The 72,089-nt window shown below is 47.4% G+C and overlaps 1 protein-coding gene across 1 annotated transcript; it reads left to right on the forward strand.

Annotated features, from left to right (window-relative positions):
- The first annotated feature begins 2,734 nt into the window (after positions 1-2,734).
- Positions 2,735-51,100, forward strand: LOC129697624 (fibulin-7). The gene is made up of 8 exons (XM_055636332.1): positions 2,735-3,379; positions 12,313-12,472; positions 22,246-22,419; positions 30,838-30,963; positions 36,179-36,322; positions 45,122-45,259; positions 46,468-46,606; positions 50,448-51,100. The coding sequence occupies exons 1-8, from the start codon at positions 3,305-3,307 to the stop codon at positions 50,818-50,820; spliced, it is 1,329 nt and encodes a 442-aa protein (XP_055492307.1). The 5' UTR covers positions 2,735-3,304; the 3' UTR covers positions 50,821-51,100.
- The last annotated feature ends 20,989 nt before the right edge of the window (positions 51,101-72,089 follow it).

Raw genomic sequence — 72,089 nt, forward strand, 5'->3', positions numbered from 1 at the left:
ACAAATCAAATATTTACAGCCATAAACAAAAGAAAAAAAAGAAAAAAGAAAAGTAAAAGCCCGCATATACGATACAGTATCTTAGTCATATATACAACCCATCATTCTATAGTCACCCTTCCCAATACAACCAGTATAACAAATATCCCACTCACAATCACCTATCCTCATCCCAATATCCTTTTAAACAAGTGTTTTTGGACATCTTTTTAAACTGAATTATGCTTGTGCTAAGTTTTATCTCCTGTTCCAGACCATTCCACAAATTCACACCACAGATTGCTATGCACATACTTTTAAGAGTTGTTCGGACATTGAGGTTTATAAAATTATGTTCCCCTCTCAAATTATACCCACCCTGTCTTTCCATAAACAGTTTTTGTATATTTCCTGGAAGTAAATTATTTCTTGCTTTGCACATTTCTTGATTTGTGCCGTCTTAAATTTAACCAGATCGGTGAACTCAGTGTATGTGACTTTAAGAATAATAAATTAGTATGTTCCAACGTTATTGATAATTCTTATTGATCTTTTTTGTAATGTGCATAACGGCTGTAGGTTGGTTTTGTAGGTGTTACCCCATATCTCCACACAGTAACTCAGATATGGCAATATGTGTATTATACAAAGTATGTAATGATTTGTGGTCCAGAATGTGTATTGATTTTCCCAATATTGCTATAGACTTTGCCAGTTTTGCTTTGACGTGGTTTATATGTGGTTTCCAGCAGATGTTGTGGTCTAAGATCACAACAAGAAATGTATTTTCATATACCCATTCTAGACTTATGTTATCTATTTTCAATTGTACTTGAGGGTCGCTGGTTTAAACCGAAGATAGACACAAAATGCTGGAGAAGCTCAGCGGGACAGGCAGCATCTCTGGAGAAAAGGGAATGGGTGACGTTTCGGGTGGAGACCCTTCTTCAGACACATGCACGATATATTTTAACCGGCAGCGGTAGAGTTGCTGCCTCACAGCGCCAGAAACCCGGGTTCAATCCCCACTACGGGCACTGTCTGTACGGAGTTTGCACGTTCTCCCCGTGACCGCGTGGCTTTTCTCCGGATGCTCCGGTTTCCTCCCACACTCCAAAGACGTGCAGGTTTGTAGGTTCAATGGCTTCAGTAAAGTTGTAAATGTTCTAGTGTGTAGCTAGTGATCGCCGGACAGTGGCCCTCGGTGGGCCGAAGGGCCTGTTTCCACGCTGTGTCTCTAAACTCAACTGAAAACTAAACGTCCCAAGAAACGCCTCCTATTCTCATGTCCATACACTCCACGGATGCTGACTGTCGCCCCGACCCCGAGTCCCTCCAGAACTTTTAATAGCATCTCATTCGAGCAGAACACAGAGTGCTGGAGGAACTCAGCGGGTCAGGCAGCATCTGTGGAGGGAATTGAACGTAGCCTGTTCAATTCCCAAAGCAGATGCTGCCTGAGCAGCTGAGTTGCTCCAGCACTTTGTGTGTTGTTCCTGTTACAGTCAATGTCTCCCATGAGCTGTGGCAATTCCCACTGACTTCGGTGTCGGTCTCCAAATCTCTCCTCGCTCCTTTCCAAATGATTAAAACTAAAATATGACATTATGTCTCACTTCCTCGCGGCGGCTCCTGTACACAGCAAATGCAAAGTATTTTAATATTCATCAAAATCTTTGTATGTAACAAAAACATACTTTTTCCACCTACATAGATATTTACATATTGAGCGCCACTTAAAACATCACCAAGAAATTAAAGCCTTCACGTTTTAAAATTTCAAAATATTTTTTTAAATCTCCCCCCCTCCCCCTCCATCACTTGACCTGGAAGGACCCCAAAAATTCGCAAAGTTGAAGACTTTCTCTACTTTCCATCGCGATCATATTAAACCAATTTCTTTGAAACGTCACCCATTTCTTCTCTCCAGAGATGCTGCATGTCCCGCTGAGTTACCCCAGCTTTTTGTGCCTGTCCCCAATCTCGCCCGCTTTGTCCGCGTTTTATATTCTAGATACAGAGAACTGCAGATGTTGGTTAATAACAACAAAAAGACAGAACGTGCTGGAGTAACTCAACGGGCCAGGCAGTATCTGTGAAGAGAAGGAATGGGCGACGTTTCAAGTCGAGAGTCATAGAGTGATACAGCATGGAAACAGGCCCTTCGACCCCTCTTGCCCACACAGGACAACACGTCCCAGCTATACTAGTCCCACCTGCCAACATTTGGTCCATATCCCTCCAAACCTGTCCTATCCATGTACCTGTCTAACTGTTCCTTAAACGTTGGGATAGTCCCAACCTCAACTACCTCCTCTGGCAGCTTGTTCCATGCATCCACCAACCTTTGTGTGAAAAAAATCACCCCTAAAATTCCTATTAAATCTTTCCCCCTTCACCTTAAACCTATGTCCTCTGGTTCTCGATTCCCCTACTCTGGGCAAGACTTCTTCAGTCCGGGTCAACGGAGAGGGATTTCTTGATCAGTGAAAGGGAATTCTCTGCCTCAGAGGGCGGTGGAGGCCGGTTCTCGGGATGCTTTCAAGAGAGAGCTAGATGGGGCTCTTAAATATAGCGGAGTCAGGGGATATAGGGAGAAGGCAGGAACGGGGTACTGATTGGGGATGATCAGCCTTGATCACATTGAATGGCGGTGCTGGCTCGAAGGGCCGAATGGCCTCCTCCTGCACCTATTGTCTATTGTCTATATGCGGGTGTCAGGGGTTATGGGGAGAAGGCAGGAGAATGGGGTTAGGAGAGGGAGAGGTCGATCAGACATGATTGGATGGCGGGGTAGTCTTGATGGGCCGAATGGCCTAATTCTGCTGCTATTACTTATGGCCTTGTGAGGGAGACACGGGGATAGGGAAGGGTAATCGGGGTCAGTCTGTGTATTAAGGATGGATGATGCGATGTTTGGGCAGCATGACCAGCAGTGAGGTGGAAGCGACGCTTTGATTTGTATCGCTGCTGCTGCTGGAAGTGGGCGTGGACGTTGCTATTCTGTCTAGGAAGCCCCGGGACCATCTTCCACCGTCCGGGAGAAGAGGAGAGCAGTCCCGGCAAACCCCGAGCACCAGCCGAGTGTGGAACAGCTAGTGGCAGTGTCTTGTCTTGTACAGTGGCAGTGGCATTGCCCGTCTCATCCCACCCCCCGGCCATGGGCTCCACGTGAATGTGCCCGCAGCTCCAAACGCCAGCAAGGATTTTCTCCTCTCTCCTCTCTCCCTCTCTTCCCCTTGTCCGCTGCCAGCCAGCCAGCCAGCCAGGGGGTTGAAGGACCCGGACCCAGCCACGCTTGCGGAGGCCTGGAGAGGAGGAAGAGATGGATGCTGGAGTCCAGAGCAGCCTTCTGCTGTACCTGCTTCTCTCCTGCCCCTATACGTCCCGGGCAGCACAGGCAAGTGTGCACTCTCTCTCACTCTCCGCCCGCTCTGTAGCGAGATACTCATAGGACGGGGAACGCACTGGAGTCAGGCAGCATCTGTGGAGAACATACGGACCCTTCTTCTTCAGGCTCAAGAAGGGTCCCGCCACCCAATGTCATCATATCTTTCCTCCATTCGTTCCATATCTCTCTACATCGCCGTCTATATCTCCCGTTTCCCTCTCCCCCTGACTCTCAGTCTGAAGAAACCCAAACATTCCCTTTCACCAGAGATGCTGCCTGTCCCGCTGAGTTACTCCAGCATGTTGTGTCTCTCTCCAGATATGTTGCCTGTCCCGCTGAGTTACTCCAGCATTTTGTGTCTATATTAGAGATGCTGCCTGTCCCGCTGAGTTACTCCAGCATGTTGTGTCTCTCCAGAGATGCTGCCTGTCCTGCTGAGTTACTCCAGCATTTTGTCTTACATTTTATCTCTGTTTGCTTGGTTGTCACCTTCTCCCAGCTAACAATGATCTAATCAACATTTTCCTGGATCTCCATCCCCTTTGATGTCTCGTTTTCACACCTCACCCTTCCATATCTCTGTGTCTCCCTTCCCTCTCTCCTGACTCTCAGTCTGAAGAAGGGTCTCGACCCGAAACGTTTCCTTCTCTCTAGAGATGCTGCCTGTCCCGCTGAGTTACTCCAGCATTTTGTGTCCATTTTCGATTTAAACCAGGCATCTGCAGTTCCTTCCCGCACAAGTTATTTGCAATTCTTTATCCTGTTCCCTTGATTAGCGAGGGTGCCCGGAGTTAGGGGGAGAAGGCAGGGGAATGGGGTTGAGAGGGAGAGATAGATCTGCAATGGACCAGCAGTAAGTTCGATGGGCCGAATGGCCTGATTCCGCCCCAATAACTTACGAACGCCATAGATGCATCTGCATGCAGTTCCTTGTTTATAGGGCAGGTCATTTGTTGCCAGTTTGCTCGTAAACGGGCAAACTGACAACAAATAACCTGCGGTAGGAAGGAACTGCAGATGCTGGTTTAAATCGCAGATAGACACAACATGCTGGAGTAACTCAGCGGGACAGGCAGTATCTCTGGAGAGAAGGGATGGGTGACGTTTCGGGTCGAGACCCTTCTTCTTCAGACTCAAAATAACCTGCGGCTGGGATATTGAAGGTTACGAGAGGTTCTGGTGACCCGCTGGTCCAGCCCATGCTGTCTCACGGACGGACGGTGTGTGATAGATGCCCGTGCGTGCGTCCGGACAAAAAAATCTCCAACGCAAAATGCATCGCAATTTGCTGGTCTAATGACTGACTGCACACTAATAACAGCCTGGTTCAGTTGTATTCACGCCGCGAGTCCATAACCCTGCCTTAACCAAGTCCCACACTCTGGTCAGCCCCTGTCTACCGATCACCCGCCCCTCCTCTCTCCCAGCCCCACCTCTACAATCAGCCTGAACAAGGGTCCCGACCCGAAACGTCACCTATCCATGTTCTCCGGAGATGCTGCCTGACCCGCTGAGTTACTCCAGCACTCTGTGTCACTCTCCATAGATGCTGCCTGACCCGCTGAGTTATTCCAGCACTCTGTGTCACTCTCCATAGATGCTGCCTGACCCGCTGAGTTACTCCAGCACTCTGTGTCACTCTCCACAGATGCTGCCTGACCCGCTGAGTTACTCCAGCACTCTGTGTCACTCTCCACAGATGCTGCCTGACCCGCTGAGTTACTCCAGCACTCTGTGTCACTCTCCACAGATGCTGCCTGACCCGCTGAGTTACTCCAGCACTCTGTGTCACTCTCCACAGATGCTGCCTGACCCACTGAGTTACTCCAGCACTCTGTGTCCTTTATTGCTCTATTATGGTCTAGTTACGTAGTATTACTGATTATTAATGTGTGTTGTATTATTGATTCTTGTATATTCATTGACGTTTTGTGTTTATGGGCATGTTAAGCTGCAGAGAGGTAGAATTTCATTGTCCCCTTTCAGGATATGTGACTTTGAGTCTAGTTACCCAGTATTACTCCCAGTATTACTGATGAACCATAGATAGACACAACGTGCTGGAGTAACTCAGCGGGACAGGCAGCATCTCTGGAGAGAAGGAATGGGTGACGTTTCGGGTCGAGACCCTTCTTCAGACTGAGAATCAGAGGAGAGGGAGACACAGAGATAAGGAGGGGTAAGGTGTGAAAAAGAGACATGATGAACAATTTTGCGTAAACCAGCATCTGCAGTTGCATCTACTCTACATCACAAGGTGAGGTGGTCTTCAATGTTTAGGAAGCTTGTAGAGTTGTCTCGGTTATTTCTTGATTGGAACAAGTGTCAGTGGTTATGGGGAGAAGGCAGGAGGAAGAGGGTTGAGAGGGAGAGATAGATCAGCCATGACTGAATGGCGGAGTAGACGATGGGCTGAATGGCCCAATTCTACTATCACATGACCTTATGACACAGCACAGGGCTGGATTAGAAACATAGAAACATAGAAATTAGGTGCAGGAGTAGGCCATTCGGCCCTTCGAGCCTGCACCGCCATTCAATATGATCATGGCTGATCATCCAACTCAGTATCCCGTACCTGCCTTCTCTCCATACCCCCTGATCCCCTTAGCCACAAGGGCCACATCTAACTCCCTCTTAAATATAGCCAATGAACTGGCCTCAACTACCCTCTGTGGCAGAGAGTTCCAGAGATTCACCACTCTCTGTGTGAAAAAAGTTCTTCTCATCTCGGTTTTAAAGGATTTCCCCTTTATCCTTAAGCTGTGACCCCTTGTCCCTGGACTTCCCCAACATCAGGAACAATCTTCCTGCATCTAGCCTGTCCAACCCCTTAAGAATTTTGTAAGTTTCTATAAGATCCCCTCTCAATCTTCTAAATTCTAGAGAGTATAAATCAAGTCTATCCAGTCTTTCTTCATAAGACAGTCCTGACATCCCAGGAATCAGTCTGGTGAACCGTCTCTGCACTCCCTCTATGGCAATAATGTCCTTCCTCAGATTTGGAGACCAAAACTATACGCAATACTCCAGGTGTGGTCTCACCAAGACCCTGTACAACTGCATTAGAACCTCCCTGCTCCTATACTCAAATCCTTTTGCAATGAAAGCTAACATACCATTCGCTTTCTTTACTGCCTGCTGCACCTGCATGCCTACCTTCAATGACTGGTGTACCATGACACCCAGGTCTCGCTGCATCTCCCCCTTTCCCAATCGGCCACCATTTAGATAATAGACTGCTTTCCCGTTTTTGCCACCAAAATGGATAACCTCACATTTATCCACATTATACTGCATCTGCCAAACATTTGCCCACTCACCCAGCCTATCCAAGTCACCTTGCAGTCTCCTAGCATCCTCCTCACAGCTAACACTGCCCCCCAGCTTAGAGCAGAATGTCGGCCTAATTATAATCCTCAGACTATCCACTACAACCGAGTTCCCAGTGACAGGCCTCACAGAGGATAAAAATACACCTTGCCCAGCCCATCACACACACCAGTCTCCCCACCATTCACTCCATCTACATTTCAGACTGCCTCAAGAAAGCAGCCAACATCATCAAGGATCCTTCCCATCCCCATGAGTCCTCCTTCTCCCTGTTCCTGTCAGCCAAAAGAGCAAGAAGCTTGAAAGCACGATCCACCAGACCCAGGAACAGCTTCTTCCCCTCTGTTATCAGGCTTCTGAACGGCCCTTCCATAAGCTAGGGTACTGTCCAATCCACCTCTAACCCCATTGAGGACATTAGACTTTGTCTCTGGAACTTTGCACTGGATGGATTAGGACATTTGGCCCATGAAGTCTACTCCCCAATTCAATTGCGGCTGATCTAATGTTTCCTCTCAACCCCATTCATCTGCCTTCTCCCACAAGTAAGAATTTCATGGTTCTATCTGGGACATATAACAATTTCACTCAGAGAGTTGTGAATTTGTGGAATTCCCTGCCACAGAGGGCAGTGGAGGCCAAATCACTGGATGGATTTAAGAGAGAGTTAGATAGAGCTCTAGGGGCTAGTGGAATCAAGGGATATGGGGAGAAGGCAGGCACGGGTTATTGATTGGGGACGATCAGCAATGAATGGCGGTGCTGGCTCAAAGGACCGAATGGCCTCCTCCTGCACCTATTTTCTATGTTTCTCTGATATTATAACCAAGCCCCAGATGCTGGTGATCCAATGTCTACCTATCACCTGCCCCTCCTCTCTCCCAGCCCCACCTCTCCCCACCTCTACAATCAGCCTGAACAAGGGTCCCAACCCGAAACGTCACCTGTCCATGTTCTCCAGAGATGCTGCCTGACCCACTGAGTTACTCCAGCATTTTGTGTCTCTCTCAGAGATGCTGCCTGACCCACTGAGTTACTCCAGCACTTTGTGTCTTTTTTTTTGTAAACCAGCATCCGCAGTTCCATACATCCACAAACCTAAAACCAAACCTTCCAGCTCCTTGCTCCACCAATGTCCAAGTCCCTATTGTACTTGAGGCAGGTCCTCTATTTCACCTGTATCTGTCCTCGTGACCACTGTTGTCACGTTCCACTGCTCTTGGACTTTGCTTCATGAAGTTCTGCTCCTCGTCCTGATGTCGTGGTCTTCAGAACCACAGTCCTATGCCTGTCATGGGGTCTGGCCCTCTGTCCCAGCACTGGCCATCTCTCTCCCTTATTCCACCCGCTTCTGGTCTCCCACTCCACTGAGTTCTTGTCCTTGTTCCAGGTCACGCAGCATCTGCAGAAGGTCCAAAGAAGGGGTCCTGACCCGAAGCATCACCCATCCATGTTATCCACTTTTTGTCTTGTCATCTCTGGTCTTTGCCCTACCATCTGCCATTCAAACCCCCTCCCCCCTCCCCCCCACACCCCCCCCCACCCTCCCGACCCCCCCCCCCCCCCCCCCCCACCCCCCTCCCCCACCTGTACCCACATCACTTGCCAGTCTTTGTCCTGCCCATCCACTCATCTAGCTTTCATTCCCTCCCTCCCACTGCAATCACTGACCAAGTATCCTGATTGAAACGTCACTTATCCATGTTCCCCAGAGAAGCTGCCTGACCCGCTGAGTTACTCCAGCATTTTGTGTTAACTTTTAAAGTTCTTATAGTGACTCTGCTATCAGCTAGTGCGTTCCCAGTTCCAAACACACTCTGGGTGAGCAAAAACTTCTTTGGATCCCCTCTAACTTTTTTTTAGTTTAGTTTTGAGATGGAACGGGCGTGGAAACAGGCCCTTCGGCCCACCGGGTCTGTGCCGGCCCACGATCCCCGCACATTAACACTATCCCACACCCACTAGGGACAATTTTTACATTTACACCAAGCCAATTAACCTACAAACCTGCACGCCTCTCGAGTGTGGGAGGAAACCGAAGATCCCGGAGAAAACCCACGCAGGTCACGGGGAGAATGTACAAACTCCGTACAGACAGCGCCCGTAGTCGGGATTGGACCCGGGTCTCCTGCGCTGCATTCGCTGTAAGGCAGCAACTCTACCGCTGCGCCACCGTGACTATCTTACCTCTTACCCTAAAATCAGATCTTATGGTTATAGACACATCTGCTGTGGTGATTTACCACTATCCGGTTTATTTATTACGCTCAATGTTTTGCCCTCCCAAGTCAGGGTTCCATTTTGCTATCCTTGATCGGACTTTGCTGGCTTTACCTTGCAATGAACATTATTCCCTTATCATGTATCTGTACACTGTAAATGGATCGATTGTAATCATGGATTGTCTTTCTGCTGGAAGACAAAAATGCTGGAGAAACTCAGCGGGTGAGGCAGCATCTATGGAGAGAAGGAAATAGGGTCAAAACCCTTCTTCAGACTGTCTTTCTGCTGACTGGTTAGCACGCAACAAAAGCTTTTGACGAGACAATAAACAAAACTGAACTGTACTGAACCTCCTTCTGCTCCATGGAGAACGAACCTTTTAACTCTCCTGAAACACTCCATCCCAGTAGCTTCTTGGTGAGTCTCTTCTGCACCATCTCCAGTGCATTTACATCCATCCCAGAGCAGGCCGACAAAAACTACACACAGCCAGGGCCTAACTAACAGAACACACAAGGTAGAAACAGTACAACACAGGAACAGTCTCTTCCACCCATCATGTCCACATCAAACATGATTTTGTTAAACTAACCTCCTCTGCCAACACGCGGTCCATATCCCTCCATTCACTGCATCCCCATGTACCTATCTAAAAGCCCCTTACCCATAGAGTCGCCAACTTCTTCACTCCCAAATAAGGGACAAAAGATCAAAATACGGGACAAATTCCCGACAGCAATTCGTTGACCGACTGGGCCGTGTCTGAGTGAATGATGAGTTGTCCCGGGTGCTGGACTGCACGCAATGTCCAGCCGGCGGGGCCAGCTGAGGAGTTCTGGCCCGGGCCGCGCGACGTCGCGTGTAAAGTCCGATGATCGGCCGTGAGAAGGAGGGGTGGTGGTGGTGTCAGCGGTAAGCGAAGGTTCGAAGGTCGGACAGCTGGCCGGGCTGCCGACCAACGGGGCCACGGGCGAGGCGCTGCTGCTGCTGCTGTTGCTGCTGCACTCCATGGGCTGCACTACGTCGGGACGGGTGAGGCGGGGCTGGACGCGGTGATCCGACCCGACAGCCCCCTCGACCCGAGTAGTAGCGGTCAAACACGGGACAAGGGCGGTCCCGTACGGGACAAACCAATTTAACCCAATATACGGGATGTCCCGGCTAATACGGGACAGTTGGCAACACTACTTAAATGCCACTATCATATCTGCCTCCACCAGCCCTGGCAGCACGTTCCAGGCACCCACCACCCTCTGGGTAAAATCTTGCCCCGCACATCTCCTTTACACTTTGCCCCGGGACCTTAAAAATACGGCCTCTAGTCTTTGACATTTCCACCCTGGGTAAAATGGTTCTGACTGTCTACTCTATCTATGCCTCTCATCATTTTTTATAAACTGCCTCCACATTCTTCCTGTAATGGGGCAACCGGAACTGCGTGCAGTACTTCAAATGCACTCTAGTTAAAGGTCTATAAAGTTGCAATGTTGCACGATCCGTTCCTGCTTTTATATTTTACAGTATTAGCCCTGTCCCACAGTACGAGTTCATTCCAAGAGCTCTCCCGAGTTTAAAAAAAAACAAACTCAGCGAATGAACGTAGCGGGTACGTTGGAGTTCGGGGGCGTCTCTTAGCGGCTCGTAACGCTAACGGCAGGTACTCGGGAAGGCTCGCTAATGGCAGGTAAGCACGGGAAGACTCGTGAAGATTTTTCAACATGTTAAAAAATTTCCACGAGAGCCCCGAGTACCGACGAGCGGCCATTACCGTAAATCTCCGCGTTCGATTCAGGGCAAACTCGGGGAGAACTCTTGAATGAACTCGTACCGTGGGACAGGGATTTATGTCTACCTTAGTTACCTCTGCTACTGCTACCAGGAGTCTTTGAACTCCAAACTCACGCACTGGTGTCCTTGGATATCATGCTGCTTTCCCGAGGCAGCATCAAGTGGGACACGAGGAACTGCACATGTTGGAATCTGGAGCAAAAGGAAAGTGTAGTATGGGATGTTAAAGAAAGAACTGCAGATGCTGGAACAATCAAAGGTAGACAAAAATGCTGGTGAAACTCAGTGGGTGAGGCAGCATCTATGGAGCGAAGGAATGGGTGACGTTTAAAGTCAAGACCCTTTGATCAGTTCAGATTAAAGCAGCACGGTGGCGCAGCGGTTGAGTTGCTGCCTCACAGCGCCAGTGACCCAGGTTCGATCCTGACTATGGATGCTACCTGTACCTTCTTCCTGTGACCGCGTGGGTTTTCTCCAGGTGCTCCGGTTTCCTTCGACACTTGGGTTTAACCATATAACCATATACCAATTACAGCACGGAAACAGGCCATCTCGGCCCTTCTAGTCCGTGCCGAACACGTATTCTCCCCTAGTCCCATATACCTGCACTCAGACCATAACCCTCCATTCTTTTCCCGTCCATATAACTATCCAATTTATTTTTAAATGATAAAAACGAACCTGCCTCCACCACCTTCACTGGAAGCTCATTCCACACAGCCACCACTCTCTGAGTAAAGAAGTTCCCCCTCATGTTACCCCTAAACTTCTGTCCCTTAATTCTCATGTCATGTCCCCTTGTTTGAATCTTCCCTATTCTCAGTGGGAAAAGCTTTTCCACGTCAACTCTGTCTATCCCTCTCATCATTTTAAAGACCTCTATCAAGTCCCCCCTTAACCTTCTGCGCTCCAAAGAATAAAGCCCTAACTTATTCAACCTTTCTCTGTAACTTAGTTGCTGAAACCCAGGCAACATTCGAGTAAATCTCCTCTGTACTCTCTCTATTTTGTTGACATCCTTCCTATAATTAGACGACCAAAATTGTACACCATACTCCGGAATTGGCCTCACCAATGCCTTGTACAATTTTAACATTACATCCCAGCTTCTATACTCAATGCTCTGATTTATAAAGGCCAGCACACCAAAAGCTTTCTTTACAACCCTATCTACATGAGATTCCACCTTCAGGGAACTGTGCACAGTTATTCCCAGATCCCTCTGTTCAACTGCATTCTTCAATTCCCTACCATTTACCATGTACGTCCTATTTTGATTTGTCCTGCCAAGATGTAGCACCTCACATTTATCAGCATTAAATGCTGGGTTATTTGGCTTCTATGAATTGTAAATTGATCTAGTGTGTAGGATGGTGCTAGTGTACGGGGTGATCACTGGTCAGCATGGACTCGGTGGGCTGAAGGGCCTGTTTCCTCGTTGTATCGTTAAAGTCTGAAACTCTAAAGATGCTAGCAGTGTATGCCATAGTATAGACTCTGCATGTTCATTGTTTGGAGAGGTAAATTCTAGTATATTCCTTGAACAACACAGCGAGACTGTCCGGATTTAATCCCTGTGCTCTTCCTGCAATGTACAGGGCTGTCTGAGCCGGCAGAAGGTGCTCGTTGCCATCCGGCAAATGCAGCAGCTGCTGAAAGGGCAGGAGAACCGCTTTGCTGACGGGATCCACACTATGAAGGCCAAGCTGTCGACCTTGCAGCTCTCTGTCTCCAGACCCACCGCAAACCAGCGCTCAGGTACGCTTCACGTTCCGTGTCAGAGACGCAGCGAGCGTGGGGAAAACAGGCCCATCCACCCACCGAGTACTCGCCGACCATCAACTCCCCATTTACACTCATCCCACACCGATCTAATCCAACATTGTGCTCCCCATCTCCCGGTTGCTCAACACTTTAACTCCCCCTCCCATTCCCACACTGACCTTTCTGTCCTGGGCCTCCTCCATTATCAGAGTGAGGCCCAGCACAAATTGGAGGAACAGCGTCTAATATTTCACTTGGGCAGCGGTATGAACATTGACTTCTCCAACCAAGTAGCCCTTGCTTTCCCTCTCTCTCCATCCCTCCCCTTCCCAGTTCTCCCACCAGCCTGACTGTCTCCCTGACTACATTTTATCTCTGTTTGCTTCGTTGTCACCTTCTCCCAGCTAATTGATACAAATACATGGATAGATGCTCCTGGACACATCATCAGTGATGTAACCTGGTGTTTGGGGTCTTTCAACATCAGACACCCTCACCCAGGCGATCCAGTCGTGGTTGATCAGACCACGACTTGTGTTCAGGTGGCATTTGCTCCTCCCCATGGACCTCCTCTCCTGATCCAGAGCCATCTCGAGGCCTTCTCCGCTGCCTCTGTGGTGTTCTTGATGGCCCTTCTCCTCGCCACTCCGTTGATGCCCAGGCTTTGTAGAGCGATTGCCCTGCAAAACCTCTGCTGCCAACCTTGATGGGCAAACACCTTGCCTTCCAGCCCTGCTTGCGGCAGTCTATGACCAGCTCTTCATACTTGGCCATCTCCCTCTCGTGGGCCTCCTCCAGACGGTCCTCCCACGGCACTGACAGTTCCAACAAGACGATGTGTTTGGTCGCCTCTGAGACCAGGAGGATATCTGGCCTCAGAGTGGTCATGGCAATGTGCCGTGGGGACTTCAGCTGTTTTCACCAGGTCTACGGAAAGCTGCCAGTCCTGCGCAGTTGCCAGGATTCCTGACGGATTCCTGGCTGCTGTGGTTCTTGGCAGCTGCACTCCGGCCCTCACGAAGGTGATCATCTGGGTGGTGGGGCGTTCTCGTCTACAGCTGCTGATTCCCATGCTGGTGGCTTCTGCAATGGGTTTGAGAACCTGGTCGTGATGCCATGTGTACCGGCCCTGCCCAAGAGCCTTTGGGCAACAGCTCAGGATGTGTTCCAACGTCCCCTTGCCTGAGCATTGCGGGCAATCTGGAGATTCCGTTTTGCCCCAGATGAAGAGGTTCGATGGGCTGGGCAGGACATCATACACTGTCTAGACCAGGAACTTGATGCGCTGCGGTTCAGCCTGCCAGAGCTCAGTCCATGTGATGATTCGGTCCATGGCCTGCTCCCACCTTGTCCAGGCTCCCTGCTGCCTCAATCCAACTGCTCTGGTACACCTCTCCTCCTCCACCACTGCCCTCACTTCCTCCTGGACCAGCCTGCGCCTCTCCTTCCCCTTGGCCTTGTCAAACTGGGGAGATGGGAAGATTCCCAGGCCTGCTCTTCCCCGAGTCACTGCTCCCACCAGGACTCTGTGGCGTATCCGGGACTCCGCTTGCAGCACGACTTCGCCGGCTCTCCACTTCCTCCCAGTTTTCACCTCCACCCCTGCTTGAGCCACCTTGGGGTCGCTGGAGTCCCTGTACAGCATCACCTCTCTGGCCTGAGTCACCTTGAACTCCTCCTCCAGGGACTTCAGGGGCAGCTGGAGCTTGGTGTTATTTCCATAAAGGGCGATGCTGCTAAGGCTCCTGGGCAGTCCCAGCCACCACCTGAAAAAGCTGCTGACTTTCCCCTCCAATCTCTCTACGATGGATATTGGGACTTCGTAGACAAGCAGTGGCCAGAGTATCCTTGGCAGGAAACCATGCTGGTAAATCCATGCCTTAAACTTGCCGGGAAGCCCCGACTGGTCCACTACTCTCAACCAACTCTCCAGCTCCTGACAGGTTGCCTGGACAGATGCTGTATCCTTCAGGCTGCTGTTAAACACCTTGCCAAGACTCTTCACTGGCCTTTCGGAGACAGTTGGGATTGGTGACCCTTCGATGCTGAAGCGGAACCTGTCCATGACTTTGCCCTTCTTCAGCACCAGTCACCTTGATTGTCCTGGATTAAACCTCATCCTTGCCCATCCAATCAGTTTCTCCAACCCCTGCAGGATCCACCTGCCTCCTGGCACTGACTCAGTGGTGACAGTCAGGTCGTCCATGAAGGCTCTGATTGGATCTAACAATGATCTACTCTACATTTTCCTTGAGCCTCATCTCCTTTGATGTCTCCTTTTCACACCTTACACTTCCTTATCTCTCTGGCTCCCTCTCCCCAGACTCCCAGTCCGAAGAAGGGTCTCGGACCGAAACATCACCCATTCCACCTCTCCAGAGATGCTGCCTGTCCTGCTGAGTTACTCCAGCATTTTGAGTCCATCTTCGGTGTAAACCAGCATCTGCAGTTCCTTTCTACACATTATTCTCTCCACTTTTGTTATCGATTTCCCCCAGATTCTACCACTCCGTGTAGTCTAGGGCGATTTTTGAAGACTGTAGCCTTTAAATGGACTTTAGAGATACAGCGTGGAAACATTTGGCTCAACTGCGAGCAGTTCGTACACCAACGGGACAATTTACAATTTTACCAAAGCCAATTAACCTACAAATCCGTACGTATTTGGAGTGTGGGAGGGAACTGGAGCACCCGGAGAAAACCCACGTGGTCGCAGGGAGAGCGTACAAACTCCGTACAGACAGCGCCCGTAGTCAGGATTGAACCCGGGTCTCCGGCGCTGTGAGGCAGCAACTCTACCGCTGCGCCACCGTGCCGCACACCAGTTATACATGCATTCTATCGGATCAACAGCCACGATGCACTAGTGTGCAACGGACATCTATATCTGTTGCAGCCCTGCTCCTGAAGGTAGAAACAAGGAACAGCAAATGCTGCTTCATACACAAAAAGGACGCAAAGTTCTGGAGTATCTCAGTGGGACAGGCAGCATCTTTGGAGGACATGGGTGGGCAACATTTCGGGTCGGGATCTTTCTTGCTCTTTGCACTTCAACTTGTTTCCCCTCCTTCTCGACTCTGACAAAGCATCTCCAATCATTAATTCACCCCATCTATGCCCCTCGCGATTTTATAAATCTCGAAAGCAGCTGACTTACAGCGCCGGAGACCCAGGTTCGTTATTGACCTCGGCTGCAGCCTGTGTGGAGTTTGCATGTTCTCCCTGTGATCGCGTGGGTTTCTTCTGGGTTTTCCCCCACATGCTGAAGTTGTGGAGGTTTACAGGTTAACATGCTTGCACATTTTACAGTTAATGACATCCTTCCTATAATGGGTAGAGCTGGAGAAACTCAGCGGGTGAGGCAGCATCTATGGAGAGAATGAATAGGCGACGTTTCAGGTCAAGACCCTTCTTCAGACTGATTTCGGGGGGAGGGTGTGTGGGGGTGGGAAAAAGAAAGGAAGAGGCGGAGACAGTAGGTTTGAGGGGGAGCTGGGAAGGGGAGGGGAAGGAAGGAGAAAGCAAGGACTACCTGAAATTGGAGAAGTCAATGTAAACTACCCAAGTAAAATATGAGGTGCTGTTCCTCCAATTTGCGCTGGGCCTCACTCTGGCAATGGAGGAGGCCCAGGATAGAAAGGTCGGATTGGGAATGGGAGGGGGAGTTGAAGTGCTGAGCCACCGGGAGATCAAGTTGGTTATTGCAAACTGAGCAGAGGTGTTGGGCGAAGCGATCGCCAAGCCTGCGCTTGGTCTCACCGATGTAGAGAAGACTGAGCGGAGATGTTCCTTCCTATAGTGGGTGACCAGAACTGGACACAGTACTTCCAATGTGGCCCTACCAATGTCTTTAACAGCTGTAACATAATGTCTCTAATCCTGTACTCGACACCCTGACCCATGAAGGCAAGCATGCCAAATGCCTTCACATCGCTACTTTACAGGAACTATGTATCTGCACCCCTAGAACTACCTGTTCTAGAACACATCTTGGGTCTGCAATTCAAATTTCAATCCATATAACCATATAACAATTACAGCACGGAAACAGGCCATCTCGACCCTTCTAATCCGTGCCGAACACATAATCTCCCCTAGTCCCATCTACCTGCGCTCAGACCATAACCCTCCATTCCCTTCCCATCCATATAACTATCCAATTTATTTTTAAATGATAAAAACGAACCTGCCTCCACCACCTTCACTGGAAGCTCATTCCACACAGCTACCACTCTCTGAGTAAAGAAGTTCCCCCTCATGTTACCCCTAAACTTCAGTTCCTTAATTCTCATGTCATGTCCCCTTGTTTGAATCTTCCCTACTCTCAGTGGGAAAAGCTTTTCCACGTCAACTCTGTCCCTCTCATCATTTTAAAAACCTCTATCAAGTCCCCCCTTAACCTTCTGCGCTCCAAAGAATAAAGCCCTAACTTGTTCAACCTTTCTCTGTAACTCTGTAACTAATCCAACTCTCTTCCCACTAAAGATAGACACAAATGCTGGAGTAACTCAGCGGGACAGGTAGCATCCATGCAGAGAAGGAATGGGAGACGTTTTGGGTTGAGACCCTTCTTCAGACTGAGAGTCAGGGGAGAGGGAGTCTAAAGATATGGAAGGGTAAGGTGTGAAAATGGCAAATCAAAGCAGATGGTCATCAAGGAAATGCAAAATGGTTCATTGTTAGCTACGGGGAAGGTGACAAACAAGGCTGACAATCAGAAATTCTCCGCATATTGTTATCAATTCCCCCCAGATTCTACCGCTCGCCGTACACTAGGGTGATTTTCGAAGACTTTAGACAGATTTTAAAAGACACAGCGTGGAAACAGGCCCTTCGGCCCACCGAGTCTGCGCCGACCAGCAATCGCCCCGTACACGAGCACTATCCTGCACACTTGGGACAAATGACAAATAACAGAAGCCAATTAACCTACAAGGCCGCACGTATGTGGAATGTGGGAGGGAACCGGAGCACCCGGAGAAAACCCACACGGTCACGGGGAGAACGTGCAAACTCCGTACAGACAGCATCCGTAGTGGGGATGGAACCTGGGTTTATGACGCTGTGAGGCAGCAGCTCTACCCGCTGTGCCACCGTGATGCCCCGATTAACCTACAAACCCGCACGTCTTTGGGATGATCTTTTTCCACTGCAAGAATAACTAATGACTCCACTCCAGTGAATTAAAATCCACCAGTGGCTATTTAAACACAGCGTAGCTATTTCAATATTCACCGCGGGCAGGTGTACAAATACTGCGTTATATGAGCCGCAGCATGCTGGACACATTTTTCTCATCACATTTTGAAAGCACATCTCTCTTGCGCACACAGTACAAAATAAACACGGCACCATGTGTCCTCGTGGGTTCGGCAACCCACCTCACCATTCTGGAGTTTAAATATTATTCTACGTGGTTTGTGGCCATTCTCACAGCCCCAAGGTTTCCTTTTAATAGAATCGCAGAACTGGTGTGGCCAGTCACAGAGGGAGGGAGGCCATTCAACCATTGAATCCATGCCAGCCTCTTGCAGAACAGCATATTCAATGGCATCCTCCTTGACTGAAGGGACAGCTCGATTGCAATAATGTGAAGTCTTTCAGCTGACTGGGTAGCGCACTTCAAAAGCTTTGCTCTGCACCAAGTAGTCGAGTCAAGTCACTTTTATTTCTATAGCACATTTAAACAACAACTCTCGTTGACCAAAGTGCTTTACATTGGTGGAGGTATTAACGTTATACAACACAGGTTCATAGATTAAGTACATACATAAATACATACATATAGCCCTCACTCAGAGGATGTCAGGAAAGGCTTGAGAGTAAAGATGAGTTTTAAGTCTAGACTTAAAGGAGTTGATGGAGGGGGCAGTTCTGATGGGAAGGGGGATGCTGGTCCACAGTCTAGGAGCTGCAACCGCAAAGGCGCGGTCTCCCCTGAGCTTATGCCTAGACCGCGGGATATTCAGCAACCCCAAGTCGGCCGATCTGAGGGACCTGGGGGTGGAGTGGTGGGTGAGAAGACTTTTAATGTAGGAGGGGGAAAGCCCATTGAGGGCTTTGTAGACATAGAGGAGGGTCTTGAAATTTATTCGGAACAGCACAGGGAGCCAGTGGAGAGGGGCCAGGATCGGGGTGATGTGGTCCCTTTTTCGGGCGCCTGTCAAGAGTCTCGCTGCGGCGTTTTGGACCAGTTGCAGGCGGGACAGGGAAGGTTGGCTGATGCCAGTGTAAACTGTTTCTTAGACGAATGCCCTGCTAATTAGTTCCCATCAAGTGCCAATCTAATTCACCCCTGAAAACCTTTTGATTATCTCCATCACACTGACATAGGGTTTCAGCACATAATTGAGCGTTTGACAGCACTGGGCCTGTACTCGCTGGAGTTTAGAAGAACGAGAGGGGACCTCATTGAAACGTACAGAATAATGAAAGGCTTGGATAGAGTGGATGTGGAGAGGATGTTTCCACTAGTGGGAGAGTCTAGAACCAGAGGGCACAGTCCCAGAATGTATGTAGAAAGGAGATGAGGAGGAATTTCTTTAGTGGAAAATCTGTGGAATACATTGCCACAGAAGGCTGTGGAGGCCAAGTCAATGGGTATTTGTCATTGGGAAGAATGGGGTTGAGAGGGAAAGGTAGATAAGCATGGTTGAATGGCAGGGCAGACTCAATGGGCTGAATGGCTTAATCCTACTCCTATGATTTATGAACAATGGGATATGGGCTAAAAGAGGGCTGGTGCCCCCTGATACGACATTGGCTAAATTATTTGTTACTTTGTCCTGCAAAGTCACGGATCTCCAGTTAACCTCTGGGGCTGTTGGCTCCAATCAAAACTGGAGACCATATTGTCAGGGCATATATATCACACACACACACCTCTGAAATGGTTTATAGGACGTGGAGTCTTTGTAGAGAGTGCAGTTTGCCAGAATGATTCTAGGATTAGAGGGTTAGACAGATAGTCCTTGCCTCAACTACCTCCTCCGGCAGCTTGTTCCTTACGCCCGCCACGCTTTGCGTAGAATAGTTGCCCCTCAGGTGCCTATTAAATCAGAATCAGAATCAGAATCAGAATCAGAATCAGAATCAGAATCAGAATCAGAATCAGAATCACACTTTATTCGCCAAGAATGTTTTACAACATACGAGGAATATCATTGGCCAGGTCAGTCATACAATTAAAAGCAATAGGTCACTCCAAAACACATTTTAATATAAACATCCACCACAGTGGCTCCTACACATTCCTCACTGTGTGATGGAAGGCGAAATAAAGTTCAAGTCCTTCCCCCTTTCAACTTAAACCTATGTCCTCTGGTTCTCGATTGCCCTGCTCTGGGCAAGATGCTGTGTGTGTTTACCCCATCTATTCCTGTCATCATCTTATATCTACACGATCACCCCCTCATCCTCCATGTACATCCTCCATGGAATAAAGTTCTAACCTGCCCAAACTATTCTGTTAACTCAGGCCCTCGAGCTGCCAGACATACAAGCCTCAGGATAGACACAAAGTGCTGGTCTGTTCTGTATTCATACCCACTATGTTCTGTTGTGCTGAAGCAAAGCAAGAATTTCAGGGACACATGTCAATAAATTCTCTTGAATCTTGAATCTTGGAGTAACTCAGCGGGACAGGCTGAGGGATGGGTAATGTTTCAGATTGAGACCCTTCTTCAAACAACTCGGACAGACGTGGGTTGCTTGTTCTCTGGGATGGTGGAGGTCGAGGGGGTGCTGATAGAAAGATACAAAATGAGGAGAGGCATAGATAAGGTCGACAGTCACAACCTTTTTCCCACGGTACAAGTATGCACAATGAGAGGGCATAGCTTTACAGTGAGGGGGTGCATGGAGTTATGCGGCACAGAACAAGGCACTTCAGCCCACTGTGCCCATGCTAACCTATTTGCCCATTTACATTAATTCTATCTGCTTGTTCTAGGACCCAATCCTAGAACCCAATCTTGTCTATTTAGGTAACATAGACATAGAAACATAGAAATTAGGTGCAGGAGTAGGCCCTTTGGCCCTTCGAGCCTGCACCGCCATTCAATATAATCATGGCTGATCATCCAACTCAGTATCCCGTACCTGCCTTCTCTCCATACCCTCTGATCCCGTTAGCCACAAGGGCCACATCTAACTCCCTCTTAAATATAGCCAATGAACTGGCCTCAGGTATCTGTCTAAATACTTTATAAGCCTCACAGTTATATATCAGATGCCACCCCCATCTTTGGCAGCATGACCCTGATATCAACCACTCTCTGTAACAAAAACCTATCCCTCAGATCCCCTTTCAAACTTCTGCTTCTCCCCCTTCCCTGCAATAACCCACCAGGGTGTGAGTTCTCCGTCTCCCACCAACCGTTTGTCAGGAGGAGGTGGGGAATGGAGGTGTGGTGGAGTGTGATAGTGGAGAAAGAGAGCTCGCCTCTACAAATTTATTTAAATCGAGTACCAGTGAAGTAACTCCTCAAGTATACCCCCCTGTGCGTAGGGGAGAGGGTAGGACTGAAGATGTGCTGGTTGGGTTGCTCCTGGGCCTGGCCAAGCTGGCCATCCGCGAGTTAGTGTTAGAGAGGGACTACGCACGGGATTTCCGGGACCGCTGGGCACCACGGAGGGGGAGGGGTTGAATACATCTTTGACAGGGAGTGTAAGATTGTTGTATAATAGTGTATCGTTTGTCGTGTATTACGGTGGTGGGTCCTGCTTTGGTTTTTACTGCACTGTACATATTATTTTAATATTTGAATAGATATTTTTTTTTAATTAAAAAAAAAAAAAAAATTAAAAAATGAATAGATATTTTTGATTAAAGAAAAATAAAAAAATTAAATTAATTTAAAAAATCATAATAATAATAATAATAATAATAATAATTTTATTTATAGAGCACTTGATAAACAAACATAGCTGCAACAAAGTGCTGTACATCACTAATCATTGACAAAAAAAGTCACTACACACCAAAAATAACAATCAAAAGAAATAGTAGGAAAAGACATGTAAAATAAAGAAACATCAAAAACACCACAAACAGAAGCAAAGCCTCAGGCATGGTCAAAAGCCAGGGAGTACAAATGCGTTTTAACACTGGATTTGAAATATATGGCAGCACGGTGGTGCAGCGGTAGAGTTGCTGCCTCACAGCTCCAGAGACCCGGGTTCAATCCTGACTATAGGTGCTGCCCGTACAGAGTTTGTACGTTCTCCCTGTGACCGCGTGGGTTTTCTCTGGGTGCTCCGGTTTCCTCCCACACTCCAAAGAATTACAGGTTTGTAGGCTCATTGGCTATGGTAAAATTGTAAATTGTCCCCAGGGGGTAGAATGGTGTTAGTGTGCGGGGATCGCTAGTCGGTGCAGACTCGGTGGGCTGAAGGGCCTGTTTCCGCGCTGTATCTCTAAACTAAACTAAACAAGGGTCTCTAACAGTATTATTTTTCTTTAATCAAAAATATCTATTTATTTATTTATTTATTTATTTTTTAAATTTAAAAAAAAAAATCTATTCAAATATTAAAATAATATGTAACAGTAAGCAAACAATAGGACAAAGGAAGTAAAGACATGCAAGTTTGTAAGTTAATTAGCTTCTGTGAATTGTTAATTGTCCCCAGTGTGTAGGATAGTGCTAGTGTACGGGGTGATCGCTGGCCGGCACGGACTCAGGGGGCTGAACGGTCTGTTTCCAACACTGTGTCTTTGAGGTAAGGTGGGCTCTGCTCAGACTCTCTTTCTCTCTCTCATTCAGCGGTGTTGTGTCCTTCGCTGGAGGCCCCCAGGCACGGCAAGAAGCTTGGCTCCAAGTACAGCATGGACCACGAGGTGCACTTCATCTGCCTGCCTGGGTATCAGCTGAGCGGCTCCAGCACCAGAGTGTGCCGGGCTAGCCGGCGGTGGACGGGCAGTACAGCCAACTGTACAGGTATTTGTCAATCCCACTCCCACCACGGCGTAGCCTTGGCTCGCCAAATCCTCCCCAGCCCACACCGCTGCCCGGGGAATGAAACACCATCATCATCGGATTTGGTCACGAACAAACTCACCCCCATTACAAACTTGTCCTGTCAGTGTAGGGAGCTTTGACTGGAGTGGTGGAGGCGGCTGGGTTAAAGTTTATCATTGTCACATGCACCAAGGTACAGATTACATGCTTTGTTTCCATGTTATTTAATCAAAGTAGATAATGCTTAAATGAACACGATCAAGCCAACTTTACATTTGAATAGATATAGCACAGAAACAGGCCCTTCGGCCCACTGAGTCCATGCTGACCCCATGCACTAACACTACCCTACACACTAGGGGATGATTTACAATTCACAGAAGCCAATGAAACTATGGCCTTGTGCATCTTTCCTTCCTTCGTCCTACCCTCTGCTCACTACCCCATGCTTAGTTTAGTTTAGAGATACAATGTGGAAACAGGCCCTTCTGGCCCACCGAGTCCACACCGACCAATGAGCATCTATACACTAGTTCTATCCCACACACTCGGGACAATTTAAAAAATAAAAATCATTTTATCAGTCGAAACCAAAATATTTAAACTTAAAATCACATAAGGGAATCAAAAATAGTCTTGGAGTCAGTGTGGAAACAGGCCCTTCGGCCAAACTTGCCCACATCGACCAACAAGTCCCATCCACACTACTCCCACCTGCCTGCGTTTGGTCCATATCCCTCTAAACTTGTCCTATCCATGTACCTGTCTAACTGTTTCTTAAACATTGGGATAGTCCCAGCCTCAACTACCTCCTCTGGCAGCTTGTTCCATACACCAGAAGTGGCTCTCCGTCATTTTAGAATACAAACAATGAACTATCCCAGATTTGGGAGGAAACCGGAGCACCCAGAGGAAACCCATGAGGTCCATGTTTCGACGGTACATTATGTGCAAACCACAATGAATGTTCTCCACACTTGCTTTGCCATGTAATGAGAGGGTTAATTGAGCCATGAAAATAATAATGACCTGTGCATGGATTAGATATTTAATCTTTATTTATTCTCTATATATATAACAATTAGTTAAAACAAATTAGTTATACCAAAGAACACTAACCCTTTAGTAAAACTGTCAAAGGATCGGTCGATCGATTGATTGATTGATCGATCAATTGATCAAAGTTCATAGTTCAAAAGTTCAAAGTAACTTTATTGTCATTTCCCCATACTCCAAATGTGCAAGTAATATTAAAAACACAGAGAGACAACATACCAATAAAAATAGACAATAGACATACATTATTTAAAATAATAAAATATTCACAGTGTGCCAAAATGTAGCAAAAACATTGAGGTATTTTAAACAGGGTGCAACAATGAAAGGTGCAATATAGAAAAAGTGCAAATTTCGTATTGGAGACATTGAGCCAAAGTTATTTTCAGTTTGTTGTCTTTGTTTGGGTACTGTTCATGGAATTTTCTTAAGTGTGTTGAGTAGTCTGATGGCCTGAGGAAAAAAGCTGTTGGTTGATCGATTGATTAGTTGGTTGGTTGACTGAAAGATACAACATGGAAACAGGCCCTTCAGCCCACCAAGTCCAAACTGACCATCCATCACCCGTTCACACCATTACTATGTTATCCCACTCTCTCATCCACTCCCTACACATGGGAGGCAATTTTACAGAAGGCCAATTTACCTACAAACCCGCACGTATGGTAATTGCGCAGAATCTCTTGCCCATAGTAGGTGGAATCAAGAACCAGAGGACAAGGGTTTAAGGTGAAAGTGTCATAGAGTCATAGAATGAAACAGTGTGGAAACAGGCCCTTCGGCCCCACTTACCCACATCAGCTACACTAGTCCCACCTGCCTGTGTTTGGTCCATATCCCTCCAAACCTGTCCTATCCATGTACCTGTCTAACTGCCAAGGAAAGCTAATGGCATGTTGGCCTTCATAACAAGAGGATTTGAGTATAGGAGTAAAAGAGGTCCTTCTGCAGTTGTACAGGGCCCTGGTGAGACCACACCTGGAGTATTGTGCACAGTTTTGGTCCCCTAATTTGGTCTCCTAATGTGAGGAAGGACATCCTTGCTATTGAGGGAGTGCAGCGTAGGTTCACAAGGTTAATCCCCGGGACTCTCATATGAGGAAAGATTGGAAAGACTGGGCTTGTATTCACTGGAGTTCAGAAGGATGAGGGGAGATCTTAGAGAAACCTATAAAATTATAAAAGGACTGGACAAGCTAGATGCAGGAAAAATGTTCCCAATGATGGGGGAAGTCCAGAACCAGGGGCCACAGTTTAAGAATAAAGGGGAGGCCATTTAAAACTGGGATGAGAAAAAATGTTTCCACCCAGAGAGTTTTGTGAATTTATGGAATTATCTGCCACAGAGGGCAGTGGAGGCCAATTCCCTGGATGAATTTAAAAGATAGTTAGATAGAGCTCTAGGGGCTGGTGGAATCAAGGGATATGGGGAGAAGGCAGGCATGGGTTACTGATTGTGGATGATCAGCCGTGATCACAATGAATGGCGGTGCTGGCTCGAAGGGCCGAATGGCTTCCTCCTGCACTTATTTTCTATGTTTCTATGTAAACGATGGGATAGTCCCAGCCTCGACTACCTCCTCTGGCAGCTCGTTCCATACACCCACCACCCTTTGTGTGAAAAAGTTACCCCTCGGATTCCTGTTAAATCTTTCCCCATTCACCTTAAATCTATGTCCTCTGGTCCTCAATTCCCTTACTATGGGTAAAAGACTGTGTGCATCTTCCCGATCTATTCCTCTCATGATTTTGTACACCTCTATAAGATCTCCCCTCATCCTCCTGCGCTCCATGGAATAGAGACCCAGCCTACTCAACCTCTCCCTATAGCTCACACCCTCTAGTCCTGGCAACATCCTCGTAAATCTACTCTGCACCCTTTCCTGCTTGACACTATCTTTCCTATAACATAACATGGTGCCCAGAACTGAACACAATATTCTAAATGTGGTCTCACCAACTTCTTATACAACTGCAACATGACCTCCCAACTACTCCACTCTAAGAGAAAGTGAGAGGGGAAAGATTTAATAGTAAACTGAGGGGCAACATTTTCCATGCAAAGGGTAGTAGGTGTATGGAACGAGCTGCTGGAGGAGGTAGTTGATGCTGGTACTTTCCAAATATTTAAAAGACAGATACCTGGATTGGAAATGTTTAGAAGGGCATGGGCCAAATGCAGGTCTGTGGGACTAGTGTAGATGAGGCATGTTGGTCATGTATGTATGTATAGTGCGTCTGGTCTGTTTGGTTAGCATGCAAAACAAAGCTTTTCACTGTACCTCAGTACACGAGACAAGAATGAACATAAGCCTAACCCTTAGAAAAACTTGTTCATGACAATGGTGCGGCAGGATCATCATAACGTTGAAACAGACCATAGTTGAACATTGTGCAGAGTTCGGTCAGGCCATGCATCACCGCAACATACAGGCAGGCTTTGCTCCACCCCTGAGCCCAGGCTAAACGACCATCAATAAGATGCCTGCAATACCTCCAGGCCGGTAGACCGTGAAGTTATTTTCATGAAACGTCTCGGAATTCTTTAGCCCAACGTGACTTCCGAAATGCATGAAAGGCCGGCAGCTGTGAAGTGGCTGATCCACGGGTGCGAGTGAGTGCAGGTACTTTCACCCCGGCTGGGACCACCTGCCAAGGAAGATCTCCCTGGAATGTGTGACCAACACAGGAAAGGCATGCAGGTGTTCCCATGCGGGTGAACGCAAAGCTGCTTCACTTTAAAACCCACTAACACTAAGCTGGCTTTGATCAGGGTGGTTTAGTGTGACTAGGAACACCAGTGCTGGAGTAACTCAGCGGATCGGGCAGCATCACTGGAGAACATGCTTGAACCCCTGTCCCACGGTACGTGTTCATTCCAACAGCTCTCCCCGAGTTTGCCCCGATTTGAATTCGGAGATTTACAGTAATGGCCACTCGTCGGTACTTGGGGCTCTCGTGGACATTTTTCAACCTGTTGAAAAATCTTCACGAGTCTTCCCGTGCGTACCTGCCGTTAGCGAGTCTTCCCGTGCGTACCTGCCGTTAGCGAGTCTTCCCGAGTACCTGCCGTTAGCGAGTCTTCCTGAGTACCTGCCGTTAGCGCTAAGAGATGCCCCGAGCTCCGACGTACCCGCTACGTTCATTCTCCGTGCTTACCACAAGTTTGATTTTTTTTCAACTCGGGAGAGCTCTTGGAATGAACTCGCACCGTGGGACAGGGCCATTAGGTGACATTTCGGGTCGAGACCCTTCTTCAGACTGAATTTCAGGGTGGTCACGGTGGCGCAGTGGTTGAGTTGCTGCCTTACAGCGATTGCCGGAGACCCGGGTCAGTTCGATCCCAACTACGGGCGCTGTCTGTACGGTGTTTGTACGTTCTCCCCGTGACCGCGTTGGTTTTCTCCAAGATCTTCCATTTCCTCCCACACTCCAAAGACGTACAGGTTTGTAGGTTAATTGGTTTGATAAATATAAAAATTGTCCGGGATAAATTGTCCAACTTCTAGTGTAGACTCTTCAGATGTGATGACCACAGGGTACAAGGTACAGGGTGCCTTTGTTGTTCAAACCTTCAGAGCTCACTAGAGTTTGTATGTTCTCTCTTCTCCGGATGCTCCGGTTTCAAAAGCCGTGCCGGTTTCTCGGCTCATTGGCTTCTGTAAATGGTGCCTAGTGTGTAGGATAGAACTATCGAATGGGTGATGGCTGGACGGTGTGGACTCGATGGGCTGAAGGGCCTGTTTCCATGCTGTATCACTGGAACAAAAACTAAACTAAATACCTATGTTAGGCTCAAGTTCAGTACATAAGAACAAAGGAAAAGATACGGACCGTAGAATGCATCAGTTGCATATCAGTCCAATGTCCACAACGGGGTAGAGGTGAATCGGACAGTACCCTGCCTTATGGAAGGGGCGTTCAGAAGCCGGATAACAGAGGGCAAGAAGCTGTTCCTGAGTCTGGTGGTGCGGGCTTTCAAGCTTCTAGCTTAGTTCATCATGATTGTCAAATGTACTGTGAGGTACAGTGAAAAGCTTGTGTACCTTCTGCCAGGCGGGAGTGGGGAGAAGGAGGAATGTTGGGTTGGGACAAGTCATAGATTATATTGGCTGCTTTAGCGTGAAGTGGGCAGTCTGATGGTGGGCAGTCTGGTCTGTGCGATGGACTGGGCTACATCTACAACTGGGACTTGGGCAGAACCATTCCCCAACCAAGCTGCTGCCATGCAACTCGACACAAAGCAGCTGTTATCCACGATCGCAGGTGGATACAGTTAGACGATCGTGTGTTTAGTTTAGTTTAGTTTCATTTAGTTTCGAGATGCAGCGTAGAAACAAGCCCTTCGGCCTACCGAGTCCATGCCGACCAGCGATCACCCTGTACACACTAAAGGGCCTGTCCTACCAGCATGCGATAGCGTGACCAAACGTGGTCGTTTGAGGCGTTCGGCCTCGCGGGGCCGTCCCACTTCGATCGGTGGAGGCGTATGGCGTTGTGCGGGGCTGGCCCCGACATCGCGCGGGGCTCCAAAAATCTTGCACTGTTCGAAAATTCCGTGTGGCAATGCCCTGTCGGCCCGCAGGCGCATTGAGGGCTTATGCAGCGCCTCGACATCATACGCAGCAGCTTGACGTCGTACGCCTAGCGCGTGGCCTTGCGCGATGATGTCACCGCCCGACGGTGTGCGACGTCCAAATTCAGTCGGCCCGCCTCCTGCAGAGCTGATTGGTGAGTTTGATGTAAATTACATCAAGCGCGAACTTTGTGCGTACTTACCGCGTACTTACCGGGAACTCCGCTTCCGTTTGGTCGCGTTAAACGCATGCAATCGCATGCTGGTGGGACAGGCCATTAACACTATCCTACCCACACTAGGGACAATTTCCACATACACCAGGCCAATTAATCTACAGACCTGTATGTCTTTGGAGTGTGGGAGGAAACCGAAGGTCCCTTAGAAAACCCACGCGGTCACAGGGAGAACGTACAAACTCTGTGCAGACAGCACCCGTAGTCGGGATTGAACCCGGGTCTCTGGCGCTGCAAGGCAACAATTCTACCGCTGCACCACCGTGCCGTATGGAAATGATTAGGATTGTGATTGGGATTGGGATTGGGATTGGGATTGGGATTGGGAATGGGATTGGGATTGGGAATGGGATTGGGATTGGGATTGAGATTGGGATTTGGGGGATTGGGATTGGGATTGGGATTGGGATTGGGATTGGGATTGAGATTGGGATTGGGATTGGGATTGGGATTGGGATTGGGATTGGGATTGGGATTGGGAATGGGATTGGGATTGGGATTGGGATTGGGATTGGGAATGGGATTGGGATTGGGATTGGGATTGGGATTGGGATTGGGTCCATCAGACCCTCTTGGATCTCGCTCCATTCCATTAGGTTGAGGCTGATCGGCTTTTATTTAGTCATAGTAGTCATAGTTCCTTTATTGTCATGTGTACCTCGATGTGGTGAATTGTTCTGTTTTACAGATAATCCAGTAAAACCATACCATATATTTACACTTCATCAGCCAGGGTATTGAATATAGAAGTTGAAAAGAGGCACAGAGTGCTGGCATAACTCAGCAGGTTAGGCGGCATCTCTGGAGAAAAAGGATGGGTGATGTTTCGGGCTGGGTCCCTTCTTCAGGCTGAAACTAGAGGGAAGAGGGGGTGAGGAGCTGATAAAGACCAGGACCAACCTTTGGCATCACCCAGTTCTTTGTTTCGATGTAGAAGTTGAGAAGTTGAGTGTTGCAGTTGTACAAGATGCGTTTGGAGTATTGTGTTCAGTTTTGGTCACCCTGTCATAGGAAGGATGTTGATAAGCTGGAAAGGGTGCAGAGATGATTTACAGGGATGTTGCTAGGATTCGATGACCTGAGCTTGGGCCTTTACTCTATGCAGCACAGGAGGCTGAGGGATCATCTTATAGATGTGCTAGTCGGAGATACGCTTAGGTATGGCAATGCTCTGTAACGTTGTCCACACCTCGTGTGCTGTGCATGCAAAAAACAAAGAGTCTCACCGTACCTTCATGCTCATGTGACAATAAAGTATTGATCTACTCTGTGTGCAGGAAGGAACTGCAGATGTTGGTTTAAACCGAAGACAGGCACAAAATGCTGGAGTTACTCAGCGGGACAGGCAACATCTCTGGAGAGAAGCAATGGGTGACATTTTGGGTCGAGACCCTTCAGTCTTGACCCGAAACATCACCCATTCCTTCTCTCCAGAGATGCTGCCTGTCCCGCTGAGTTACTCCAGCATTTTGTGTCTATCTATCTAATCTAGCAGGTTGGTACCAGCTGCCTTCTCTGGCAGATTTCCACAGATTCACAACTCTCTCTACTCTAGAAACATAGAAAACAGGTGCAGGAGTAGGGCATTCGGCCCTTTGAGCCAGCACCGCCATTCAATATGATCATCCAGAATCAGTACCCTGTTCCTGCTTTCTCCCCATATCCCATGATTCTGTTAGCCAGAAGAGCTAAATCTAACTCTCTCTTGAAAACTGGACTGTATGTAAGAGAGAAAATGTCACTGTACATTTGCACATGTGAACTGTAAAAGCATCATGGAACCATTGAATTCTAAAGTCTAAAGGCACTGCCTTGTCTGATCACAATGTTGATGAATGATGAATGAACAGAGCATTGAGTATAGAAGTTGGGATGTAATGTTAAAATTGTACAAGGCATTGGTGAGACCAAATCCGGAGTATGGTGTACAATTTTGGTCGCCCAATTATAGGAAGGATGTCAACAAAATAGAGAGAGTACAGAGGAGATTTACTAGAATGTTGCCTGGGTTTCAGCAACTAAGTTACAGAGAAAGGTTGAATAAGTTAGGTCTTTATTCTCTGGAGCGCAGAAGGTTAAGGGGGGACTTGATAGAGGTCATTAAAATGATGAGAGGGATAGACAGAGTTGACGTGGACAAGCTTTTCCCTTTGAGAATAGGGAAGATTCAAACAAGAGGACATGACTTCAGAATTAAGGGACAGAAGTTTAGGGGTAACATGAGGGGGAACTTCTTTACTCAGAGAGTGGTAGCGGTGTGGAATGAGCTTCCAGTGGAAGTGGTGGAGGCAGGTTCGTTGGTATCATTTAAAAATAAATTGGATAGGCATATGGATGAGAAAGGGAATGGAGGGTTATGGTATGAGTGCAGGCAGTTGGGACTAAGGGAAAAATAGGTGTTCGGCACGGACTTGTAGGGCCGAGATGGCCTGTTTCCGTGCTGTAATTGTTATATGGTTATATGGTTATATGGAATGAGCTCTGCCACCTTACCTGAGTGTTTTCCAAGGTTGTGTGTTTGCCTTGCAGAGGTGAATGAGTGCACCAGCAACCCCTGTCAGAATGGAGGGACGTGTGTGGATGCCGTGAATCACTACGCCTGTATCTGCCCAAACAACTGGACGGGCAGCCACTGTGGCCATCCAGTGCCCACAGGTTGGTACCAGCTGCATGTGGGCAAGTCAGCCCAAAACCCTCTGCTCTGGGAAGGTTCTGAAGCAAATACCACGATGGGCCGCAGGTTAGGGATGCCAACCTTCTCACTCCCAAATAAGTGACAAAATACGGGACAAATTCCTGACGGCAATTCGTTGACCGACTGGGCCGTGTCTGGGTGAATGATGAGTTGTCCCGGGTGCTGGACTACACACAAAGCCCAGCCGGCGGGGCCAGCTGAGGAGTTCTGGTCCGGGCCGCGCAACGTCACGCGCAAAGTCCGGCGCCCCGTCCAACTCATGGACCGATGATCGGCCATGAGAAGGAGGGGTGGTGGTGTCGGCAGTAAGCGAAGGTCCGAAGGTCGGACAGCTGGCCGGGCGGACGACCGACGGGGCCACGGGCGAGGCGCTGCTGCTGCTGCTGCTGCTGCTGCACTCCATGGGCTGCACTACGTTGGGACGGGCGAGGCAGGGCCGGATACGGCGTTCTGACCCGAGAGACCCCTCGACCCGAGTATGGGACAAAGGCGGTCCCGTACGGGACAAACCAATTCAGCCCAAAAATGGGTAACACGGGACAGTTGGCGATCCTAGCCGAAGGGCCTGTTTCCACACTGCATCTCTAAACACAAAAGTTCTTTGGAGTACAGAAATGAAGAATTGCACATGCTGGTTTACCAAAAATAAAAGGACTGGAGCAACAGGTGCTTGAGTAACTCAGGTCATGTTTCAGGTCAGGAACCTTCCTCAGACGAAAGAGACCCCTTTGGCCCACAATGTCAGTCGGACCTGAGTGCAACTCACTGAATAGTGAGAGGCCTATATCGAGTGGATGTGAAGAGGATTTTCCACCAGTTGGGGAGAGTCTAGGACTCGAGGGCATGACCTCAGAATAAAAGAATGTACCTTTTCAAAGGAGATGAGGAGGAATTTCTTTAGTCAGGGGGTGGTGAATCTGTGGTGGCCAAGTCAGTGGATATTTTTAATAATAATAATAATAATAATAAATTTTATTTATGGGCGCCTTTCAAGAGTCCCAAGGACACCTTACAAAAATTTAGCAAGTAGAGGAAAAACATGTAAGGGGAATGAAATAAATAGTAGAGACATGACTCGTACACAAAGTAAATACAGAATTCATTACAAAACACAGTATGAGGCAGTTAATGCACAGATGAAAAGGGAGGGCACGTGGGGCTAAGGATAGGCAGAGGTGAAGAGATGGGTCTTGAGGCGGGACTGGAAGATGGTGAGGGACACGGAATTGCGGATCAGTTGGGGGAGGGAGTTCCAGAGCCTGGGAGCTGCCCTGGAGAAGGCTCTGTCCCCAAAACTGCGGAGGTTGGACTTGTGGATGGAGAGGAGACCGGCTGATGTGGATCTGAGGGACCGTGAGGGTTGGTAGGGGGAGAGGAGGTCAGTGAGATATGGGGGGAGGGTTTTGTAGGTGAGGATAAGGATTTTGTAGGTGATCCGGTGGGAGATGGGAAGCCAGTGAAGTTGTTTGAGGACTGGAGTGATGTGATGCCAGGATTTGGTGTGGGTGATGAGTCGGGCGGCTGCGTTCTGGACCAGTTGGAGTCGGTTGATGTAGGTGGAGCTGATGCCAAGGAGAAGTGAGTTGCAATAGTCCAGTCGGGAGGAGATGAAGGCATGGATGAGTCTTTCAGCAGCGGGCGGTGTGAGAGAGGGTCTGAGTTTGGCGATGTTGCGGAGATGAAAGAAGGAGGTTTTAAGGCAGAGTTTGGCAGATTCGTGATTAGTACGGGTGTCAGGAGTTATGGGGAGAGGGCAGGAGAATGGGATTGAGAGGGAATGTTAGATCAGCCATGATAGAATGGCGGAGTAGACTTGATGGGCTGAATGGCCTACTTCTGCTCCTATCACTTATGAACATGTCCACAGCGAACATGATGTCATGTGATAATTAGTCTCCTCTTTGATTTTATTGATTGAAAGGGACGGTATGGAAACAGGCCCTTTGGCCCATCGTGTCCACACTGGCCATCAATCACCCATTCCATTCAGTTCTATGTTATCCCACTTTGTCATCCACTCCCTACACACTAGGAACATTTACATAGGGCCAATTAAACTACAACCCTGTACGTCTTTGGGATGTGGGAGGAAACCGGAGCACCCGGAGGAAACCCATGCGGTCACAGGGAGAACGTGCAAACTCCGCGCCCGAGGTCAGGGTGGAACCCGGGTCTCTGGTGCCGTCCGGCAGCACCTCTACCGCTGCACCATCGTGACGCCACATATTGTCTTCAAAAATACCTGGGTGCCAAGCTGCTGGATGGAATTTGATGACGGAGTCAGACTTTTCCAATCGAATCATTTAACGCCAAATACATTAAGAGACTTTCCTGCTGAATTGTGAACTTGCCGTGTCTTTATTTATTCTTCAAATATGTGTAATCTGGCCCAGACATTTGCCGTTGATGCAGAGTTCAAATCGTGCCCATGCATGCACATTCCACCAAGGGAATGTGGCCCTGTTCCTTGGATAACATTGGAAATCGTTTTTCTAGATGTGGAAACAAATATCAGAGAGCACGATGAGAAGAGTGCGTGACGATTGTCTGAGGTGCACTAGCGTGAGACGGATAATATAAAGGTCGGTGGCCACGAGAGACGCAAATTAGACTCTACCTCTCTGACAGCGACAACTTTGATGCCAATGAGCGCATTGATGGTCATGTGATAACTGATAGGAGCAGAGTTAGGCCATTCGGCCCGTCAAGTCTACTCCGCCATTCAATCATGGCTGATCTATCTCTCCCTCCTAACCCAAGAGCCCCGAACTGACTGGAGATATGAACTTGGCACGGTGGCGCAGCAGTAGAGTTGCTTCCTCACAGCGTCAGAGACCCGGGTTCGATCCTGACAACGGGTGCTGTCTGTTTGCACGACCTCCCTGTGGCCGGCTGGGTTTTCACCGGGTGCTCCAGTTTCCTCCCACACTCCAAAGACATGCAGGTTTGTAGGTTAACTGGCTTCATAAAATTGTAAATCGCCCCTAGTGTGTGTAGGATAGAGCTAGTATACGGGGTGGTCGTTGGTCGGTGTGGACACAGTGGGCCGAAGGGCCTGTTTCTGTGCCGTATCTCTAAGGTCTAAAGCCCGGCGTGAGGGCCTGAACATCGGGCCACCCGGGGGCGGCGACTGCGGGTGCTCGGAAGGCCCCGACCACGGATGAACACGGAGGGGACGCTGGCTGGACTATGGTGCCATCCTCACCTTGATGCCATTTATGTTATGTTGTGTCGTGGACTTTCTGTGTTTGTGCTTTTTTTTTTTTTTTTTTTTTAATTCAATTTCAATTTTATTTATAATATGTTTTATTATTTATTTATTATTTATTTATTTAATTTTTGTGATTTTTTTTTTTAAATGATACTGCCTGTAAGGGAAATTCATTTCGTTGTCACAAATTGAGACAATGCCAATAAATTTAAATACAATACAATACAATAAACCGATTAAAGAATAAGAGGGTAGTGATTTAAAGTGAGAGAGGCAAAGTTTAAAGGAATTGTGCGGGGGGGGCAGGTTTTTTTACACAGAGGGTGGTGGGTGCCTGGAACGTGCTGCCAGGGGTGGTGGTGGAAACAGATGTGATAGTGGCATTTAAGAGAGTTTTAGATACTCATGGATATATGCAGGTATATTGGTCTATTGCAGCCAGATCAGAGATGGTCTTGACATTGTGTCTGATGCACAGACATTGTGGGCCAAAGGACCTGTCCATGTGCTGAACCGTTCTATGTTCTACGTTCTAAGAAAGATGTCACCAACCCTGAACTTTTCCCTCAGTACCAAACTGAAATATTAGTCCTGTAAAGCACTTTGGAAGCACTGCAGATGTTGGTTAACAAAAAAAAAAGACACAAAGTGCTGGAGTCATTCAGTGGGCCAGGCAGCATCTCAGGAGACCATGGATAGGTGGCGTTTTGGATCGGGACCCTTCTTCAGACTCATAGTGGGAAGAGAGAAGTAGCAGGACAAAGCCTGGCAGGAAATAGGTTGAAGACACAAAAGGCTAGAGTAACGAGAAGGGAAATGAGAGATATGGACAATGTTGCCTCCTCCTCTCTCCAACGAGAGTTCTGCAAAACCCATGTTCTGTATCTCTCTACATCGCCATCTATACCTCTCGTTTCCCTTCCCCCTGACTCTCAGTCTGAAGAAGGGTCTCAACCCAAAATATCACCTATTCCTTTTCTCCAGAGATGCTGTCTGACCCCTGAGTTACACCAGCTCTTAGTGTCATAGAAACATAGAAACATAGAAACATAGAAATTAGGTGCAGGAGTAGGCCATTCGGCCCTTCGAGCCTGCACCGCCATTCAATATGATCATGGCTGATCATCCAACTCAGTATCCTGTACCTGCCTTCTCTCCATACCCCCCTGATCCCCTTAGCCACAAGGGCCACATCTAACTCCCTCTTAAATATAGCCAATGAACTGGCCTCAACTACCCTCTGTGGCAGAGAGTTCCAGAGATTCACCACTCTCTGCGTGAAAAAAGTTCTTCTCATCTCGGTTTTAAAGGATTTCCCCTTTATCCTTAAAGTGTCTAACTTAGGAAATAGGTTGATACAGGTGAGGAGGGATTGTTGATAGGCAGATGGCCGGACAAAGGCCAGAAACTTAAAGAGAGCAGGCGTGAGACAAAAGGATCGAAGAGGTGCGAATTGTGAAGCTAGAGGAAGGAATGTGGGTGGGAGGGGAGAAATAGGTTGGAGTCGAGGTGGGCCACAGAGGATGAGGTGGGGGATCCCTTACCATGTTCAAGACCCTATAGGAACGCAAGCTCTCAATAAAACTGGATTTAATGTGCACAGCCCCTCTGAGGGAGCATATCCCCAGAGCGCATAAAACTTAAACCACTCTGTCAAAAATAATGGGAAAATCCGTGCGTTTCTCTCATTTGTTTTCTGAAGCGTTATTAATGTTCTACCAAATGCTGGGTCTCTGCCCAGTTACACCTCATTGGAAAATCATAAAACTTCAAACTGAGTGGCAGCGTCCAAACAAAACAGAACTAAGTTGGTGAACTTCGAAATGTCTGTGAGGCCTCTGAACTTGAAGCCAACTTTAGTTTGAGCCATCAGTGAGAGTTTCGCTGGCAAGCGGCTGAATTTCAGTCGCAGGACTCTCCTATTCATTGTGTTGCTCAAACGTCATTCTGGGCTCTCTTTTCAGCTGGTGCCGGGATGGATCTGAGTGAGTTCGGCGACACGTCCTTCAGTCGAAAGCCTCGATGTGCAAAGGTTGAGGGGGCCCAGCACTGCAGCTGTGATGCAGGTTTCCATATGAGTGGTGCCAGCGGAAATAGTCTGTGCCAAGGTATGTACATGCACCAAATCACCTCATTGGAGACCCTCGGACTATCTTTAATCGGGTTTTACTGAACTTTATCTTGCACTAAACTTTATGACATATGATGAAAGAATGGATCGACTGGGCTTGTATTCACGGGCATTTGGAAGGATGAGAAGGGATACCATAGAAACATATAAAATTAGATACATAAATACATAGATACAGGGACAATAGATGCAGGAGGAAGCCATTCGGCCCTTCGAACCAGCATCGCCATTCAATGTAATCATGGCTGATCATCCACAATCAGTCCCCGTTCATCCGTTCTCCCCATATTCCTTGAGCCCTAAGAACTCTATCTAACTCTCTTTTGAAAGCATCCAGTGAATCGCCCTCCACTGCCCTCTGAGGCAGAGAATTCCACAGACTCACAACTCTCTGTGAGAAGGGTTTTCCTCATCTCTGTTCTAAATGGGTTACCCCATATTCTTAAACTGTGGCCCCTGGTTCTGGATTCCCCCAACATCGGGAACATGATTCCTGCATCTAGCGTGTCCATACCCTTAATAATTTTATGTGTTTCTATAAGATATCCTCTCATCCTTTTAAATTCCAATGAATACAAGCCCAGCCCATCCATTCTCTCAGCATATGACAGTCCTGCCATCCCGGGAATTAACCTTGTAAACCTACGCTGCACTCCCTCAATAGCATGAATGTCCTTCTTCAAATTAGGAGACCAAAACAGCACACAATACTCCAGGTGTGTTCTCACCAGGGCCCTGCACAACTGCAGAAGGACCTCTTTGCTTCTATACTCAACTCCTCTCATTATGAAGGCCAACATGCCATTAGCTTTCTTCACTGCCTGTTGTACCTGCATGCTTACTTACAGTGACTGATGTACAAGGATACCCAGATCCTGTTGTATTTCCACATTTCCTAACCTGACACCATTCAGATAATAATCTGCCTTCCTGTTTTTCCCACCAAAGTGGATAACCTCACATTTATCCACATTAAACTGCATCTGCCATGCATCTGCCCACTCACCCAACCTGTCCAAGTCACTCTGCATCCTCTTAGCATCCTCTTCACAGTTCACACTGCCACCCAGCTTTGTGTCATCTGCAAATTTGCTAATGTTACTTTGAATCCCTTCATATAAATCATTAATGTATATTGTAAATTGCTGCGGTCCCAGCACCAAGCCTTGTGGTACCCCACTAGTCGCTGCCTGCCATTCTGAAAGGGACCCATTAATCCCTTCTCTTTGTTTCCTGTCTGCAACCAATTTTCTGTCCATGTCAATACTCTACCCCCAATACCATGTGCCCTAATTTTGCCCACTAATCTCCTATGTGGAACCTTATCAAATGCTTTCTGAAAGTCCAGGTACACTACATCCACTGGCTCTCCCTTGTCCATTTTACTTGTTACATCCCCAAAAAATTCCAGAAGATTAGTCAAGCATGATTTTCCCTTCGTAAATCCATGCTGATTCCGACTGATCCTGTTACTGCTATCCAAATGTGCTGCTATTTCATCTTTTATAATTGACTCCAGCATCTTCCCCACCACCGATGTCAGGCTAACTGGTTTATAATTCCCTGTTTTCTCTCTCCCGCCTTTCTGGGATAACATTAGCTACCCTCCAATCCAAAGGACCTGATCCAGAATCTATAGAACATTGGAATTCTTAAGGGATTGGACAGGCTAGATGCAGGAACAAATTTCCCGTTGTTGGGGCAGTCCAGAACCAGGGGTCACAGTTTAAGAATAAGGGGTAGGCCATTTAGGACTGAGATGTGAATCTGTGGAATTTTCTGCCACAGAAGGCAGTGGAGGCCAATTCACTGGATGTTTTCAAGAGAGAGTTAGATCTAGCACTTAGGGTTATAGGAAACAAGGGATATAGGAAAAAAGCAGGAATGGGGTACTGATTTAAGATGATCAGCCATGATCATAGTGAGTGGCTTGAAGTGGCGAATGGCCTACTGCACATCTATATTACTAAAACTCTGATCTTGACCGCTTTTGGCCCACTGTGCTGCGATTTCCGACACACCTCCGCCACCTACGGCAGTCATTTTTGGCCACCTCGCTCAGAGACCCCCCTCCGCCTTCCGTGTGCAGAGGATTTTTCCCATCGATGACAAATCAGAGAGATATTAGCGTTTAAAAAAAATCACCATTCTCTCTGCTGCCCCTGCTGGAGGGAGGGGGAGGGACTGCCAGCCCACCAGCCATGAGTGAGCTGACAGCAGATCAGGCTTGAGGGACTGAGCTGCCACCCCAAGAACCCATACCAGCACTCTAGAAAGCCCCCCTACTAGTCACCAATATTGGAATTGGTGGAGAGGTGGAATATTGCGTCGGGGGGGCCAACCCTCCCGTGTGAACATGGGACCCAACGGGTCCCACTTAGTCTAGTATTTTGTATGTTTTTTATGTCTCTATTCATGTTATTATGTATCTGTACACAGTGGACGGCTCGATTGTAATCAAGTATAGTCTTTCCACTGATTGGTTAGCAGGCAGCAGAAGCTTTTCACTGTACCCAAGTACACATGGCAATAAACTAAACTCAACTCAAATAAATGATTAACACAAGATTATCAAAGGCCTGCACCAACTTCAGTGTTATTATAAGTTAAAGGCCATGCTAAAACAAATTCCAAGTTCTGATTGAATGATAGTTGACCTGAAACATTTCCTGTTTCCCTGTCTGTACATGCGGTCGGACTTGCTGAGTATGTCCAATGTTATTCTGTTTTTATTACACATTCCACTCCTGTCAGTTTAGAAATACAGAGGGTACAGCATGGAACCAGGACCTTCTGCCCACTGAGTCCATGCCGATGACCATCGTTCCATGGTATCCCACCGTCTCATCTACTCCTGACACACCTCGGGCAATTTGCAGCCCCACGTGTCTTTGGGATGTGGGAGCAACCCCACACGGTCACGGCGAGGACGTGGAAACACCACACAAACAGTACCTGAGGTCAGGATCGAACCAAGGGGTCTACCACTGTGCTGCCCCAATCTTTCCCTCCTCTGACTAAAAGACACGGTGCATTCAACTGAAGATCAGTGGTGATTATAGGTGTATAAAATCATGAGAGGAATAGATCTTGCTCAGAGTAGGTGAATCGAGGACCAGAGGACATAGGTTCAAGGTGAAGGGGAAAAGACTTAATAGGCAGATAAAAGTGCCGGAGAAACTCAGCGGGTGCAGCAGCATCTATGGAGCAAAGGAAATAGGCAACGTTTCGGGTCGAAACCCTTCTTCAGCCCGAAACGTTGCCTATTTCCTTCGCTCCATAGATGCTGCTGCACCCGCTGAGTTTCTCCAGCATTTTTGTCTACCTTCGATTTTCCAGCATCTGCAGTTCCTTCTTAAAGATTTAATAGGTGACTTAGAGGGGTAACTTTTTCACACAAAGGGTGGTGGGTGTATGGAACAAACTGGCAGTGGAGGTAGTTGAGGCTGGGACTATCCCAACATTTAAGAAACAGAGAGGTACATGGATAGGACAGGTTTGGAGGGATATGGACCAAACACAGGCAGGTGGGACTAGTGTAGCTGGGACATGTTGGCTGGTGTAGGTTGGTTGGGCCGAAGGGCCTGTTTCCACACTATGACTATGACACTGTGACCTTATCTATCCTACTCTATAAGTTGGCCCTTTCACCTCCTGGGCTCCAAGGAATAAAGTCCTTGCCTGATCAATCTCTCCCACAGCGGCAAGTTAGATTCTAGTAATTAATTAAATAAATCACGGATCAGCTGTTGTCAGCTACTGTGAAGTTTCACACTTGTGGTAGAGTGCATTGGATGTATATTACCATCCCTGGGGAACAAATCTGCCATCTATTCCCAGTGGGGTTTGTACGAGACTCCACACTCATCACAGTGGTTTATGCCAATCTGCCCCGCACACGGGGCAATGGTGGATGCAAAGAATGTTGACTTTGCCAACCAGAGCCACATCCCATAAATTAATAGTTTAAAAAAAACTGCTTCTCCCAATGGTTTCTCAGTCAAATCCTATTTCCGCTGGTCATAAAATCATAGGAGATAAGAGTAGAATTAGGCCATTCGGCCCATCATGGCAGATCTATCTCTCCCTCCTAACCCATTCTCCTGCCTTCTCCCCACGTCCCCCGACACTTGTACTAATCAAGGATATCTCTCTCTCTATTTTATATACAGTATATCCACTGACGGCCTCCACAGCCTTCTATGGCAAAGAATTCCACAGATTCACCACCCTCTGACTAAAGAAATTCCTCCTCACCTCCTTCCTAAAAGAACGTCCTTTAATTCTGAGGCTGTGCCCTCTAGTCCTAGACTATCCCTCTGTGGGAACATCCTCTCCACATCCACTCTATCCAAGCCTTTCATTATTCTGTAAGTATCAATGAGGTCCCCCCCTCATTCTTCTAACTCCAGAGAGTACAGGCCCAGTGCCGTCAAATGCTCATCATAGGTTAAAGTACTCATTCCTTTTGCAATATATTGAAGAAATCGTGACTTGCATTATCCAAGCTTTACTTTAGACTTTCGAGATACAGCATGGAAACAGGCCCTTCAGCCCGTCGAGTCCATGCTGACCAGCGATCCTCGCACACTAATGCTATCCTACACACACTGGGATCATTTACAATTTACAGAAGCCAATTAACCTACAAACCTGTACGTCTTTGGTGTGTGGGAGGAAACCGGAGCACCCGGAGAAAACCCACGCGGTCACAGGGAGAACATGCAAACTCTGTACGTATAGCACCTGTAGTCAGGATCGAACCTGGGTCTCTGGCGCTGTAAGGCAGCAACTCTACCGCTGCGCCACTATGGAAAGGCAGGGGATGGAGGGGTATGTGCAGCCAGATAAGATGTGGTCATGGCATCATATTCGGCACGGACATTGTTCCTGTGCTGTTACTGTTCTAAATTCTAAGAAAGATGTCACCAACTCTGCACATGAAATGAAATATTAGCTTAAGTCCATCACCGGGATGAGAATATCATAGAATCACAGATTCATCTACACACACAAGGGGTGGTGGATCGAGGAAGCTGGACTCCCTATGTAGCCTTTGGGAACGTTTTTAAAAAATGTTTCTAGATGTGTATTACACAAATGGAATAAGAGTAGTGTTGATTACATGGAGAACAGCAGATAAATCGGGCCTGTTAATTCAGCAGATAAATCGGGCCTGTTCTTCAGACAGGGGAGACTAACGGGTGATTTAAACTTCAAGGTTATGATTTCTTTTGAAATAAGGGAAACTGTTAACCAGGGTAAACTATGCCTGAGAGCAGTAGGATTGTCAGAAACAAGTTTGACATTATTGACGGTTCTTTATGGGCGGCACGGTGGCGCAGCGATAGAGTTGCTGCCTTGCAGCGCAAGAAACCCGGGTTCGATCCCAACTCCGGGTGCTGTCTGTACGGAGTTTGCACGTTCTCTCCGCCACCTGCGCGGGGTTTCTCCAGGTTCTCCGGTTTCCTCCCACATCCCAGGGACGTGTGGGTTTGTACATTAATTGGCCCCTGTAAATTGCCTCCAGAGATTGAGAGTTGGTGTAGACTCGGTGGATCATCGGGCCTATTTCCTCGCTGTGTCTTTCAATTCAGGGGCGGAAAACCCGGGGGGGGGCCCAGAGGGGACACGTCCACTCCATGTTTTGAGAGGTGGGGGGCACCCCCCCCCCCCCCCAAATTGTTGTAATCCGGATTTTAAAATCCGGTGATCGAGGGCGCCGATTGGAGGAGGGAGACGTGGCACAGACCTGCGCTTCATCTGCAGCCAGGATCGATCCTGGCCGGCTCTCCGGGCTGTCCCGTCCCGTCCCGTCCCGTCCCGTCCCCTCCCGAGTAACCTCCCCCCCCCACCTCACGGGTGGCCAGAGAGCAAAGATCCTCCGCTTTAGGATCTAGGATCTTTGGTCAGCAGTCAGACGGGCCAGCGCAGAGAAGCAGCGTTAAACCCAGCTAACTCTGCCTGTCCCTCCCGCCAGGTGAGCTTACAGTACAACCCAGCCTGGACTTACGGGAAATATGGGCAGCGCAGGGAAGCAGCGCAGGTGTCCCCTTAGTCCAGACAGGGCTATAGCTAACCCAGTGAGACAGGCAGAGTTCAGCTGTATTTAACGCTGGATTCAGCCTCCGAAGTCTCGCGCGCTTGTGTGTGAGTTTGCGCATGCGTGCGTGGCCGCCAAAAAATTGTGTCCCCCCCGTCCCCTCCATGTTCTGATAGCAAGTTCCGCTCTTGTTTCAATTGATTAATCACACCAAAGAGGAGACTAGTTAAACTTGACATCATGTTCGACAAGGACATTGTGGGTCGAAGGGCCTGTGTCTGTACTATGCTGTTCTGTTTCTATGTGCAGAAATTCTTGCATGCAATAAATGGTACCAGTCTGCAAACATTGCATGATGCAACTTTGCTTACATATTGATTGATCTTTATTGATTACCCCTGCATTAAGCTAAAGGGCAAGGTAATGGCCAACATTGTATGTGCAGTAACACATAGGCCAAGTCAGGTACAGGCCAGATCACTGGGAACATAAGGAACTGTAGATGCTGGAATATTGAGCAAAAAACAAAGGAACTCAGCGGATTTTGAGTATAGGCGCAGAGAGGTTCTACTGCAGCTGTACAGGGGCTTGGTGAGACCACACCTGGAGTATTGCGTACAGTTTTGATCTCCAAATCTGAGGAAGGACATTATTGCCATAGAGGGTGTGCAGAGACGGTTCACCAGACTGATTCCTGGGATGTCAGGACTGTCTTATGAAGAAAGACTGGATATACTTGGTTTATACTCTCTAGAATTTAGGAGATTGAGAGGGGATCTTATAGAAACTTACAAAATTCTTAAGGGTTTGGACAGGCTAGATGCAGGAAGATTGTTCCCGATGTTAGGGAAGTCCAGGACAAGGGGTCACAGCTCAAGGATAAAGGGGAAATCCTTTAAAACCGAGATGAGAAGAACTTTTTTCACGCAGAAAGTGGTGAATCTCTGGAACTCTCTGCCACAGAGGGTAGTTGAGGCCACTTCATTGGCTATATTTAAGAGGGAGTTAGATGTGGCCCTTGTGGCTAAGGGGATCAGGGGGTATGGAGAGAAGGCAGGTACGGGATACTGAGTTGGATGATCAGCCATGATCATATTGAATGGCGGTGCAGGCTCGAAGGGCCGAATGGCCTACTCCTGCACCTAATTTCTATGTTTCTATGTCTATCAGGCAGCATCGCTGGAGGGAATGGGCAGGCGACGTTTCGGATCAGGACCCTTTATCAGACAAGTTGTTTTTTCAAGTCTGAAGAAGGGTCTCGACCCGAAACGTCACCTATTCCTTTTCTCCACAGATGCTGCCTGTCTCGCTGAATTACGCCAGCATTTTGTGTCTATCTTCAGTGCAAACCAGCATCTGCAGTTCTTTATTAACACAGTTTGAAGAAGGGTCTTGACCCGAAATGTCACCAGTCAGTTCCCCTCACAGACCTGCTGAGTTCCTCAAAGGCCAGAACAAGAGCCACCATTGTGAAAGGCTTTGGTGTCAAGTTGGGAAAAGGGGAAGTACAACGGGATCTGGGGGTCCTTGTTCATCAGTCTATGAAAGGAAGCATGCAGGTACAGCAGGCAGTGAAGAAAGCAAATGGCATGTTGGCATTTATTACAAGAGGAATCAAATATAGGAGCAAAGAGGTCCTTCTGCAGTTGTACAGAGACCTAGTGAGACCACACCTGGAGTATTGTGTGCAGTTTTGGTCCCCTAATTTGAGGAAGGACATTCTTGCTATTGAGGGAGTGCACCGTAGGTTTACAAGGTTAATTCCCGGGATGGCGGGACTGTCATATGCTGAGAGAATAGAAACATAGAAACATAGAAAATAGGTGCAGGAGTAGGCCATTCGGCCCTTCGAGCCTGCACCGCCATTCAATATGATCATGGCTGATCATCCAACTCAGTATTCTGTACCTGCCTTCTCTCCATACCCCCTGATCCCTTTAGCCACAAGGGCCACATCTAACTCCCTCTTAAATATAGCCAATGAACTGGCCTCAACTACCTTCTGTGGCAGAGAGTTCCAGAGATTCACCACTCTCAGTGTGAAAAATGTTTTTCTCATCTCAGTCCTAAAGGATTTCCCCCTTATCCTTAAACTGTGACCCCTTGTCCTGGACTTCCCCAACATCGGGAACAATCTTCCTGCATCTAGCCTGTCCAACCCCTTAAGAATTTTGTATGTTTCTATAAGATCCCCCCCTCAATCTTCTAAATTCTAGCGTGGAGCAGCCGGGCTTGTACACTCTGGAGTTTAGAAGGATGAGAGAGAATCTCATTGAAACATATAAGATTGTTAAGGGCTTGGACACTCTAGAGGAAGGAAATATGTTCCCGATGTTGGGGGAGTCCAGAACCAGGGGCCACACACAGTTTAAGAATAAGGAGTAAGCCATTTAGAACGGAGACGAGGAAACACTTTTTCTCACAGAGAGTTGTGAGTCTGTGGAATTCTCTGCCTCAGAGGGCGGTGGAGGCAAGTTCTCTGGATGCTTTCAAGAGAGAGCTGGATGGGGCTCTTAAAGATAGCGGAGTCAGGGGATATGGGGAGAAGGCAGGAACGGGGTACTGATTGGGGATGATCAGCCATGGCGGTGCAGGCTCGAAGGGCCAAATGGCCTACTCCTGTACCTATTGTATATTGCCTGTTGTCTATTGTCTATTGAAAGCGGGGCCTGTGAATGCCGGTTGCGTTGACTCCAGTGTGATGTTGAGCAGGAGCTTGCTTGTTCTGTACAGATGTGGACGAGTGTGAGGTGTTCCAGTTGGAGGGAGTTACCCGACTCTGCATGCACACCTGCATCAACGTCCCTGGATCCTACCGCTGCACCTGCCCCCCAACCTACAGGCTGCTCAATGACGGCAGGAGCTGTGATGGTAAGCCCACACTTTTTACATTGGACTCTAGAGATACAGCGCGGTAACCAATCCTTCGGACTTTGAACTTTACACAAGGAAGTCTTTTGAGTAGGAGGGGGACCCAGAAAACCCCCATTTATATCAATGGGTCGATGGTTGAAACGGTCAAGAGCTTCAAATTCCTGGGCGTGCATATCTCTGAAGATCTTTCCTGGTCCGAGAACACTGTGCAATTATTAAGAAAGCTCATCAGCGCCTCTACTTCCTGAGAAGATTACGGAGAGTCGGATTGTCAAGGAGGACTCTCTCTAACTTCTACAGGTGCACAGTAGAGAGCATGCCGAGCAGTTGCATCGTGGCTTGGTTCGGCAACTTGAGCGCCCTGGAGAGGAAGAGACTACAAAAAGTAGTAGACACTGCCCAGTCCATCATCGGCTCTGACCTTCCTTCCATCGAGGGGATTTATCGCAGTAGCTGCCTCAAAAAGGCTGGCAGTATCATCAAAGACTCACACCATCCTGGCCACACACTCATCTCCCTGCTACCTTCAGGTAGAAGGTACAGGAGCCTGAAGACTGCAACGACCAGGTTCAGGAATAGCTACTTCCCCACAGCCATCAGGCTATTAAACCTGGCTCGGACAAAACTCTGATTATTAATAACCCATTATCTGCTATTTGCACTTTATCAGTTTATTTATCCATGTGTGTATATATTTATATTATGGTATATGGACAAACTGATCTGTTTTGTAGTCAATGCCTACTATGTTCTGTGTGCTGAAGCAAAGCAAGAATTTCATTGTCCTATACAGGGACACATGACAATAAACTCACTTGAACTTGAACTTGACTTGTAAAAGAACAGTCTTGCCAAGACTGTGGATAGAATAGTTTCTTTATTGTCATTGTAACATGAACCATGTACAACGAAATTTAAAATGTCAGCCAGTCAGTGTAGCATTCAAACATTTCTAAAAGCTAACGATACATACAAGGTAAAATATTAAAAGATAAACAACTAAATAAATATCACGAACAAAGCACGCATACACACCCAACCCTCCATCCTTCTGTCGATTTCACAGTGTACCAGTCCCTTAGTCTGTATCGCCCCTGCGTTCCTTGGCGGCTACATTTAGTGCTTTTATAGCAGTGGGGTAAAAACTGTTTTTTAGTCTATTTGTACTTGTCCTTAACCATGCACATTTGCTCTTGTCCTTCCAGATGTCGATGAGTGTGCAACATCGCAGCACAACTGCCCAACAGAGGCAACATGCATCAACACGGGTGGAGGATTTGAGTGCGTTAAACCGCAGTGTCCACTGCCTCACGAGAATGTCAGCTACGTTAAAACATCGCCATTGTGAGTCAGTGTGGCCATCGGCAGCCACACCTTGGGGCTTGTATGTGTGGGAAGGAACTGCACATGCTGGTTTACTTTGAAGACAGACACAAAATGCTGGGGTAACTCAGCGGGCCAGGCAGAGGTCGAGATCTTTCTTCAGACTTAGAGTCAGGGGAGAGGGAGTTAAGGAAGGGTAAGGTGTGAAAAAGAGAGATCAAAGGAGATGCAGATCAAGGAAGATATAGAAAAGATCATTGTTCGCTGATTGGGTATCAGAGGACTGATAATATTACATTGTATACCTGGTTGTCACCTCCCCCTACCTAGTGATCAATTCCCCTTTGATGTCTGTTTTTCACACCTTACCCTTCTTTATCTCTGTGTCTCCCTCTCCCTGGACTTTCAGCGTGAAGAAGGGTCTCGACCCAAAACATCACCCACTCCTCTCCAGCGCTGCTGCTTGGCCCGCTGAGTTACTCCAGCACTTTGTGTCTATCCTGCCTACAGTGTCTGTCTGGCAGCTCGAGGGCCTGAGCTAAAGGGAGTTTGGGCAGGTTAGAACTTTATTCTTTGGAGGGCGGGAGGATGAGGAGGGTGATCGTGTAAATATCAGATCATGACAGGAATAGATCGGGTAAACATACAGAGCCTCTTGCCCAGAGCAGGACAATCGAGAACCAGAGGTCATAGGTTTAAGGTGAAGGGGGTAAAGATTTAATAGCAACCTGAGGGGCAACTATTATACACAGAGGCTAGTGAGTGTATGGAACGAGTTGTCTGAGGAGGTGGTTGAGGCAGTTGTGTACTATCATTTAGACAGGTACATGGATAGGACAGGTTTAGAGGGATATGGGCCAAATGCAGGCAGGTGGGACTAGTGTAGCTGGGACATGTTGGTCGGCGTAGATGTTCTTGGACAGAAGGGCCTGTTTCCACTCTGTATAACTCTATGGCTCTTTGAGCTGGGCTACATCAGCTGGGCTGATCTTTCAATCACAGTCATTGTCATGGAAACAAGCCCTTCAGCCCACTGGGTCTGTGCCAGCCTTGAAAGAACATAGATTAACACAGGGGTAACTCAGCTTGTCAGGCAGCATCTCTGATGAACATAGACCAGTGATGTTTCAGGTCGGGATCCTTCTTCAGACTGAATCAACAGGTACCCACAACGTGTCAATCAAACATGATGCCAAGTTAAACTAATCTTCGCAGCCTGCACATGATTCATACTCCTGCATATCCATACGCCTATCTAAAAGCATGTTAAGTGCGTAAGTATTTCTATAGTGCTGCCTTTTCTTTTACTGAGGAACACCCATCAGCCTATTTGTACATAGCAAGCTCCTACAAACAGCAATGGGACACGATCAAATGTATTAAATGATCTGAGTAAGAAACAAATAACACCTAAGACCAATGTCTTTCCTGCGATTTTTTTTGAAACAGTGGGATAGGATCTTAATGCCCATTTAGTTTAGTTTAGTTTAGAGATACAGCGTGGAAACAGGCCCTTCGGCCCACCAAGTCCATGCCGACCAGCGATCACCCTGTTACACTAGCATTATCCAGCACACTAGGAACAATTTACAATTAACCTACAAAACTGGAGTGTGGGAGGAAACCGGAGCACCTGGAGAAAATCCACGTGGTCCCAGGGAGAGCGTGCTAACTCGGTAGAGACAGCATTCGTGGTGAGGATCTCAGCGGGTCAGGCAGCATCTATGGAGAACAAAGGTGATGTTTCTGATCAGTGTACTTCTTCAGACTGATTTGGTCAGGAATCCGTCTGGAAATGGGTTCCACCCTGAAACATCACCTATACATGGAGGACAGCGTGCAGGTACAGCAGGCAGTGACGAAAGTAAATGGCATGTTGGTCTTCATAACAAGAGGAGTTGAGTATAGGAGCAAAGAGGTCCTTCTGCAGTTGTACAGAGCCCAAGTGAGACCACACCTGGAGTATTGTGTGCAGTTTTGGTCCCCTAATTTGAGGAAGGACATTCTTGCTATTGAGGGAGTGCAGCGTAGGTTTACAAGGTTAATTCCCGGGATGGCGGGACTGTCATATGCTGAGAGAATGGAGCAGCTGGGCCTGTACACTCTGGAATTTAGAAGGATGAGAGGGGATCTTATTGAAACATATATGAGTGTTAAGGGTTTGGACACGTAAGAGGCAGGAAACATGTTCCCGATGTTGAGGGAGTCCAGAACCAGGGGTCACAGTTTAAGAATAAGGAGTAAGCCATTTAGAACGGAGACGAGGAAACACTTTTTCACACAGAGAGTTATGAGTCTGTGGAATTCTCTGCCTCAGAGGGCGGTGGAGGCCGGATCTCAGGATACTTTCAAGAGAGAGCTAGATAGGGCTCTTAAAGACAGCGGAGTCAGGGGATATGGGGAGAAGGCAGGAACGGGGTACTGATCGGGGATGATCAGCCATGATCACATTGAGTGGCGGTGCTGGCTCGAAGGGCTGAATGGCCTACTCCTGCACCTGTTGTCTATTATCTATTATCCGTGTTCTCCAAAGATGATGCCTGGCCTGCTGAGTTACTCCAGCAATTTGTGTCTTTTCTTTTTAAACCAGCGTATTCAGTTCCTTGTATCTAACAGGCACCATAAGCTCAGTGGGTCAGGCAGCATCTCTGGAGAAAAGGAATAGGTGATGTTTCGGGTCGAGACCCTTCTTCAGACTGAGAGTCAGGGGAGAGGGAAACAAGAGATACAGACGGTGATGTAGAGAGATATAGAACAAATGAATGAAAGATATGCAACAAATAGAATAGAATAGAATAGTTTCTTTATTGTCATTGTAACATGAACCATGTACAACAAAATTTAAAAATGTCAGCCAGTCAGTGCACCATTCAAACATTTCTAAAAGCTAACGATACATACAAGGTAAAATATTAAAAGATAAACAACTAAAATAAATATCACGAAATTAGCACGCATAAACACCCAACCCTCCATCCTTCTGTCAATTTCACAGTGTACCACAGTCCCTTAGTCTGTATCGCCCCTGCGTTCCTTGGCGGCTACATTTAGTGCTTTTATAGCAGTGGGGTAAAAACTGTTTTTTAGTCTGTTCGTCCTTGTTCTTGTAGATCTGTACCGTCTGCCTGACGGCAACAGTTCAAACAGGGAGTGTCCGGGGTGGGAAATGTCCTTTATGATACTCTGGGATTTTTTGGTGCAGCGGGAACTGTGTAAGTCCTCCAAGGTAAGGAGAGGGCAGCCGACAATCCTCTGGGCGTTGTCAATGGCCCTCTGGAGCGCTTTCCTCTGAGCCGCTATGCAGCTGGTGTACCACACGCATACACAGTATGTTAGTATGCTCTCAATGGAGCACCGATAAAAGGACAGCAGCAGTCTCTGAGTGATGTCACGATGATAAAGTCACGATGGTAAAGGAGACAGGTCATTTTTCTATTCATATATTTAGCGGTGGGCTAGATGAAAACCAGTTACAGACAATGAGACTCAACAAGATGACTTTGAAGCCGGTACGTCTTGGATGGGGGAGGGGTGGAGAGAGATGGGATGCAAGGGTTATTTGAAGTTAGGGAAATCAAACTCAAATCAAAATCAAACGCGGCCCAAACGAAATATGAGATGCTGTTCCTCCAATTTGGCGCTGGGCAATGGCTCTGACAATGGAGGAGGGTCGGGACAGAAAGGTATGTGTGGGAATGGGAGGGGAAATGAAAGAGTCGACTTGGATCAACGCAGCAACCCATGTTCTCCAGCGATGATGATGCCTGACCCGTGTTGTAACTCCAGCAACTTGATCGGGACACTGTTATCAGTAATTGTTGTTGCGGCTGGGGTATAGCTTGTGTTTCCCTTTGTTTTTCAGCCACTGTGAGCGCCACCCTTGCCCGATGAACAGCAAGTCATGCCATCACGCTGCAAAAACCATCTCCTTCCACTACCTCTCCATGCCCTCCAAGCTGAAGACCCCGGTCACCTTGTTCCGCATTGCCAGTGCTGCTGCCCCTGGCAGGCCCGGGGCGGACAGCCTGCGTTTCGGCATCGCCGGCGGCACCAACCGCGGCCAGTTCGTGGTGCAGCGGTCCGACCGGCAGACGGGCGAGCTCATCCTGGTCCAGCCGCTGCTGGGGCCGTGCACCGTGGAGGTGGACGTGGACATGTCCGAATACTACAACCGCACGTTCCAGGCCAAACACATGTCCAAGGTCACGCTCTTCGTCTCGGCCAACGGCTTCTGAGGAGATGCTCGGACACGTTGACTGTGGGCGGGAGGGAACCATTGGCCGTTATTGCGAGGTGACCAGGGTGAGATAGCTTCCCAGCCCTACATGCATGAGGAAGACGGCTTGCCGTGGTATACAAGTACTGTTGGTAGCGTGCAACACCTTGAGCTGCTGCTTCACCGTGGTGATGTGATGCGTTGCAGACTTATGCCCCTGTCCCACTTAGCAAACCTGAACAGAAACCTCTGGACACTTTGTGCCCCACCCAAGGTTTCCGTGCGGTTCCCGGAGGTTGCAGGTGGTTGCCGGAGGTTGCAGGTAGTGGAAGCAGGTAGGGAGACTGACAAAAACCTCCGGGAACCACACGGAAACCTTGGGCGGGGCGCAAAGTCTCCTGAGGTTTCCGTTCAGGTTTCCTAAGTGGGACAGGGGCATTAGAATGCTGGCAGCAAGTCTAACTGTGGCTTAAACCAACTCCTATGGGTCACACTGTGTACTGAATATTTCCCGATTGCTTTCATATTCCCACTGTATGCAAGTTACTGGTTTACATTCCATCGCTTGTTTGCTGTCCAACCCGCATTTAACATGGGTCTCCAGTTCCCCCATCCATCCTGTCCACCATCAATCCCATTAGACTTTACAGTAGACTTTAAGGATACAGCACTCGGCCCACCGAGTCCGCACCGACCAACGAACGATCACACACACACACGCACACGCACACACACACGCACACACACAAACACACACAAACACACACACACACACTAGGGACATAGAAACATAGAAACATAGAAATTAGGTGCAGGAGTAGGCCATTCGGCCCTTCGAGCCTGCACCGCCATTCAATATGATCATGGCTGATCATCCAACTCAGTATCCTGTACCTGCCTTCTCTCCATACCCCCTGATCCCCTTAGCCACAAGGGCCACATCTAACTCCCTCTTAAATATAGCCAATGAACTGGCCTCGACTACCCTCTGTGGCAGAGAGTTCCAGAGATTCACCACTCTCTGTGTGAAAAAAGTTCTTCTCTTCTCTTCTCGGACAATTTACAATTTACAGAAGACAAATTAACCTACAAACCTAAACGTCTTTGGAGTGTGGGAGGAAACCGGAGCACCCGGAGCAAACCCTCGCGGTCACGGGAGAGGACGTGCACACTCCGCACAGACAGCACCCATAGTCAAGGATGGAACCCGGGTCTCTGGCGCGGTGAGGCAGCGACTCTACCGCGGAACCACCCACGACTCGTGACTCTGTGTCCTCCCTTCTCGCTCCTTCGGTCCTGTCGGGGTTGTCCACACTTCGGGTGTGCCACTCTGCCGTTCTTGTTCAGCTCCTCCTTATGGGCTAACCGTTTTCCCATTCATCTCCAGCATATCTTTGGCTAATGCCAACCAGTTAACCATATACTGTAACCCTCTCCAACCCATCGACTGTTCACCATCCCTCTGCTCTTTGATGCACCACCCTTGTTTCCCAACCACACATTGTCCACCATCCAGCTTTCATTTCCAACCCCTACTCCTTTCACCACCCTCCATCGGGTCACCGCCGGCTATTCTCTGTTCAATGTTCATCCATTATTGGTGAAGGGGAAAAGATTTTAACAGGAATCCGAGGGGTAACCTTTTCACACAGAGGGTGGTGGGTGTATGGAACGAGCTGCCAGAGGAGGTAGTTGAGGCTGGGACTATCCCAACATTTAAGAAACAGTTAGACAGGACAGGTTTGGAGGGATATGGAACAAACACAGGCAGGTGGGATAGTGTAGCTGGGACATGTTGGCCGGCGTGGGCAAGCTGTGCCGAAGGGCCTGTTTCCACACTGTATCACTCTATGACTATTCACCACCCATCCTGAGGTTAGTATCCATCTCCTTTTCTGTCTAGGGCATCCTCCACTGCCAGAGTTAAGCCACAGGCAAACTGGAGGAACAGCACCTTGCATTCCGCTTGAGTAGCTCACACCCCAGCGGTATGAATATTGAACACTCCAATTTTAGGTACCCCCCCCCCCCCCCCCTCTTTATTTCCCCACTCGTTTTTCTGAGCCCCTCTATCCCAGCGCACACACGCAAATTGTTTCCCCTTACAGTTTACAATTGCAACGTTTAAGAAACAGTTGGGCAGGTACATGGATCGGACAGGTTTGGAGGGATATGGACCAAACACAGGCAGGTAGGACTAGTATAGGTGAGACATGTTGGCTGGTGTGGGCAATTGGGGCCAAAGGGCCTGTTTAACCATATAACCATATAACAATTACAGCACGGAAACAGGCCATCTCGGCCCTACAAGTCCGTGCCGAACAATTATTTTCCCCTAGTCCCATACACCTGCGCTCAGACCATAACCCTCCATTCCTTTCCCGTCCATATTCCTATCCAATTTATTTTTAAGTGATAAAATCGAACCTGCCTCCACCACTTCCACTGGAAGCTCATTCCACACAGCTACCACTCTCTGAGTAAAGAAGTTCCCCCTCATGTTACCCCTAAACTTCTGTCCTGTCCTCTTGTTTGAATCTTCCCTACTCTCAATGGGAAAAGCTTGTCCACGTCAACTCTGTCTATCCCTTTCATCATTTTAAAAACCTCTATCAAGTCCCCCCTTAACCTCTGCGCTCCAAAGAATAAAGAACTAACTTATTCAACCTTTCTCTGTAACTTAGTTGCTGAAACCCAGGCAACATTCTAGTACATCTCCTCTGTACTCTCTCTATTTTGTTGACATCCTTCCTATAATTAGGCGACCAAAATTGTACACCATACTCCAGAATTGGCCTCACCAATGCCTTGTACAATTTTAACATTACATCCCAACTTCTATATTCAATCTCTGATTTATAAAGGCCACACACCAAAAGCTTTCTTTACCACCCTATCTATATGAGATTCCACCTTCAGGGAACTATGCACGGTTTTATTCCCAGATCCCTTTGTTCAACTGCATTCTTCAATTCCCTACCATTTACCATGTACGTCCTATTTTGATTTGTTGAGCCAAGATGTAGCACACTCTATGACTATCCTAACCCACCCCCCCCCCCCCCCCCCCCCCCCCCCCCCCCCCCCGCTGAGTTACTCCAGTGCTTTTGGCCCACAGTCTATTCAAACCAGTGGTCACCCCGTACACTAACCTACACACACACACTAGAGACAGTTTTACAACTTCTAATTCTTCTTGCGTATGGCGTGTAACGTTGTAGGTCAACTTGTTCCATCTGATCTATTTGTTTGTGGACGTCGGGTTGATAGCATTAGTCGAAACAGGGTGGACCACGTGAAGGTTGCAACCTCCCACCCCATTTTACAACTTGCCAAAGCCAATTAACCGACAAACTTGCACGTCTTTGGAGTGTGGGAGGAAACCGGAGCACCCGGAGAAAACCCACGTGGTCACGGGGAGAACGTGCAAACTCTATACAGACAGCACCCCTAGTCAGGATGGAACCTGTGTCTCTGGTGGGATGAGGCAGCAACTCTACCGCTGTGCCACCGTGCCGCGCTTTTGTTAACCATCCAACGACTTTTGCCCGTCTATCCATCGCCAGTTCTCCATCCTTTTTCCATCCATCCCATATTTGCAATCCACAACTGGCCCACCATCCATGCCAGCTCCCATTCTTAGACAAGGAACTGCTGAGGGTCACGTTTATTGTCACAGGCACCAATTAAGATACAAGTGATATTTGAGTTCCCATACAACCAAACAAGTAAAAAGAAGACGACACACAATAGAGTTGAACATAAACATCCATCACAGTGGGACCAGCATTTCTCACCAAAGTCCAGTCAATCTCCCTCCTTTGTTCACCTGATGCGGGAATCTTGAGCACATTGATTGCAAAGTTGATGGAGCAACTCAGCGGGTCGGGCAGCATCTGGGAGGAGAATGGACGTGCAACGCTTCAGGTCGGGAACGTTCTTCGGACATCTGAGACCAGAGGGGTTCGCAACGGAGACGCTAAATGCTGGAGTAACTCAGTGGGACGGGCAGCGCATCTCTGGAGAGAAGGAATGGGTGACGCTTGGGGTCGAGGCTCTTCTTCAGAGTCTGAGGAAAGGTCCAGACTCAAAACGCTGCCTGTCCATTCCTCCCCCAGATGCTGCCTGACCCGTTCAGCTGCTCCAGCAACGTTGTGTGCTGTGTCTCACGTGGTACGTTCCTTGGCATCCATTTTCTGTTTTCCATCATCATACGATGCCCACGCTCCATCTACAGTTTTCCACAACATCCATTCTTTTCCGGCTCATCAAACCATGTCACCACTGGTCACGGTGGCGCAGCGGTAGAGTTGCTGCCTTACATCGAATGCAGCGCCGGAGACCCGGGATCCATCCCCATCACGGGCGCTGTCTGTACGGAGTTTATACGTTCTCCCCGTGGCCTTTCTCCGAGATCTTCGTGTTTCCTCCAAAGACATACATGTTTGTAGGTTCATTGGCTTGGTAAATGTAAAAACTGTCCCTAGTGTGTGTAGGATAGTGTTAATGTGCAGGGATCGCTGGTCGGCGCGGACCCGGAGGGCCCAAGAGCCTGTTTCAGCGCTGTATCTCTAAACTAAACTAAGCTAAACCTAATTCAAATCTAATTTACTATCAATCTTCTATTAGCTATCCCGACCACACTAATGCCCTTGTCCCACTTAGGAAACCTGAACGGAAACCTCTGGAGACTTTGCGCCCCACCCAAGGTTTCCGTGCGGTTCCCGGAGGTTGCAGGTGGTTGCCGGAGGTTGCAGGTAGTGGAAGCAGGTGGGGAGACTGACAAAAACCGCCGGGAACCCCACGGAAACCTTGGGTGGGGCGCAAAGTCTCCAGAGGTTTCCGTTCAGGTTTCCTAATTGGGACACAGGGGCATTAGTGTCCAACACCAGTGCACCATCTGGTGACTGTCATCCTGCATCATCCACTATGTACCACATATGCAGAGAGTATCATCATCTTCTTTTCCATACATCCACTGTTGACCATGAGTTTCCATTTGACTGCCCATAGCCTGTCCACCATCCATCCCCGGTTCAGTTTAGTTTAGTTTAGAGATGCAGCCCCTTGGCTTGCTGAGACTGTGCCGACCAATATACTCATATACTAGTCCCACCCTACACACAATTTACAATTCAGAGAAGCCAATTAACCCACAAACCTGCATGTCTTTGGAATGTGGGAGGAAACCGGAGCACCCGGAGAAAACCCACACGGTCACAGGGAGAACGTGCAAACTCCGTACAGACAGCGCCCATAGTCAGGATCAAAGTCGGGTCTCTGGTGCTGTAAGGCAGCAACTCTACCGCTGCCCCACGGTACCACCCTTTAATCTCCCCTTCACCTATTTAGATTCCATCCCAGTTCATCATCTATTAGAAACATAGAAATTAGGTGCAGGAGTAGGCCATTCGGCCCTTCGAGCCTGCACCGCCATTCAATATGATCATGGCTGATCATCCAACTCAGTATCCCGTACCTGCCTTCTCTCCATACCCCCTGATCCCCTTAGCCACAAGGGCCACATCTAACTCCCTCTTAAATATAGCCAATGAACTGGCCTCAACTACCCTCTGTGGCAGAGAGTTCCAGAGATTCACCACTCTCTGTGTGAAAAAAGTTCTTCTCATCTCGGTTTTAAAGGATTTCCCCTTTATCCTTAAGCTGTGACCCCTTGTCCTGGACTTCCCTAACATCGGGAACAATCTTCCTGCATCTAGCCTGTCCAACCCCTTAAGAATTTTGTAAGTTTCTATAAGATCCCCTCTCAATCTTCTAAATTCTAGAGAGTATAAACCAAGTCTATCCAGTCTTTCTTCATAAGACAGTCCTGACATCCCAGGAATCAGTCTGGTGAACCGTCTCTGCACTCCCTCTATGGCAATAATGTCCTTCCTCAGATTTGGAGACCAAAACTGTACACAATACTCCAGGTGTGGTCTCACCAAGACCCTGTACAACTGCAGTAGAACCTCTCTGCTCCTATACTCAAATCCTTTAGCAATGAAAGCTAACATACCATTCGCTTTCTTTACTGCCTGCTGCACCTGCATGCCTACCTTCAATGACTGGTGTACCATGACACCCAGGTCTCGCTGCATCTCCCCCTTTCCCAATCGGCCACCAATCGGCTATTTCCTCATTATTCTTCCTCCTTGGTTTGCGATCCATCCCGTTTATCATCAGTCCTCTCCTCGCCATTCATCTCCACATTATTATCCATTCCACATATAACATCCATCGATTTTGTTACTTTTCAACCTATGAATTGAATTGAATCGTATTAAAAGATACAGCATGGAAACAGGCCCTTTGGCCCATTGAGTCCAGGCTGACCATCAGTCATCCGTTTTCACTAGTTCTATGTTACTGCACTTCCTCATCCACTCCCCCCTATACACTGGTGGCAATCTACAGAGGCCAATTAACCTCCTAAACTGCCCGTTTTTGGAAAATGGCAGGAAACCCGAGCACCCGGAGGAAACCCACGAGGTCAGGATCGAACCTGGTGCTGTGAGGCAGCAGCTCTACCTGCTGTGCCACTATGCAGCCCCAAACTTAATTTACCATCAACATTGGTGTTATGGTTCCCATCCATCTCGAGTTTGCCATTTATTTCTCAGTTGCCTTTCATTGTCATTTAGCATCCCATCCCCCTATTCCACCCATCCTGAATTTATCACTGGTCGCCGGGTTAGTTATTTTTATGTTTTAGGTCCAGGGTGATGGTGACAAGGCCAACATTTACTGTCCTCCCTACTTGTCCTTGGAACAGTCGTGGTGACCTGCCACCGTGAATGTCTCAGCCATTTGGTTGCAGGCAGTGCCTCTTAGACCCAGTAGCAATCAAAGCATGATAGAGTCCTGGAGTCATGTAGCTTGGAAACAGGCCCTTCAGCCCAATTTTCCCATGCTGACCAAGATGCCCCACCCAAGTATCACGGTGGCGCAGCGGTAGAGTTGCTGCCTAATTTGCCTCGGTAAAATTATAAACCATCCCTAATGTTCGTAGGATGGTGCAAGTGTACGGGGTGATCGCTGGTCGGCGCGGACTTGGTGGCCCAAAGGGCCGGTTACCGTGCCGTATCTCTGAAGGTGAAAGCACGTGGAAAAACCCAGTGGGTCAGGCAGCATCTGCGGAAGGCAATGGAGAATGTTTCACCAGTCTTCACCTAAACCCTTCGTCCAGTGAAGGGGATCTGTCCCGAAATGTTGACAGCCTATTTTCCTCCGCAGATGCTGCCTGACCCGTTGATTTCCTCCGCTCGTTTCTTTTCCCTTGCTATTTCCAAAATATCGGCATGCCTTGTTTACTCTATAATAGGCATTTAGTAATTACAATGACGTATCATACAAAATATAATCCTGCACCTTAACAAGATAATCACAAGTTCTTAGTTTCAACGTAGAAGCAAAATTGAGCCTTTACCCTTTAGGAAATGGACTCACTTTTTAAGAACTGCTTAACAATACAGTATATAAAGGATTGATGCTTACTTTATTTTGAAGACCTGGTCGTGGAAATGTTATTAATGAGAACATGCTGAAAGCTTTAAAATTGTTTTTTTAAAGCAGATCTTTACTTCGGCCGAGGGCTTTGTTTACCCTGATGGTTTTTAATTAAAATATTTTGTATTCCTCCCGGTACCGCCTGTCATTCCTGGCTATCTGTAAAGCAAAGAGAGAAGATCACTTCATTTATTTTATGTTCACTAGACTCACCATGATCATAAGACATTGGAGCAGAATTAGGCCCTTTGCCCCATCGAGTCTGCTCTGTCATTCACCACTTTTTCTCGCTAATTCGCTAGGAATTTAGAAGATTGAGGGGGGATCTTATAGAAACGTACAAAATTCTTAAGGGGTTGGACAGGCTAGATGCAGGAAGATTGTTCCCGATGTTGGGGAAGTCCAGAACAAGGGGTCACAGTGTAAGTATAAGGGGGAAGTCTTTTAGGACCGTGATGAGAAAAACATTTTTTACGCAGAGAGTGGTGTATCTATGGAACTCTCTGCCACAGAAGGTAGTTGAGGCCACAGTTCATTGGCTATATTTAAGAGGGAGTTAGATGTGGCCCTTGGGGCTAAAGGGATCAGGGGGTATGGAGAGAAGGCAGGTACAGGATACTGAGTTGGATGATCAGCCATGATCATATTGAATGGTGGTGCAGGCTCGAAGGGCCGAATGTCCTACTCCTGCACCTATTTTCTATGTTTCTGTGTTTCTTCTCAACCCCGTTCTCCTGCCTTTGTCCCGTAATTTTTGACCCCCTAACTAAACAAGAACCTATCAATCTCCGCCTTTGAACATGTCCAATGACTTGGCCTCCACAGCCGTCTGGGGCAATTGTCCTACTGGTGTCCCTGATGACTGCTTTTATGAATGCCAAGACTGGGAATTTCGAGACACAAGGAACTGCAGATGCTCGTTTGCAAAAAGAGCCCAAATCTAATTTGTATTGTGTTTGTGTGCAGTTTTGTTCCCCTAATTTGAGGAAGTACATTCTTGCTATTGAGGGAGTGCAGCATGGGGTTACAAGGTTAATTCCCAGATGACGGGACTGTCATATGCTGACAGAATGACGTGGCTGGGCTTGTAGACTCTGGAGTTTAGATGGATGAGGTGATCTCATTGAAACATATAAGATTATTAAGGGCTTGGACACGCTAGAGGCAGGAAACATGTTCCCGATGTTGGGGGAGTCCAGAACCAGGGGCCACAGTTTAAGAATAAGGAGTAAGCCATTTAGAACGGAGATGAGGAAACACTTTTTCTCACAGAGAGTGGCGAGTCTGTGGAATTTTCTGCTTCAGAGGGCGGTGGAGGCAGGTTCTCTGGATGCTTTCAAGAGAGAGCTAGATAGGGCTCTTAAAGCTAGGGCTCTTAAAGTCAGGGGATATGGGGAGAAGGCAGGAATGATGGGGATAGGTGGATGTTGAGCAGTGTTGGCTTACTCCTGCACCAATTGTCTATTGTCTATTGTCTATTTAGCCAGGTACAAGATCTTTCACCCCCCATAATGTTTGATGTCCGTCACGGCAACTTCCATGATTTACTCCAGATTGTCATCATAATATTCTCAGATTTAACGAAGGGAATTGTGTCCATGGATCAGCAGTGACGTGGCAATTCTAAGGAAAAAGAGACACAGAGCGCTGGAGAAACACAGTCAGGCAGAATCTCTGGAGGACACGGACAGGTGACGTTTCGGGTCGGGATCTTTCTTCAGACCTTGTAGTAGGGGTGGAAAAATGTTGGAAGAGAGGTGGGGGCAGGACAAAGCCTGGCAAGCGATAGGAAGGAACTGGAGGTGCTGGTTTACACCAAAGATAGACACAAAATGCCAGAGTATCTCAACGGGACAGGCAGCATCTCTGTATAGAAGGAATGGGTGACGTTTTTGGGTTGGAAGGGACTCAATCTGAAACGTCACCCATTCCTTCTAATCCAGAGATGCCACCTGTCCCGCTGAGTTACTCCAGCATTTTGTGTCTATCCTGGTAAGTGATAGGTGGATACAGCTGAGGAAAGGGGGTTGGGGTTGAATGGCAAATGTTGGTCAGAGACCAAAGCTATGAGACAAGGAGATACTGTGAGAGGTGCGATATCTTCATACTGTATGGTGAACATTGAATTTTTCATTTTAGGTAACAAACCAACAAACACCACCCCGACCACTCTCTTCTCCCCTCTCTCTCACCTGGGTCCTATCTGGAACCCAACAATCCAGCCACCCACTCCCCAATCCCAGTCCTCTTCAACCCACGTGGCTTTACATTTCGCAACTCTCCTTTCCTTCTCTTCTTATCTCGCAGCCTTTCATCCTTTCATCTCTGGCCTTCATCTACCCATCCACCCATCAAGAATGGGCCTGACCCAAAACCCGGCCATTTTCTCCACAGATGCCGCCTGATCCGCTGAGTTACTCCAGCACTCTGTGTCTTTTTTTTTCCGTTGGAATCTCCACGTCACCGCTGATCCACGGGCACAATTCCCTTTGGTAAACCGGGAAATGTTATGGTGATAAACTGGAGTTAATCATGGAACTTGCCATGACGGACATGGAACGTTGTGGGGGGAAGAGGGCTAGGATATCTATCTTGTACCTGGCTAAATACAAATTCAAATCAGCCATGATCACTAATTGATGGTGCTGGCTTGAATGAAGGGCCCTATGGCCTACTCCTGCACCTTTTGCCTATTGTCTAAATTCAGGCAATGATTGTTAAGATTTACATTTTGGAATGACCAAGGAAGATGAATCTTTCTGACACCCAGGAGAAAAATATTCCAAAACCTTTTTACGTTGAACATTTCCATTCACTTGTTGGAAACTATTGGAAATGGGACGGTCATCGACGCTTAAGTCAAGGACGGAGCGTTAACGTCACGGCCCTGCTTCCACCAATCTTTCCACCACCACGTACAAGAAGCACAAGAGGCGACAAGACAGACACCATTGTGTGCAGATGCCGAGAAGTGTGTTCAGCTCCGGCTCAACAACTTCGAGTCTTGTGTGTGGGCTCGATAAGGAGATCAATGCTTATTTCAGCGACCATGGCAAATAATCCATAGAGGCAACAGACAAAATGTTTGTTTTTCAATCAGTGTTGATGTTCTTAGTTTAGTTTAGTTTAGTTTAGTTTAGTTTAGTTTAGTTTAGTGTGGAGACACCGTGTAAACATAGAAACATAGAAAATAGGTGCAGGAGTAGGCCATTCGGCCCTTTGAGCCTGCACCGCCATTCAATATGATCATGGCTGATCATCCAACTCAGTATCCTGTACCTGCCTTCTCTCCATACCCCCTGATCCCTTTAGCCACAAGGGCCGCATCTAACTCCCTCTTAAATATAGCATTGTTAAGATTTAGATTTTGGGGAAACAGGCTTTTCGGCCTATTGAGTTCAGTTCAGTTTAGTTTATTGCCACGTGTACCAAAGTACTGTGAAAAGCTTATGATTACACTACTCCAAAATAAAACTAAATAGAATCTTCCCACATATTTCTCCTATTTGTGATAAATGTCTGCATCGAGAGGCCAATTTAACACATACGTTTGCAAATTGTACAAAAATTAAACATTTCTGGACTGATATTTTTGAAATAATTTCTGAAGTTGTTAATACTAAATTGGATCCAGACTCTAATAATACTTGGAATATCAGACCAAAGTTTAACACTCACAACAAGCCAAAGAAATTTCCTCGACTACAGTATATAATAACCGGGAAAAATAATATTAACATTTTGGAAAGGCCCTATAACCCCCACAATTAAAATGTGGATTGTGGAAATGTCGGAGACCCTACATCTAGAAAGAATTAGACTTGTCTTAATGGACAAACAAGAACTTTTTGTTAAAATATGGGCTGCATTGATTAATTATCTGACGGGATAGATTGGCTCAGCACAAAAACCAACTGAAACTTGAACTCAGGAGTAGATGAAAAGTTATACTTTATAATCCACAAACCTATCTCCAATGACGTATTATAAGTAATTCTTCCACCTTTTCATTTTTTTTGATATTTGTAACTCTTTTTTCTCTCTTTCTCTCTTTTTCTATCTATTTTGTACAAGGCATTGGTGAGACAAAATCTGGAGTATGGTGTGCAATTTTGGACGCCCAATTATAGGAAGGATGTCAACAAAATAGAGAGAGTACAGAGGAGATTTACTAGAATGTTGCCTGGGTTTCAACAACTAAGTTACAGAGAAAGGTTGAATAAGTTAGGTATTTATTCTCTGGAGCGCAGAAGGTTAAGGGGGGACTTGATAGAGGTCTTTAAAATGATGAGAGGGATAGACAGAGCTGACGTGGACAAGCTTTTCCCTTTGAGAATAGGGAAGATTTAAACAAGAGGACATGACTTCAGAATGAAGGGACAGAAGTTTAGGGGTAACATGAGGGGGAACTTCTTTACTCAGAGAGTGGTAGCGGTGTGGAATGAACTTCCAGTGGAAGTGGTGGAGGCAGGTTCGTTGGTATCATTTAAAAATAAATTGGATAGGCATATGGATGAGAAGGGAATGGAGGGTTATGGTGTGAGTGCAGGCAGGTAGGACTAAGGGAAAATAATTGTTCGGCACGGACTTGTAGGGCCGAGATGGCCTGTTTCCATGCTGTAATTGTTATATGTTATATGGTTATATGGTTATATAAAAAAAACATTAGAAGCAGAAGTAATCGGCAATTGAAAATGTTAATAATGTATGGCTGATGTATATGAAAAGTTTTTTTTTACTATTATATGTAACTATACTTTATAATATATCTACTTCTAATAAAAATATTATTTAAAAAAATAAATAAATAAAAGCTTATGTTGCGTGCTAACCAGTCAGCAGAAAGATAATACATGATTACAAACGATATTTTTACAGTGTACAGATTCATATTAGTGCAAGATAAAGCCAGCAAGGACCGATCATGGACAGTCCGAGGATCATCAAAGAGGTAGATAGTAGTTCAGCACTGATCTCTGGTTGTGGCGCTCCACATCAAACAACTATCACGCAGACACTAGCCCTACTCTACACATTAGGGACAATTTACAATTTACAGAAACCAATTAACCTACAAACCTGTATGTCTTTGGAGTGTGAGAGGAAACCGGAGCACCCGGAGAAAACCCACACAATCACATGGAGAATAGAATAGAATAGAATATGTTTATTGTCATTGCACAAAACTGAGCAACGAAATTCCATTTGCTTCTCCTCCGTTAAAAGAAATACAACACGACACCAATGCACATATGTAGAGTTAATAGTAGAATATAAATACATTTTTAAAAGAGATTAAAAGAATTTAGCGGTATTCCTCGAAGTTACTTCTTGCTTCCCAGTGTTCACTATTGGAGTTAAGGTCTTTTATCGCACAATGGTAGAAACTATTTTTTAGTCTATCAGTACAAACTCAATACAGACAGCGCCCATAGAGTCAGGATGGAACCCGGGTCTCTGGCGCTGTGAGGCAGCAACTCTACCGCTGGCCCAACGTGCCGCCTCTGATTCTGTGAAGGTTGATATGTTGTCCAACTCTTGGCAAGGGTTTGGGATGGGGAAAGTTGGCAGCAGAGACCATTGGATGAAACCTCCTGCTATGTCCCCAACTAAAGCTGGCAGTCTAAGAGATATGCAGAGAAGAAACTTGTGTCGTCAATGTCCACCATCATCCAGATATTGGATGACTTTTTCAAAATATGGGGTGAGCCGCTGTTTTTTTGTGGCATGTAATGGAGGTTTTCCCAGGGATTCCCCTGTTCCATGGTTGTAACTGATCCCATCTCCAACCCTCGTGGCCAGCAACGGCAAATGTAAGCCGTTTCAAGTCTGATCAGGAGTGATCCAGGAATGCGTGATTGTCACAACACTGTTCAGCATCTTCATTGCGACATCATCAAGGACAACCTCCCCCCCCCAGGAATCGAAATTGGAGTCTGGGGATATGGAGAGAAAGGGAAAAGGGGAGATGCAGCGAGACCTGGGTGTCATGGTACACCAGTCATTGAAGGTAGGCATGCAGGTGCAGCAGGCAGTAAAGAAAGCGAATGGTATGTTAGCTTTCATTGCAAAAGGATTTGAGTATAGGAGCAGAGAGGTTCTACTGCAGTTGTACAGGGTCTTGGTGAGACCACACCTGGAGTATTGCGTACAGTTTTGGTCTCCAAATCTGAGGAAGGACATTATTGCCATAGAGGGAGTGCAGAGACGGTTCACCAGACTGATTCCTGGGATGTCAGGACTGTCTTATGAAGAAAGACTGGATAGACTTGGTTTATACTCTCTAGAATTTAGAAGATTGAGAGGGGATCTTATAGAAACTTACAAAATTCTTAAGGGGTTGGACAGGCTAGATGCAGGAAGATTGTTCCCGATGTTAGGGAAGTCCAGGACAAGGGGTCACAGCTTAAGGATAAAGGGGAAATCCTTTAAAACCGAGATGAGAAGAACTTTTTTCACGCAGAGAGTGGTGAATCTCTGGAACTCTCTGCCACAGTGGGTAGTTGAGGCCAGTTCATTGGCTATGTTTAAGAGGGAGTTAGATGTGGCCCTTGTGGCTAAGGGGATCAGGGGGTATGGAGAGAAGGCAGGTACGGGATACTGAGTTGGATGATCAGCCATGATCGTATTGAATGGCAGTGCAGGCTCGAAGGGCCGAATGGCCTACTCCTGCACCTAATTTCTATGTTTCTATGAGAAGGCAGGAACGGGGTACTGATTGGGGATGATCAGCCATGATCACATTGAATGGCGGTGCTGGCTCGAAGGGCCTACTCCTGCACCTATTGTCTGTGTTTCAGATACAGATTTACTTTTATTGTCACATGCACCAATTAAGGTACAGTGACAGTTGTGTTACCATACAGCCATACAGAGAACACAACACAATTAAAAAGAAAGATAGAACTTAATACAAACATCCATGCTTCATACTATTGAAATCGTCTACAGAACAGCCGGCAGACTTTTCAATCTTGCCCGTCTCAAGCCCAAAACGAAGACATTGATGAGCTCCCTCATTGAGTTCTAATACGCAGACGACAACTGTGTTGCAGCTCACTCAGAAAATCATCTGCAAAACATCCTGACTGCCTTCAACAGTGCATACACAAAAATTGGAGTTACCATCAACTCCAAGAAGATTGAGACAAGTTGGAAAAAAACGTCAGTTCAACTTGGTGAAACAGCCCTGGAAAATATGGATCATTTTCCATACCTTGGAAGTCACCTCTCCTCCAATGTTGACCTTGATGACGAGATCCAACATTGTCTTAAGTGTTTAAGAAGGAACTGCAGATGCGGGAAAATGGAAGGTACACAAAAAAGCTGGAGAAACTCAGCGGGTGCAGCAGCATCTATGGAGCGAAGGAAAAAGGCAACGTTTCGGGCCGAAACCCTTCTTCAGACTGATCGGGGGTGGGGGGGTGGGGGGAAGAAAGGAAAAAGGAGGAGGAGCCCGAAGGCTGGGGGATGGGAGAAGACAGCAGGAGGGCTGAGGAAGGGGAGGAGACAGCAAGGACTAACAAAATTGGGAGAATTCAATGTTCATGCCCCCAGGAGCATTGTCCTAACTGTGCTGCAACAGCTTTTGGACGTCTTTGAACGAGAGTCTTTCAAAATTTGTGACATCCGAACAGACACCAAAATGTTAGTGTACAAGGCAGTGGTGATTCTAACACTCCTGTATGCATCAGCAACCTGGACAACATACCAACACCATTTGAAAACACTTGAAAAGTTCCATCCATGATGTCTTCGAAGCAGCTTGAATATCAGCTGGGAAGACAGAAGAACCAACGTCAGCGTGCTGAATGAAGCAAAAACATCTAGCATCGAAGCCTTCTCCATCAAGAACCAACTAAGATGGGTCGGTCATGTTGTTCGGATGGAAGGCGAGCGTCTGCCAAAACAAACCTTCTACTCCCAGCTTAAAGAAGGCAAACAGACAAAAGAAGAGATTCAAAGACGCCTTAAAAGCCAGCATGAAGAAATGTGCAATCGACATCGACAATTGGGAAACCAATCCCAAGGACAGGAAACTCTGGCGAACCATCATCCCAGAAGGAACAGCGACCTTCGAAGCCGAGAGATGCGCAGAATTAGAAGAAAAGAGAAGAAAACGGAAAGAGAGGCAGCAACGACCAAAGGCCGATCTGCCGTCTGGAACTACCTGTCCTGAATGTCGAAGAACGTTCAAAGCCAGCATTGGACTCATAAGCCACCTGAGAGTCCATAAAAGCAACAGAATGTAGACCATCATCCTCGACCTCGAGCGATAGCCACGATGACTTCTTCTTCTTCTTGCGTATGGTGTACACAGCCTAAAGTTGTAGGACAACTTGTTCTATTTGATCTTATTTGCTTGTGAACGCCGGGTTGATTGCATTCGTCGAAACAGGGCGGACCACGAGATGGTTGCAGTCTCCCACCCTGCCATGATGACGAAAGGGAAGCAGTTGTTGATTCAGACAGGTGACTAAACTACTTGCAGTGTGGGACTGTATTCCTGGTCTCATTTGCTCCCACAATAGGCAAACCAGTCCGGCCTAATGCTTGGCTAAAGCATTTGGAACAATATGTGGAGGTGGTCAGACACTGCAGTTTTTAAAGTGGTTCCTTTACATAGAACAATGAGCAGCACAGTACAGGAGCAATGTATAATGGCACACAATGTCTGTGTGCTTCATGATGCCAAGATGATGTTATATCATCTGCCTGCATGTGATCCATACCCCTCCATTCCCGGCATATCTATGTGCCAATCTATAAGCCGCTTTCATCTCTGCCTCCACCACCTTCTCCAGCTGCTCGCCACTCTCTCATGAAAAAAACTTGCCCCGCACTTCACCTCTAAAATAAGTTCTAAGGTCCAAAGAGTACAGCAGTTTGGCTCATGATGTTTGAGTTGAACACGATGCCAAGTTAAACTGATCTCATCTGCCTGCATTGGATCCACATCCCACTATTTCCTGCACTTCCATGTGTCTATCTAAAAGCCTCTTAAATACCACGGTCGTATCTGCTTCCACCACCACCCCTGGCAGCACGTTCCAGCCCCCACCACCACCACCCTCTGTGTAAATAATCTGCTCAGCACACCTCCATAAACTTGGCTTCTCTTACCTTTGAGCTGTGCCCTCTGGTCTTTGACATTTGCACCCTGGGGAAAATACACTGACTGTATATGCTGTCTATGCCTCTATTAATTCCTATCAGGTCACCCCTCAACCTGGCTGCGTTCCAGGTTTGTCCAACTTTATGTTATAGCTAATGCCCCCTCATCTGTGCTCTCCTAATGGTTCAAAAGTTAAAGCTGTACCAACGCCAAGAGTTGAAGCAACATGATCTCATCTCTCCGAAGGTTTTTTTTTGTTCTCCTAATGAGCGCAGTATCTGCCAATCCACACGGACGGCTGCTTCCCACATTTGGAAAAACACTTGTCTCGACTTAAAAGCTGACAGCCGCTGGAAAGTAGAAGTGTGAGCAGAGAGAAAAAACAATGTGCTGGAGGAACTCAGCGGGTCAAGCAGCCTCTGTGGGGGAGGAAGGAATTATTGATGTTTCGGGTCAAGATGCTGCATCTGCTTGATCGGGCGATCATAAGATCATAAGTGATAGTGTAAATTGCACATTTCTAAGCTCCCCCCCCACCCCAGTCTAGTTTCAGTAAAACACTGAACCAAGCACTTGAAACAACTGATCTTTATTTGACCAAAAGCGCATTACAGATCAACTACCGTATCCATCCCACCGTGGGTTCGATTCTTGTATCTGCCTGTTCAAGCCCTCTAGGCCTCGCTCAGACAGAGACACTCCAGAAGTTCATGAAGTCCCAAGCGCTCTCCCACAAGATCGACCTCGTGGTAGCGGACTTTTATATGTCCCGGGACCTCAAGGGGCCGAACCACATGGGGGTGGTCTCTTAATAATCCAATTACAGATATCAATTAACCCCATACATATCAGACATTTCCCTAACCCAATGATACAACAGTTCAATACATTGTATTCAACACGGACTTCGTAAGGAAGCCAACTTAGAAACATTTACCCCGATTTACAGAAAACCCAGACAAAGCTCAACACCTCATCCAATCAACACTTGGGAAAGTCAAACTCTGCAACATCATATACAATTATTTACAAGGTGCATGTCTGGTTTGCAGCCATACAATCCATTCTATGCAATTTGCACCTAATTGACAGGGTTTACAGATATTCCCATTCTTTGCTTGTAAATTGTATCTAAGCTGTTACAAAATGTAAAATGGTCAGCTCGACATAGACTACAAGACCTACACCAAACCCAAACCAATTAGGAGCAGACGAGGGCATTCGATCCAATTTGTGATCCCAGCTACAAAGACAGCTGTGTACAGCAATTCGTTCTTCCCCCGCACAATTAAAGCATGGAATAATCTCCACCCAACTATAGTTACCCAACCAGATGCAACTACATTTAAAGTAGCTCTTTCTTCCCAATAACCCTTTCTGGCTTAAGCCCTCCCTTCACCACCTCCAGTTTAAATTCCATTTGGAATATTTTGGACGACCACGAAACCAAGAACCAACCAAGCTCCAGACACTGGCACCTCTTAGCAGCTTGTCCCAGCTCTGCAGAGAGCAACTCCAAATTACCCAAATCTCCCAGCAACCCTGAAACTTGACCCCATTTTGAAGTCCTAGCTGCTCCAATTTAAGCAGGATTAATATTCCTTCCTTTTATCATAACGATAACCCATCATTAATGATAACCAAAATGGCTGAATAATCAGCTAACCAGATATACATAAGTGTGCTTTATATTTCCCATCTATCAGTAACACAAGATGATGATGTTTCTTCTCAGAATCTTGTAAAGTGTCCCGAGATTTCATGGGCATAACTTCACAAGTTCTGTCTGAGCAGTCTTCACGTCCCGAGTTTTCGTGAGCGCGAATTCCCTCCATCCGTGTTACTGCCCAGTCTTCCATCACCTTCCACAGTTGAACCTAACACCTAGAAAATCCTAAGAAACAGGGACAGCCCGCACTCTCCCACGGCTGCAGGTCGGGTGGAGCGGAGGTGTGGGACAATGTTCATCCCTCCACAGTGATGTGACGGACGCGGGGGTCTGGACCAATCGCAGACAAGTCCCGCCCCCCCCGGCAACATCATGTCCATTATTGGACGTTTCTGTTGAGCGGCGCTCGGTCCGTTGGCCTGTAGGCGGCGCCGCCTTACGGGTAGGTGGCATTTCAGCAGAGCGGCCATTCAGTGAGTTTGCTTTTAGGCGTCCCGCCCTTTCGGTTAGTTTGCATTTAGGCGTCCCATCCTTTCAGTTTGTTGCCGTTTCGTCTTTGTACTCGTTCGGTTATTTGGCGTTTCGGCCTCTCTTCCATTCGGTTCTTTGTCGTCGACTTCTTTGCTTCGGCCTCTCGTCTGTCGGCGCCACGTCCGGGTACGCGGGCAAATATACATCGACTCTGCTATTCTCAATACAATTCAAGTTTCCCCCTACAGTTAACCAAGTCTTTCCTCCAGTACCTCTTCTTATTTATGTATGCACTCCTCACTGTGGTATCTCGTTACTATGTAGATTCTCTATTGTGTAAGCTTCGTTCTCTGTCTAAGGGTTCTTGCTTTTAATCTATTAGCTTCATTCATTGGTACTAGTTCTTAACTACTGAATAATTCCTTAGTCCGGTCTCTTAAAGGGATGTCCTGCCGCTTACAGTTCCTTTTTTGACCATTTCCGATTATAACTCCAAATCCAATTCCCATTTAAATTTTCAAGTTTAATTCCAATTTTAACCCTGTTTTTAATTCCACCTCATATTCCCTAAGTAATTCCATGTTACCAGATCTTCCCAAGTTCCTTCCTTCTTGTTGCCCTTTGAACAATCCTTTCCATCTTTGTCTGCCTTTCTGAGGATGAGCTAATAACAATGTCAGTGAATAATCAAATTACAATTATTCGTAAGTCAGAAGTCAGGAAGGAATTGTTGATGTTTCAGATCAAGATGCTGCATCTGCTGGATCGGGCGATCATAAGATCATAAGTGATAGTGTAAATTGCACATTTCTAAACTCCCCCCATCTAGTTTTAATAAAAACACTGAACCAAGCACTTGAACCAACTGATCTTTATTTTACCAAAAGCGCATTACAGATCAACTACCGTATCCATCCCACCGTGGGTTTGATTCTCGTATCTGCCTGTTCAAGCCCTCTAGGCCTCGCTCAGACAGAGACACTCAAAAAGTTCATGAAGTCCCAAGCACTCTCCCACAAGATCGACCTCGTGGACTTTTATATGTCCCGGGACCTCAAAGGGCCAAACCACATGGGGGTGGTCTCTTAATTACCCAATTACAGATATCGATTAACCCCAAACATATCAGACATTTCCCTAACCCATTGATACACCAGTTCAATACATTGTATTCAACACGGACTTAGTAAGAAAGCCAACTTAGAAACATTTACCCTGATTTACAGAAAACCCAGACAAAGCTCAACACCTCATCCAATCAACACTTTGCAAAGTCAAACTCTGCAACATTATTTACAACTATTTACTAGGTGTATGTCTGGTTTGCAGCCATCCAATCCATTCTATGCATTTTGCACCTAATTGACAGGGTTTGCAGATAATCCTATTCTTTGCTTGCAAATTGTATCTAAGCTCCAGACACTCTGGCACCCCTCCGCAGCTTGTTCCAGCTCTGAAGAGAGCAATCCAAATTGACCAAGTCTCCCAGCAACCCTGAAACTTTACCCCATTTTGAAGTCCTAGCTGCTCCAATTTAGCCAGGATTAACAATATTAGAACGAGGCCATTCGGCCCATCAATACTGCTCCCCCATTCAATCATGACTGATCTATCTCTCCCTCCTAACCCCATTCTCCTGTCGTCTCCCCATAACCTGACACCCGTACTAATCAAGAATCTATCTATCTCTGCCTATCTCTAACTAAGTTTAGTTTAGAGATACAGGGCAGAAACAGGCCCTTCGGCCCACCGGGTCCGTGCCGACCAGCGATCCCCACACATCAACACCATCCTACACCCACTAGGGACAATTTTTACATTCACCAAGCCAATGAACACACTAACCTGTACATCTTTGGAGTGTGGTAGAAAACCAAGGACCTCGGAGAAAACCCACGCAGGTCTCGGGGAGAACGTGCAAACTCCGTACAGACAGCACCCGTAGTCGGGATTGAACCCGGGTCTCCGGCGCTGCATTTCCTGTAAGGCAGCAACTCTACCGCTGCGCCACCATGGTCCATCTCTGCCTTAATTATATCCACCGACTTGGCCTCCACATCTGTGTCAGAGAATTCCACAGATTCACCACCCTCTGACTAAGGACATTTCTCCTCATCTCCTATCTAAAAGAACGTCCTTTAATTCTGAGGCTGTGACCTCTGGTCCTAGACTCTCCCATCAGTGGAAACATCCTCTCCACATCCACGCTATCCAGGCCTTTCACTATTCCGTACATTTCAATGAGGTCCCCCCTCATTCTTCTAAACTCCAATGAATACAGGCCCAGTGTTGATAAACGGAGGTGGGAGCAGGGGACACGAGAGGTAGGGGTTACCTGAATCTGGGGGAGCTGGAACACTTTACGCTGCCTCGGCAAGGCCAGCAATATAATCAAGGGCCAGTCTCACTCCAGTCACCCCCTCTTCTCCCCTCTCCCAGCAGGCAAGAGTTACAGAAGTGTGAAAACGCACACCTCCAGATTCAGAGACAGTTTCTTCCCAGCTGTTATCAGGCAACAGAACCA

Source organism: Leucoraja erinacea, chromosome 5 (assembly GCF_028641065.1).
Source record: "Leucoraja erinacea ecotype New England chromosome 5, Leri_hhj_1, whole genome shotgun sequence".
Lineage (NCBI taxonomy): Eukaryota > Metazoa > Chordata > Chondrichthyes > Rajiformes > Rajidae > Leucoraja > Leucoraja erinaceus.

Bases quoted from the DNA above. Each gene is read 5' to 3' on its own strand.
- LOC129697624 (XM_055636332.1), top strand. From the start codon at position 3,305: ATGGATGCTGGAGTCCAGAGCAGCCTTCTGCTGTACCTGCTTCTCTCC. The intron at 3,380-12,312 runs GCAAGTGTGCAC...TGCAATGTACAG, and splicing joins ATACGTCCCGGGCAGCACAG to GGCTGTCTGAGCCGGCAGAA. The intron at 22,420-30,837 runs GTATTTGTCAAT...TTTGCCTTGCAG, and splicing joins CAGTACAGCCAACTGTACAG to AGGTGAATGAGTGCACCAGC.